Consider the following 72089-nt stretch of genomic DNA (forward strand, 5'->3'; position numbering starts at 1 on the left):
TTAGTCGTGAGTCGAAACGAGTGAGCCCAGATGAGTCATGAGTCCAGGTGAGTCGTGAGTCTGAGTCAGACGTGAGTCCCTATGAGAGATTGACCCTCGAGTAGCGGTTAGTCTGAGTGAGTCCAAGTGAGTTTTTATTTATTTGTTTGTTTATTATTTCAGTTACCCCATTGGCCCAGAGGGCATTATAGAGGTGAATGATACAGTACAAAACAAATAGAGAAGAAAGGAAAATGCAACTTGGAATCCAGGAGTGAGCTGGGGATTATTCTCGCCTGAAAACCACATGATAACGCGGGGTAACAAGAAGTACTAATATCGCATGGGAAACATAGGTGATAAGTGGCAACACTCGTCCATGTTTGTCGTTAAAAACGAAGAGAGTAGTACACAACATCAAACCACATAAAACACAGAAGAATATAACTAAAAACTGTGAAACCAAATGAGTTAGAAGCAAGAAACTTTGATTCGATATAATGCAAGCATAGGATTTTCCTGAATATTTCGATACTGTTATTAAGCACCAGCGCAGCAGGCAGACGATTCCACTCTGTTGCCGTTTTAGGAATGAATGAATATTGATAGTATGTAGTGCGGAAGTGGGGGATGCCTACTTTGCACGGATTATCGATGCGCGACGATACATATGTGGGTGACGTGATCAGTTCATTTTTTAAAATTGGATTGGTGAGCTAAATTTTAAAGAAAAGGCACAAACTGGAAATCTGTCAGCGCATCGAAGAGGGTGCTATTGATAAAGTTTCTTTCATGAGTGTGACGGTTGATAGACAACCATAGTCACCAAGAATAAAACGTGCGGAGCAATTTGGGCTGCCTGAAAGGCATAGGTTAATTCGTCTTTATATGGGTCCCATACTAATGAGGCGTATTCGAGTTTAGAGCGAACAAGTGTTTTATAAAGAATTGGTTTCACATATGACGGTGCGATAGAAAAGTTGCGTTTATTTAGCCTAGCATGCGGTTAGCGTTTGTGATGTCGTCATTCCAAAATAATGTCGTCATTCCAGGTCAGGTTCTATGTTAGAATAAAGCCGCAGTACTTATAATATCTTACTGATGTCAGCGGATCATGATTAAGGCAGTAAGAGAGGGTGTATAAATCTGCGACGTGAAAAACACGTTAGTTTACATTGTGTCGTATTAAGTGTCATATTCTATGTCGAGCACCAATCGGAAATAACATTAAGATCACCTTGAAGTACAGCTATCTCGTTAGTAGTCCTTATTGCCCAGTAAACACGATCATCAGCAAAAAGTCTGAAGATTTAAGATTGTTTGATAGATGGTTAATGTAGATTAGAAATAAAGAGGGCCGAGCACGGACACCTGTGGGACACCTGATGTTACAGGGAGTGACGACATGTAACCATTAGCGCGCACGAACTGGGAGCGGTTTGTTAAAAAGCATACAATTCAGTCTAGTACATATTGCTCAATATTTAGTTTACTGAATTTATAAAGAAGTCTGCGGGACACTTCATCAAAAGATCGCCGAAAATACAAATATATTCAATCAATTTCGACCCCTCATCAAGAATATAATGAATCTCGTTTGTTAACGCAACTAATTAAGTTTCGCATGAGAAATGTGTCCTGGAACCGTGCTGACAGGAAGAGGAGTATGACGTAGATTCTAGGCAGCTTGCTAAGTGACGTGTTCCATTATTTTGCATGAAATAGATGTTAAAGATATTGGTCGATAGTTAGTTGCCACGTGTTTGTCACCGGTATTATGAAGCGGAACAACGCTGCCAATCTTCCAGTCGTCTGGCAACATCCCAAGCAGAAGAGACTGTTCAAATATCTTGCATAATGCGATGCCGGAATATGTCTTTGTGCTTTTAGCACTTTGCTACTAATATTGTCTGGGCCACAGGAAGAGGACAACTTTAAGCGATACATTATGCTCAACAAACCATCATAGCCAAATATTATTGCATCCATCCTAAATTTAGAAGCGCCGTTGTAGATGAGAAGAGGGGAATTAGTGCCAGAAGAAAAAGCTTCGGCGAAGGTATCATTTAGAATGTTGGAGCATTCTTGGTGGACACAATTTTGGACTGTGAGTTCATGAGTTGAGATCATGAGTTCGAGTGAGCCCAGGCCTCTTTGAATATGAGTTTGAGTGAACTCGTAGGCTGACCGAAATTCTTGAGTGAGTCTGAGTGAGCACTCATGATTTTGCCGAGGTATGCGCAGGTAGCGCACCGCGCCCACTTTTCTCATTTTTGCACGTGAGGAGACTAAAATGCACCTCATATTTTTTAGCAGCAGCATTATGCAGCCGTCACTATTCTCACCAAAAGGCAAACAAGTGTATTGTTTAATTGAATTGCAAGTAATTCAAAGCAGCCGAAGTTCCATTTCAGGAATGAGATCCTAACGTCACATGCACTCAGCCATGGAGGCGGATGAGGCTAAAGGTGTTCTCTACCCAGTGCTTCGCTCATATTTTTTAATGTTCAGTCACTCGACCTACTGCCCCTGCGCCGGTAATCATTCAAGTTTCAAGCTACGAAGACAAATTAAGGCCGCGCATCAGAAACACGAATGAAATGACGTCAAATAAAACTTCTTTTTTTTATGTTGGCGCACCTCCTACCTTGGCAGTAGCTTCCTAATTTGCAGCAATAGTGGTTGTGTCGCCAAGTGTTGACGAGTATTATGTCGAGGTAGTCCTGGAATGAAACGTAAGTCGCCTTTGCTACTAGCAATGAGATAACGGCTCGAAGAGAAAGGCGAAGGCGGGACGGTAGCTCAAGCTTTTTAGAGGAAAACGTTGCGTCCACTTTGGCTTCGAATTCGGCCACGCGACCCACAGGTGTCGGCCATGGTTCCGCGCCTGCAGCTGCGGCGAAGCGAACACTACTCCTAGGCTCAGGATGAGACGAGATCACAATCCCCACGGCACCAGTGAAGAGAGTTGGGTCGCCGCAGGCGAGCCAGCCGAAGGCTTCTTGGCAAGCTACACCGTCTGAGGTAAGTCAACCATCGGTCCTCACTGGCTGCTGACAAGTGTGGTGCGCCGTTCTTACAAAGGACGTTCGAAGCGCCCACTGAGATATCTGGTTTTGAATGGCTATGAAATAGGCAACTACAGAAGGACACAGTGATAGACTTTGTTCTGAATGCAAAATACAGCGACAGCCTGCGTCATGTAAATCAGCGGGTCTGTCATTCTAAGCTGGTGCTGTGGTTTTCGATCTAAGCGATATGTGTGTGGCAACACCGAGTGGCGTGACACCTAAGCCATTATATAACAGGTGGTTAAATTCACAGCATGGTTTTTGTTTAGCTCTAGTTTATAATTACGTTCGGCGTCCGTAGCTTCCAGGTCGTAAGCGCCTAGAATAGAAAGTTTCTATGGGGGCGTCGGCTTTCTTAACCGTCCCTGGCGCTGTTTTGTAGATTCGTTCAGAGCAATTAAGCATATCGAGCACACTTATGACTAACCTGATGGCTGTGCGGATTTTGTTCGTTGTATAACAGGTTCGTACTATGAGGACTTCCCACCTTAGAGCCAGAATGCGGACACAGTATCTACCTGATCTGAGAATGTGGTTATTCAGCTAGCCCATATTGCGGTGCTTTCCAAGCTCCCCAGAGATGTTACGTGCCCCTCGCCGACAGCGTTGCTACTCAATTGCTGGTTTAGGGAGGTGGAACAAATGAAATTAAAACTGAAATTAAAGCTCTGGAGGATAGCTTTTTAAATGACTTGAGATCAAAACTGCGTAATAATCCCGAGGAACTGTGGACGTTTTTGAAACGCAATGGACGTGAACCCTTTGGAATCCCGAATTTAGACCTCGATGGTGAAGTTATTACTAATGATGGTGATAAGGCATGCTGCTTTAATGCTATTTTTTTCAGTCTGCTTTTGCGCCAAGGTACACCGGGGAACTTACGTTCACTCGTGAATCCGTCACTGAAACCATATTTGAATTGGTATTTACTCACCAAGGTGTGTTAAAATTGCTTAGTGATAAAAATTCATCTTTTGCTGGTGGTCCTGATGGTGTTCCTAACTTTGTGTTAAAGTCATGCGCGTACGAAATCTCTCATTACTTAGTGATCTTGTTCCGAGCATCTCTTAAATCGGCGTCTCTGCCCAATGACTGGAAAAATGCTAATTATCGACCGATGTATGTAACCAGTGTGTGCTGTAAAACTTTGGAGCACATAATATATTGCGCAGTCATAAAACACCTTGACCCTCAAGAGTATTTTGCAGAAGTCCAGCATGGGTTTAGGGCAGGTTTTTCCTGTACTACTCAGTTGCTTGAGTTTTGTAATGATCTGTTTTCTTCATTTGACCGTGGCTCCCAAATAGATTGAGTATTTCTAGACTTTAAAAAGGCCTTTTATTCTGTACCTCATTTACTCTTATTGCATAAGTTAAGTTTTATTGGTCTGCACCCCACTGTCATCGATTTGCTTCATTCGTGTCTTCAAGGCCGCATGCAGCGTGTTTTGATTAATGGTTCGCACTCAGGTTAGGTAAATGCTTCCTCAGATGTACCGCATGGGTCTGTTCTTGGACCCCTTCTATTTCTGATTCATATCAGTGATAGTTTTTTTTTATCTGACCTGTAAAGCTCGGCTACATGCTGACGACTGCGTCCTTTACCATGTTGTGGAAAGTTCCTCTGATGCGTTAAAACTTCAGCGAAACTTGGATTTCATCCAGTGCTGGTGCTTAAATTGGCAAATGTCTTTGAACGCTACAAAATGCCAATTTATCTCTTTCACTCGAAAGCGTTCCTCTTTACAAACAAGTTACTTCCGTTCAAAATGTGCTTGAATATAAGTATCTCGGTGTTTATTTTACATCGAACCTAACGTGCATGAGGCAAGTTGAGGGTTTTACATCCAAAGCCTGCAGAATGCTTAGTTTTTTAAAACGAAATTTCAATAAAGCGCAGTCTAATGTCAAGCAACTCCTGTATTTCACTTGGATATGACCAATTCTTGAATATGCCTGCCCTTTATGGGACCCGCTGTGTGCTTGCTTATGTGACATGCTCTTGCTCGTCCAGAATAATGCTGGGAGATTTGTGTCCAAAAATTACAGCTTCTCAACTAGTGTCACGTCTCTTAAAAACCACCTTGGTTGAGGATCTGTAGCTAACCATAGGGAATATTTGCGGTTGCAAATCAAGCATCGCATCAATTATTTTGGAAAGCTGAGCATTGACAAAGACCGGTACCTGCTTCAACCTCACTTTTTTTCTAGACGACTTGATCATCAGCGGAAGATCCGAGATATTAAATATAGGACAGATGTTTACAAAACGTCGTTCTTTCCACGGACGATCATTGAGTGGAACAAGCTGCCAGCCGACGTCACTGAGCGCTGCACGGAAGGTCAATTCCGCGCACTCTTATCTGATGTGTGACGTGACGCGCTGTCCTTTTGCACGGGTCTTTTCATTTCATTAGTGTCATTGTTTTTATGGAGCATCGTTGTTCTCCTTCAGTGCATGCTTTTCCTCATATATTATTAGTTGTATTTCGTATTTTTGTAGTTGTATTTGTATTGTATTTATGTTATCCTCTCTACTTTCGGCCAAGCGAGCAGAAGTTACTGTGTTTACCCGCCGCTGTAATAAAGCCTTCGTGTCTCAAGGTAGCTGTAAAAAAATGTAACCTTTTGCGGTGGAATTCTCCACGGCAGCCGATGCTGGGTGGGCCTTTACTTCATCGGAGGCATATTCATGGTAAAAGGAGAATGTACGTGCTCCCTAACTATTATTTACGTTAATGTATGCCTAACCGATGTCGGCGTCCTCAAATGCACCAACAAAGCCATTACAGGCGACATCAGGTTGGGCTAGCTGCGCATTGAAGACACGTTGACCCAAATAAGCATACGCTCAGTAACTTCAGTCTTCTACAGTGTTTTCTATAGTTCCTTGCATCGCAAATTCTAGCTTGCGTAAATAACAGCTAGTACGCGGTGCAGGCAGTTCTATACGCGCCGACTAATTCGACGGAGAGGAAAAGAGTCATCGAAACCGAGACACCGGCACCTTGTCAGGCAAGTTGATATCAGTGCGCACTGGCGACGGGCCGCCGATAGAATACCTCGAGCACGTGAACTGTGCCAATGTCAAGTGGCAGACCTGGCTCGTTTAGTTCTCTGCGACAAGAACGTGGTCACTGCAGTCAGGAAAGGCAGCACACGTTGCGTGACGTGGCTGCAGAGCACAAACAGGGTCTTCCAAGGCTTTTCAAGCCAGTCGACACACAAGTCGCAAATTTATGTCTTGTGGCGCATTGTTCGATCAAAATGTTCCGTATTGAACAATCTTTTTGTGTCGTGCGCACGAGGTTGTAGTTTCCAAAAGAATGCGTCTGGCTAGTCTTTGCGAAGACACACGGCATCGAATGGTCGCTGTTTTTTGTCCGAAAAATTTGCCCTTAATTTTGCTTTTCGAGGGCTGAGTGATTTCCTTATGAAGGGGGGAGCTAATGTCACGGGGGCTAGGAGGTGGTCGTCGTGCTCCGCTCATGAAAGAAACCGAGGGTTTCTACTCCACGACCCATGATACAGCGTCTCCTTGTTCGCTGTAACCGAGTTGTGAGGCAGACTTGTTCGCTGTGTCGGAGATGCAATGCCTTTGATCTAATACATATTTTGACGGTTGGTAATAAGCGACCGTTCATTATAACTGCGCCTGTTGCATGTAGGCTGAACTGCACAAAACAAGCGTTGACAATTAAGCTGCCAACATCTTTGATCCATGATAAATCGACTCCCTGCCAAAAGTGCTCCTCAAATGACACGACCATACACGAGGATATTTATCTTCGTGTGTTTAGGGATCTTCTCATCAGCCATCATCTCTGCAGGCATGCTAGTCGCAGCTTATTGAAGCGTGAGTGCACTGCAGTCACCAACCAACATGCAGTATCTTTCTGCCACGGGGTGAAACCACGCGAAACGTCCTAGTCTGGATTAGCGACCACCGCGGCTTTTCTTCATAAAAATTCGTATAGTTGGCGAATAAGCGAAAAGATTCTAAATTGAAAAGCGAAATTTCAAAGTATTTTCTTTAAGTGATCACTTTATTATATCTAATTTACGTCTGCATAACCCGGTGCAAAAGGTGAAAGCAGAAGAAAAAAACATTACTCAGGCAATACGTTAAAGACGTTTCTGTAAAGAATTTCTGAAAACTTGACACTTCGTGCAGTTTTACTAAACTTAGAAAACGCGAAAATTTCTTGCATGGCTTCAAAGTGAAAGGTTCTATTATAGTGTTTATTATTTCCGATTCCAAAGAGCTTTTGCTACCTCGCGAAACTTCAATAACCGCTCATATATATATATATATATATATATATATATATATATATATATATATATATATATATATATATATATATATATATATATATATATATATATATATATATATATATATTATGAAGCTGAAAAATCTTATACCTCAGAAGTTCTCAAAGCCAAGCATTCATTTTTTTCATCTACACTGCCCAATATGCTACGCACCAACCCCCGTCAATTCTGGAAGTACATCAATCCTAAGTCGAGCGATACGATAACCTTTTGCGACGATGATAATAATCCAATCGCGCAGCAAGACGTTGCAGAAATCAAATTTTACCTTTAGCTCTGTTTTCACTCGCGAACCAGATGGTGACCTTCCTGATTTCCTTTCCTTTGATTTCCCGTTCATGCTTGATATTACTTTTGACCCTAATGGTATTGTAAAACTTATAGACTCATTGAAACTAACGTCATCTGCAGGTATCGACGGCAATAACGCAAAAATACTCAAAAACACAAAGCATACTACTAGCGTCATACTGTCCTATATTTTTCGCCAGTCTCTTGCATCAGGTGTCATACCACGTGACTAACTTTCTAACTTACTGGAAGCAACACAAAACCGCGCAGCAAGATTCAACCACTCGGCCTATTCCTATCATGTAAGTGTCACTGAACAAAAACGCAGTGCTCATCTTACAAACTTGGCAGTCCGCCGTTCTATTGCAAGACTATGCCTTTTTCATAAATTTTACTATCACCCCATGATCAAGTCTATTATCAGCCCTGTCCACCGCATCTCCAGCCGCACGAACCACCAGAAGGCCGTTTACCCTCCCCCTGCCCGGACTAGTGCTCACCTGTCATCATTTTTTGTCCGCACTGCAAAGGACTGGAATGACTTGCCCAACACCGTCGTACTTCACTCCGACCCATCATCATTCAAAAAATCCATGGAATCAACCATGTGCCCTGAATTCCACTGCCTCATGTAATACCCCTTTAATGGGGCCTTTCAGGTTGTAATAAATAATAATAACATGAGTAAAAAACTTTTTTTTTCGAAAAAAAAAACAATTTGTTGAAACTCTTCAGATATTCGCCAAGTAACACAATTTTTCTCTAAATTTTTGATGCCGGTTTTTTTTTTGCGGTCTGAAATTTCGCGTGGAATGACCGCACTTTAATCATTGGGACGTGTGGATTTTACGGCGCTTGCGCACACCGGTACTCATTCGCGCTCTTGTTCCGCTGCTGGTGGGAGCTAACCAAAGCACGAAGAATCACATTGAAGTAGGTATTGCTGAGCTCTTTGTTGTGAAACCTAGTGAAGCTTTGAAACACGATAGTACACTTTCGCTGAGGTCTCAAATCGATCAAAACAAGAGTTTTTCTCCTGGCATGTGGATGCAATTTCACACTGGATGTTTCGGCAGAAGACCGTGCTAGGATGACTGCAGATGAAGCTAAAAGCTCAAAAAAAATATTTGCCGCACCTGCTTTCACTCTAGGCGCTAGATTCAGCCAGCATGGAGGAAGAAGCTTACAGACCTTCTATTCGATAAGAGCTACATGAGCGTCTGCAGAGCCCATGTGAGTCCTCTGCCAAGAAGCATAAGTTTGTGGCTCTTCTTTAAAATTTTTTGAGCTAATGGCTTCATACGCGTAGCGTTATTTATTAACAAATTGGAATTTGCAAAATACGAGTCAATAAAAGGCTCTGTAAAAAAAAGGGACCAGCTTCAGGCTGCTGTATTTATCGCCACAAACGGTGCTACCGTCCGTGTGGCTGCTGCAACTACAGAGACTACCGCCTTCGCTCCAGACAAGGGCAACGCACAGCATAGTGCGTTAGTGCGCTGCTGAAGCGCTCGCGAAGAAACTGTAGAATGCAAAAGTCTGTGACCGGGAGAGCAAAGATGAAAGTTCTCCCAAACCTGTTCAAAAGCGTTGCCTTTTTAACGTGCCCGAGGTTTCCCCAACTCCTCCCCTCCTAATTTCCTACAGCGCTTCCATGGTCGGAATTTAAAAATGTTACCGAAGTGTACTTTTTGGTTGCCGCCTTGAGAACACTCGTGGATCTGAGTCAGCCTGAGGCCTGGAGGAATGTCTCAACGCCCTTACCGTGGTGGCATCTAAGCGAATTCACTCCGTAATCAAATTCATTGCGATGGCGGTCCAGGCGCTGTGCATGCAGAGCCGAAGACTGGACTGGAGCGAGGACGAGGTTGAGGAGAAATCCACTTCTGTCGTCTGCCAGGCGTCGGGATGACTTGTCGGTATTGCATCGAGGATGCCATGGCTACAGAGGAGACACCGGAAGGCCAGGTACTGAGTTTCATAACCCTTTTCAGTACTTTCATTAACAATCTCATTATGTTCACCAGAAGACAAGAGCACTCAGAGTGACTTCTATCTGCCGGCAGATTGTCAGCTGCTCCTCGTTGTCCTCACAAACTTGCCAGTGTCATCCGCCTTTGCCGCCTTCTGAGGCGCTTTACCTTCTGTTGGTGTTTACTTCATTACCCTAACTGCCAGTCGTTTCTATTTCCTTGGCCATTCATTCATTGGCCACGTGTTTTTTTTTATCTAAGATATGGCTCAGTTGTGTTTGCTCCCTGAACCACTGCGCGCTTTTCTTGCGTCAACATCATCCGATCACCGAACCATCACGCGATAACTCAGCAACAGGTGCAACCAAACCGACACTTTTCTTTCGACCTTCAATTTCCAACTGATTAAGCGGCCGTTAGCGTCGTTTTAAGCTCCATGAACTCTGAAAGCCCTGACACGTTCCGAAAAAAACGTGCCCATTTTTTCTGGCCCAACTTTCGCGTCCTTCAAATTATGGGCAGTTAGTTGGTGCTCATCGGCCTCCCTTTGGTATTGCTTGCTTTGAATGTGCGGCTTTTTTGCCTCTTTTATTCGTTTCGATAGGGAATAATACCGCAGTGCTATCTTAAAGGCTGGAGATGAACATATCGACAGTGTTGCTGACGGTGATAATTCATTGTGAGCGTCTGCGGCCACAATACGCCACAGAAGAAGTTATTTTCATTTACTCAAAGTGCGGTTGAAGGTATACTACCCAGCATTTCATTCTGAAGAAGCCGAGCTCCAGGGCACCGCGAGATTGTTTGCACTTGTTGTATGACAGGTGGGTACCCAGACGCACTGGCGTTCGAACACCGTGTCTCCCGCATTAAAGGTGGATGGTCGACCCACGAAGTCGGAGCTGTGGTGTAAAATGTGGGTTTAGTTCTGCCAGAAATTCGATTGCCAGGATAGATATCTGTGAATGCCAAATTATATTTTTGAGTGTATGTTAAAAATACTACACGCTGTCGCGAACACGATAAACTATGGCCTAAACCCCAACACGCAGGCGATCAAGCGATCATCCTACATGGTCTCGGAGCATGAAGCGGAGGAGGAGAAATGGGGCCAGTTGTAGTCGACCTAAGGAACCTCTTCCATATGAGTGACGCAGAATGGAGCCTCATCTGGCGGGGCTCCCAGTTGCACGGAGTGGATTCAGAGGCGCCCACTGCCGAGCATGTCTCGACAGCCATGAAGAGTAAGAAACTGTACGATACAAGCGCGCTGATCGTTCTATAGTGCCCCGGGCTCAAGTGAGGTTTTTGCGACACCGCAGTCCATCCTTAGCATTGCCCAGAGCCGTACCGTTGAGTTCCATTAGTGGATTTTACCTTTTTCATGACATTTTCGACCTGAATATTCATTCAGTAGGAAAAGGGAACCCGTAAATGTTACCAGACGTAAGGAGAAAAACTTCTCTGGTGAAACGTATCTCCGACTCAATCTAGAGATACTGGCCATAGAAAAGCGCCCACCTGGGCAAAAATGAATAAAATACAGGGAGACACTGGCCTGTTGTCTGCCATTCCGGAAAGGGCAACTGACACAGTTTTTGGTATTCGTAAACTTGCCTTGAAAGAATTCTATGGCCTTCATAATCGTGACAATGAGGTGAAAACACCGTGCGCAGCTTTATTTAATTATTTTTGCAAGCAATTTTTATTCACCTCAAGTTTCCCTTTCGATGTCTGGAATGCACCGTGATGTCACACGGTAGACCTGCCAATTTGATATTCCTCAATACCGATGAGGTTGGCGTCGCTGGCAAGCACTGGTTGCTCCTGTGAACAACCACACAGGGTATGTGACGTTACTTCAGTGCGCCAAGTGCACCTTGACGTCATTATACTCGAGTACAAGTGTCTGGTGGCTACTCAGATGATATTCAAGGTCATATTAATGCAACTGAACTTATTACAAGGCACCTCCTCATGCCCATGAGACAAATCAGCTCCATTGTTCCCCTTCTAATCTATGTGTATGTATGCCTTGAAGGCCGCGTTTGAGCCTTTGGAATGCAGGAAAGTTGCGACTGGGCGTACGTTTCGCCCGCCGCCCCTTTTCGAATGAGACGCAACAGCTATTTGTGACGTACACGGCGACCAGGACTGAACCCCTCCGTGTTGTCTACTCATCGTTAGCGTGTTCGCACTTAACTGCTTCTATGAATTTCTGCCATTATTGCGCGACATCATTCACGCTGCGTCTTTTTAGATCATTATAGCTTTATACAACGCAATTTCATGTCTCGGGTATTCCTCCGGGCTAATACAGCGGATGTCCCAGCTGAAAGTGCCCAAAGGAATTAAAGCGGAAAGCAGTAGGCGAGTTCAACCGATAGAGTGGTGTTGCGAGTCGAATGGCCTAGCCAGCAGTAATTGTTCGCTCGATAAAGTTAATTGACAAGTGCAAATTATTTCATTCTTATATATTAGAAGGACGCTTATGATTTGCCTCAAGACGAGATACCCTGTTTGAATTTTTTTTCTTTCATTTTTTTTTCTTTTTCTTTCTCATTTTTCAATTATTGCATATCCACAATCACATTACGGGTCACGGTCATCGAATACAATGAAAATTAGAGATCACGTTCACCGATCACCAGTCATTTTCTAGGTGCAATGCACGGTATACAACCCCACTATATGCATACAGGGTGTTTCACCTAGGACTCACAAAGTTTTTAAAATATCTTTTGGGGTTTTTTCAACAGAGTATTGTCAGCGGAATAGTCCATCAGCATACAGATAAGACGTGCTATCTAGTGGATTGGATAACGAATAATGAATAGTTAACTTTTTAACTATTAATGTAGGCTCGTTAATTATTGAGGGGCGTGTAGCTAACCGTAATATAAGTACATATTCTGTCTATGTCGTGCCAAATTAAACGAGCTTTCGAAAAGCTTGAAGGCAAAGCAACCTCTCCACTGCACGCAAGTCGTCGAAAGAGCCAAAATTTGTTTGGCCACAGCGCCGAGAATGACCGCGTATTAAGAGTTCTGAAAAATGACATGTATATTACTTACGGTGGGCTTCATTCTACTCTTTAAATACGGAGCCCCAGCAGTTAGAGCTAAATTTAATTATGCAGTTTTAGTTAACCATCCTGCAAGTTCTCAAACATTATGTGTATTCTGATGGACTAAATTGTTGATAATGGTATGCCGAAAAAGGCGCTGAGCTAACTCAAAAACCCTTTTTTTAAAAACTGCGTCAATCGTAGCTGAAACATCTTCATAGGAAGCATTTGTTCGAGTGCAATGAAGGATCATAACAGAGCCTTTTCATTCCGCAGAACATCAGACGCTAATTATCGTATTTACACATGGTTTTGTGTTTCAATTACTATAGCGTCAGTTCACATCCAAAACACACGTTACAAAACCATACATGCCACAATGTGTCCATGAGGTGCCCCTCTAATATTGCCGAACAGCAACTCTTCGTGGCCTGTTTTTTGCGTGCCTGCTTGGAGTGGAGAGAGCGTGGATTTGAGCCCTCGGGTCTTCAGCAGAACGAGGTCGTTACTCTGTCGCGAAACATTGGTGTCAGGAATAAAGTGTCTTTGTGAAAGTTTTACATCGCCATGAGAAACTGCCCGCTCAAGTGTTTGCAGGAAAGTACAATTTATGCAAAGATTTTTTATTTTGAGAGCCAAAGCCAGCAATCGCAAAATGAATTTTCAGAAAAAATAAACTTCATTACGTGCATTCAATGCGATAGCATGAAAACCTCCGTCATTGCTGCTCTCTGCACTCGGTGATCCCGGGCTGCTGTCACAGCTATCGCCATACTTCAGTGCTCCTCTTCTGCGCTTGCGGGGACATTTCACTGCGGTAGAGACAAGCGATATTCAGTCTGGCTGCTTTAGAAGCTCAGAGGCTAAGCTTTCTAGACAAGCCATGCGAACGACCAAGAACCAAGAGTAGCTACTGGCTGTCACAAAGTCGGATACCACGCTGGGTCATGTCACGTGACTATCGTACCTGACAGCTCCCCACGCCCTGTCCCATTCGGCGGTGGCACGTGAACCGGCGCCGTCATCATTATCTTGACTAATCGGCAAATTTTTTGAACAACTGTGCCGTGTTTCTGCAGCCTATTAGGAGCAGCCGCTCCTAAAGCTTCTTTATCAGCAACATTGTGCAGCCGATCCGTTGCAAAAGAGCGCAACTAATTGATTTGATTTAATTGAATTCCGTTCGATTTAAAACACCCCGACGCCATTTCACGAATGAGCGGCCGAACGTCATAGTCACTCAGCCTTCGCGGTGGTCAGGTCTAAAGGGGTTGTCTGGCCAAAGCTTCCCTCATACTTTTTATTCTTCAGTCACTCTCCCTACTGCCTCTGCACTGATAATCGTCCAAAGTTCAAACACGGAAAAGATAGGCGCCGCGTATGAAAAACAGTTATGAAACGACAACCATTCAAACACTTTATTTTAGGTTTTGGCATACGTCGTTCTTCGGCTGCTGCTAACCACTGTGCAGCCATAGCCATTGATTCGCATGTGTGAACAAGAATTGTGCTGAAGCAGTCCGAAAGGAATGAAACATTGAAACATAAATTGAATTGAATTGTGTGGGTTTAACGTCCCAAAGCGGCTCAGGCTATGAAGAACACCGTAGTGGAGGGCTCCGGAAATTTCCACCACCTGGGGTTCTTTAACGTGTACTGACAACGCACAGTACACGGACCTCTAGAAAAATAAATTGACTGTGCCACTATGCAATGAGATGACGGTTGAATGAGAAAAACAAAGGCGGGTCGGTAGCTCGAGCTGGTTCGGGGAAAACGAGGCTTGCGTGTTGGCTTCGAATTCTGCCACGGAAAACACAGGTGACCGCGAAGCTCCGGCGACTCCCGCTGCGGCCAAGCGAACACTAGTCCCTGTCCCAAGGCCAGGCCGTACCACAAGCACCAAGCTACGGAAGACTGCGGTGGGATTGCGAGAGCGGTGCCGGGAGGCTGTTTCTCCGAGAGCTACACCCCTTTAGGTTAATCTGCCATGATTCGTGACCGGACACTAACAAACATAGAGCCTCCAACTAACTGTGGCTGTTTCATTTATTTATTTTATTAACGATATCCTTAAGGGCCATCGTGCGAGGGTATCACATAGAGGGAGGGGGTGGCTATATGAATAAAAATACCGCACAGGCATTTTAAATAAAACAAAAAATTGGCGGTGGTTTGTCTCTGGTTTAACCTGGAGGGACGCGATAGCTACAGCTCGCCGAGTGGAACTTGCTGACGTGAATTGCAAAATCAGTCTTTCGCCGCTCCATTTCGCTGGGCGTTCCTTCTTCATCTTCGTCCCACTTGGCACGGCGCATGCGCACAGCTGTGGCAGCTCGGTTTCGCCGGTCGGCACCACGTGGCTGGTCATGTGACCAACCACGTGATTAGAACGGCGCCGCACTGACAGCAGCAGCTTTGCACCACGTGACCAACACGTCACAGCGTGGTGCAGCAGCCACGCTGAAGGATAGAAATGCTACCATGATGTAGCTATCACTGCAATTATAGCACGTAATAACGAAGTTTGAAATAAAGCTGCTTGTGCACACAACTAAAACAACAAATAACGCAAAATAAAATATTCACTTATACTGTAATGCACATAATACAACAAAGTATGTTACTCCCATGGTTTGCTTTAACAAAGGCTTAATGGATTCTAAGTTAGCCTCAGTAGCTATGTGTGATGGTAGGTTGTTCCAGTCTATTATGTTTCGGCGAATGAATGATTATGCGTAAAGCGTTGAACGGCACGTTATGCGTTTTATTTTCTTATCGTGGTCAGGGCAAGGAGAGACTGCAGGGGATCGCAAAAAAAGGCATCTTAGAGGATGGGATGGTGATACAATTTGCGACCTAAGGTTAGGCGAGGGAAATGGCGTTGACCTAATAAGGTTTCAAACTCGGCACGTTTACTTAATGCTGTGACACTTGTGAAGCATGAATCATCCGAAAAGATGAAGCGAACAGCGCGGTTTTGCTCGGATTCAATGTTGTTTATTGTAGCAGTGTGCACCGTCAGTTACTCGCGCGCACAGGACGGTCACTGCGCATGTCTCAGCTGAAGAGCATGTGGTATAAATACCGGCGCACTTCGTAATAAAATTCATTCCTCGTTCCCACATTCTTGCGTGCCACATTTATGACGTATGCTTGTTGGGGGTCCCATATGGCAGAAGCGTACTACGTCCCTTCCTGTCCTGCTTCCTGATAGCCGTATCCTCTGCGATGTCCAATGGCCTTCAGTAATGTTATTTACAGTATCCTGAACGCCCATGTAATCCTTCTGTTCCTGCGATGACCGGGATTATAAGTGCTCTTTTATATAGTTTGCGTATTACGACGTCCAGCTTGTTCTTCCTACTTTTCTTTATTTTAGGTACAGTGCTGCGCAAGCGATCCTGCTCGCAATAAAAGCCTGTATTAACTTAATATGGTCCATTCTTCAAGTCCGTGCTTAAGGTTTGGTACCCTACTAATCAATCTCGTCAACTGCTCAGTTGCCTGCAATCGACTAATAGGTTCCGCGTTGTTGCCCTTGGCGGATATTAACAGACCTAAGACTTTCGCAAGTCGCACCGCTTGAATTTGCCTAGTAGGGTATTCTTGAGCGGTATCCCCTCCCATTGTATTATTTCCTCTATGCTCCCAATTGACCCTCCGGAGGTCCAAATCGTAATGTCGTCAGCATCAGCGCGTGCTTGACACCCGTATGCTGTTCATCCCAGTCGGTAGCCCTAATAGGCGATGTTCAAGAGCAAATGGGGCAGCGCAGCCCTTGCGCTGTGCCCCTATTTCTCAGTGACGTGAACTCCGACTTTACATCTCCGTCATATAGCCTAACCCTTCGGTTAGAGAAAAATTCTTAGAGATAACTATACTTCCCAACACCGCAATTGCAGTCCTGTAAATGGGATCACATTTGACGTTATCAAAGGCATCTTTGAGGCCTACTGCTAGAATTGCCCCGGTCTAATAGCATCTAGGGTTGTCGATGTATACTTCTTTTAGGAAGAGGCCACTTTTATCTAAAGTCTTGATATAGCTTTCCCATCAACTTGATGGTGCACGACGTTAGCGATATTGGCCTAAAATGGTCGATACTAATCTCTTTACAAGGTTTTGAAACAAACAGAACTTCTGCGGGCTTCCATTCCTCAGGAATTTCTCTTCCGGCCAGCATCTGTTAAAGAATTCCGTGATAGCCTCCAACGACTTGTCGTCCCAGTTAGCTAGCATTTTGGTGGTCACTCGATCTCCGCCAGGGCAGGTATCCTTCCTCATGTCCACGAGTGTGGCACGCACTTCCCCGGTTGTGATCTCCTTGAGTTGAGTTGAGCTGAGCTGAGGTGTTGAATGCTACAGGTGGGGTTGGCCTTGCTTTATCTGTCGGAAATTGCTCCACCGTAGCGTCCCTTCTATATTAACAATGTCCTAAAGCCTGTCACATCTACCCCGCTCTGCGCACAGTCTCTTATACTAGCCACATTCTCTCCCGCAGTCACCATCCATGCACAAAATCAATCCACACAGTCCACATCACTGTCCACTCCAGAAGTCACCATTTATGCACATATTCAGTTACAGTAGAAGATAGGCCATTGAAGTGCGACAATCCAAACACACATTCACTCACAGTAAAGCGTAGTCCACTCCGGAAGACACCATCTATGCACACATTCAATCACAGTAGGCGATAGTCCGTTCGTGCTGTCACCATTTGGAAACAAAGTCCGTGTCCTGCAGAAATGTCAAAAGAAGGCGTGCAGCCTCCCTTCTGCATGTCTGGTTTCCACTCAGGTAGACAATGTCCTGAAGTGTACTTTGACGGGTTCCTGTCTGCTTGAAGGAAGCGAACATCACATACCTTTCCGCGTTGTACTCTGGACAGTACATAATATAATCTTGGATATCCCCGCACACACCACATAAAAAGCAGAGCAGAGACGATGCTATGCCCGTCTTATGTATTCAGGCAGAAGTGCGAGCAGAGGCCGTGCGAATTCGGTGTAGTAGAGTCGCCTGGGATATTCTCAGTCCCTTGGTCACACATGGCTTGTGGGACGCACTCTACAGTGTACTGAAATCATCGAGCACCGTTTTCCTGTAGAGACGTTTTCATATTGAGGTACTTTTTTTGATAGAATCTTTGAGAGAGCTTTATGGGAGAGATTGTCTGCCACCTCATTACCTTTGACTCCTATGTGAGAGGGCACCCATTAGAAATGTAGCGTAAAGTCTCTGCTGTGCAGATTCGGCACCAAACGCAAAGAGCTTATAGACAAGGCGTCGGTAGAAAATCCGCGCTCTAAACTCGGAAGGGCAGATTTTGAATCAGTTAGGATGACAACAGGTTGAAGCGGACAAGACCCTAACTTCCGTAAAGCCACCTCAATAGAAACACTTTCAGCCGTTGTGGAGGATGCGACAGTAGTAAAGCGTACGGACCACTTACAGTCTAAAGAAGGAATGCAAAAAGCCGCCGCGCTAGCTTGTCTGACCTTGTCCACAAAACCATCTGCGAAAATTTGAAGATGGCAGGCATAATTTGTTTCCAAGTGTTCAAGTACAAGCGAAAGCGTTGCTGCCAAAAGAGAGCTGCGCTTTGCGCTCACATGGGGAATTGTGACCTTACAGTCGAGGGGCGGAAAAGCACAGGGGGGTTTCAACCGTTTCCTCTGCCTTGTGACATTAAGGCCTAATTAACTAAGAGTATTGAGTGCCAAGTAAGCCTTCGACTAATATTCCTTGCAGAGCCGCTGGAGAAGGGATCGCCCAACTACCGTCTCTCCTAGGCGGTCAAGTTGCATTAGTAGTCTCTGAGAGGCGATAAGGCTAAGAGGTTTCGACAAGGACTCATGAAGTACTGCCTTATTCGCAGTCGCCTGGAGAACTCCAATGGCTCTTCTTAGGCCCTTTCTGTGGACAACTTCGAGACGCTCAAGTTGTGATGCCGAGGGGGAAATTAAAGGTAATTGATACATTATCCGGCTGACCACCAGCTCTTCATGAAGTTTGTCCATTGAAGAAGGATGGTTTCCCCATTGCTCACGTGCAATTCTACGGATCACATTGAGACGAGAAGATATAGATTAAACAATCGCGTTTACAGCTTTTCGCCACTGTAGACGGGAGTCAATAATGACGCCCAGGAAACTTGTGTGGTTGAATTGACGGATGCAAGAGTGACCGAGGTCTATCTTCAACCGCACTTGACGTCTTCCGACACCTGGAAACAGAACAAAGCCGGATTTTGCCAATGACAGAGACAATCCCACACCTTGAAGGTAAGCTTGTGCCGAAAGTAGAGCCTGTCGAGCTATCAGGGCTAATCGCTTGTGTTGGTAGCCTGTAATCCAAATACAGATGTCGTCAGCATATATTGACATACGCACTTGCCTGCAACTTTTTTTCAACGAATCAGGAAGGCCAGCCATTACGACGTTAAAAAGCCTGGGGGAAAGAACACTTCCTTGAGGCACACCTCGTTATAGAACCCTTTCAGTGCGTAACGTACTCCCTAACCGCACACGAACCACGCGATCACTTATAGACTTGTAAATGAGTCTTAACATATGGCCCTGTATGCCCATGCCTTGCAAACTGTTTAAAATTGAGCTCTCAAGCACGTTGTCGTAAGCTTTCGCAACGTCAATAAAAATGGCTAAGGTGGAAAGGCCGAAAGCTCTCTTGTGTTCAATGTGACTCACCAAGTCTAAGACGCTATCTTGGGCACTAAGACCTCGGCGGAATCCTGTCATACATGTTGGCAGTGCCTTGCTGTCCTCAGGCCACCACGATAAGCGTTCATTTAACAGCATCTCCATCAACTTAGCTACACAGGAGGTCAATGACACAGGGCGATACGAGGCAAGGTCTGTCATGTCTTTGCCAGGCTTCAGTACTGGAACTACATGTCCAACTTCCATGACGGAAGAACATCGCCAGTCTCCCAAACTCGATTGATGAAGTTGAGAAGCTCCTTCCTGAGTTGCAAGGGCAGATTATTCAGCATTTGGTTGGTGATGCCGTCGGGACATGGTGCACACCAGCGCCGCAGGCCACTGAGCGCGAAGTGGAAACGGGAAGTCCATGATATACCTGGAGGAAGCAGGTGGTATATATATATATATATATATATATATATATATATATATATATATATATATATATATATATATATATATATATATATATATATCTATTCCAGAATTAGCGCGTACGAGTGCGTCTGCAAATTTCTCTGCCAAGCCACAATAGGGTTTTTTGTGCATATTACAAGAGCTTCAAAAGGCTTCGAAAGGCGAGATTCTCCACCAAGGCTGCCAATAACTCGCCATATTATCGTCATCGGTGTGAACACAGACAAACCAGCGCAGAATGAGTCCCATTGCGACCTGTAGACCTTGTTCGTGTGCCGTCTAACAGCAGAATTCAGCCTATTGAAGGTCGTCTTTAGTTGCTTGTCGTCCTTCTTCCGTACGAGTTGGCGCTCCACCCTTCTCGCTGCGCAAAGGTTCCTGAGTTTTAAATCCGGGGCCGAAAAATGATCAGGTAACTTGACCGCCGTAATTGCTGCTAGTTTACTAGAAATTATTTTGTCAGCAACCTCATCAGAAACGCGTTCTAGGTGCTCTCTGTACTTGTTCCAGTTGACCACATTGCTAATCCTAGGACCATGCATACGAAAGTCGGCAGCAAACACAAACATCGTATAGTGATCACTTCCTATGCGGTCAGGCACTGTTGACCAACTCACGCGGACATCTGGTGAATGCAGTGTCAGGTCTATAGCTGTCGCTGAGGCTGTAGGCCGGAAGAAAGTGGGGCTTCCGTCATTGGCAAAATGCAGGTCCAAACTGTCAATAACCTCTACGAGTTTGCGTCCACGAGAATCCGTGTTCCTGTCACTCCTAACGGCATGATGGGCGTTGAAATCACCGCAGATGATTCGAGGAGCTGGGCAGTGGTCTCAGAGCTGCTGTAAAAAACAAATCCAATGCTACCTTCTTCCGCGGAGACACGTACACGGATGCAATAGAAAGGGTTCGAGAGCCGAGCTGTATTCTCACAGCCGCTACCTCAATGTCATCCGTTCAAAGATCATCAACGCTTAAAGAAACGTGTGGAATTTCCATTCTTATGTAAAGCGAGGCACTTCCTGCAGGAAACGACTCTATGGTGCAGTTTTTATGGGCGACAAATGCAGTCAAACATCTCCCGCTCGGCATGCCAGCTTCTGACAGGGCCAATACTGGAACACAAGTTTCTTTCAAGAATAAATTTAGTTCAGCTAACCGATTTAAAAACTCAGCGCAGTTCCACTGCAATATAAACGGCACTTTTCAGTGCATATGAGATCCACGAGGTTTAACCCCAACCATATTAGATCGCAAGGAAGTTCGCAGCGAAGTTGGTAATTAACGACTCAAAAGAAAGCACCAGCTGTAGGAAGTTCTTTAGGTTACCAGGCGCCATCACTGGAACATGTGAACGCAGGCCCCAAACAAAATATGGAGAAGGTGAGACATACCTTGATTTTTGATTTCCTTATTTTGCGCAACGCACTCAAAACATCGACAAAAAATGCCGACGGGGACACACTTTTGACCGCAATAGCTGTTTTTTTTTGTCACTTGTGCATATGAAGGTCCCCTTTGCCGTGGAGTCTGGCTGTGATCGGGCCGCTCAGGAACATTGACACTTTTTTGCTGGAGGTCGAACAACCGACTAGCGCGCACCTGACCTTGGCGTCTTGCTGGACTCAGGTCTCTTAGGGACATTGTTAGGTAACGCCACAATATCAGACTCCAACACTGGGAACTCGTCTAATCCTGGGACAGGCGCCGCAGTCGGTAGGGTTTTGGGACCAGCAATAAAAGATATCCGTCGGAGCAGAGCGCTCACACCGAAGGGGCAGCCTTCGAAACTCGCTGGAAGATCACCACCTCAATTGGCGCAAGACAAATCGGCCTTGCAGGTTTTAAAGTCATGGCCGCCTCGGCACCTCTTACAGCGTCGATCCTTTGTGCAAACTTTGGCCACGTGCCCGAACCATTGGCATCTAAAACACTGTAGAGGAGCTTCAGAGAAATCTGTAACAGTGCGTTTTGTGAATCCCAGATCAATTTTTTTCGGGGCGCTCTGGGTTGGGAGCGAATGTCAACGCGACAGAGTTGGTAGGTTTCGCAGCCCATTATTTTCCTGGAGACTCCACACGACGCACAGGTCGTTTCACGTGCAGTAAAACTTGTTGTTTAAGATAATCAAGTATGTCGCTTTCTGAATATCACTATGGTACACCCTTAATAACACAGGTGTTCTTCATGTAGGAATGGGGCAAACGCACGTTAACTTTGATGCCAAAAATCTGAGCGGCCTGCAGGAGCTTGTCAATCTGCTCTTCCGTCGAGACATCCAGCTGAAGAGCCCGTGCATGGTGAACCGACTTCGAATCGGAGCATATCCCAGCAGTGGTTGAATGGCCGCGAAAAGTAAGATGGGATTCTTTTCTCGTAAATCAACCCCTTTTTCTCTGGGCTCAATCACTAACGGTATCCCTACCGTTCATTGCTTGCGATGACTCACCAACTTGAAGCCCTCGTTGTCGACGTCAGCCATATCGGCCACTGACTCGTCACCGTCCGCAATCGTTAACTCATCCCCTCTAAGCGATGAGGTCTCGCTGGACGGGTGGTCGCGTTCATGTTGTGGCCGCTCCACAGCCTGGGAAGCCATGGCCGCCTCTTCCGAGCCAGCCTCCTTTGACTGGCATGGTCTCTCTAGGCTTGCCGGCGCCGGAGCAGCCGTAATCTTCCCATAGGGACAGACAGACAGAAAAACTTTATTGAGCGAGTGAGTTTTAGACACAGCTAGGTCCCTGGGCCACTGCCCAAGTAGGTCATGCCGGGACATCACGTCGGCAACCCGAGTCACCGCAGCAGGCTGCGATGTCTTGTCTGCAGACATAAGCAGGACCTCCCAGTCCTCCCAGCTCGAGAAGGCGTGCTGTAGCCGCGGGGGAGGGTCAGCAGGGCAGCCGAAAAGGATATGGGAGAGTGTGGCGTGAGGGTCACCGCATATGGAGCATGCAGGGGATGTGCCAATATAGTGGGATAAATGCTGAGGGGATGACAGAGAGCGGGTCTGGAGGCGTCTAAAGAGGATCTGTTGGGAGTGCGTATGAGAGGGGTGGAGAGAAGGGTAAGTCCGACGGTCCAAACGGGATATTTGCGTGAACTCTGCAAAGGTGTGCGCTCGCTCCCTCGAGAATCCTGGATCGAGACTGTCCTGAGCCCGGCAAATCAAGCCTTGGGACAATTTATCGACAGCCTCGTTTCCAGGGTTCCCAGAGTGAGCCGGCACCCACTGAAGCTCTACACGCGGTAATTTTTGGGTAGGGGTGTACATTAATTGCCAGACAGGGGCGTGAATCCTGCCCTGGAAAAGTTAGAGCCGTTTTGGAGTCGCTGAAGATGTATTAGGCGTCCTAATGAGCAAGGGCTAGGGCGATGGCGGTCTCCTCTGCCTCCTCAGGCGTAGCCTGAGGAGAGACGGTGAGTTAGGAGGTGAGGTAGGATTGGATTGTAGGCAACTGCTGCCGCTTCATGCGCTGTACCTGCGGCGTCTACCCAAACGGCATCGTGGGCTTGCCCATAATACTTATGGAGGGCATTACCGCGAGCTACGCGGCGAGGGATGTGATATTGGGGGATGGACGTTTCGAGGAAGGGGTTTCACAACGAGAGGTGTATGGATGTGTCGAGGGATGGCTATAAGGGTTGACTGGTTAGCGGATATGTTGATGCGAAGGGAGGAGAGTATATGGCGGCCAGTGGCGCTCGTGGCAAGTCTAAGATACTGTGTCTGAAGGTGCGCGTCAACTAGTTCCTGAATGGTGTTATGCATGCCTAGTGAAAGAAGTTTAGGTGTGCTAGTGCTACGAGGTAGGTTTAGGGCTGCCTTTGCCGCAAGGCGGATCATTGCGTTCAGGCGTTCGGTTTCCGTGCGGTTCAATTTGAGATATAGGGTTCCGCATAGAATGCGGCTAAGCGTAAATGCGTGCACTGCTTTCATGTTGTCCGCTTCGTCTAAACTCTTGTTAAGGGAGGACACTCGGCGCAGAAGGTTCAACATGGATTGCGTGGAGGCTTTGAGTCTTTTAAGGGTGTGTTCATTTCATCCAGAATCCTGCAAGTGGAGGCCAAGAATGCGGAGGACGGGTGTGATGGGGATAGGGGATCCTTTTAAATTGATTTGGATAGGCGAGTTAGCGCCAGATTTTGGCCTAATTAGGAAGAGCGCGGACTTAGATGGGGAACCTTCGAGCCCGATGGATGACGCGTGAGAGGAGATGGTGTCTGCTGCTAACGGAAGAATTTCCTCAATTTCCCAGTCAGAACCATGAGTGGTCCATGTGGTAATATCATCAGCGTACAGGGTATGCTTTAGGTGTGGGAATAGAGCCAGTTTGTGAGCTAGGGGGATGAGAGCAACGTTAAAGAAAAGGAGAGAATGGACCGCCCCTTGAGGGGTTCCGAGCTCTCTCAGTGTATAAGGAGGTGGGGTAATCTGATCTATGTGCAGGGAGGCAGTCCGGCCCGAGAAAAACGCGCGAGCGTAGTTGTAGGTTTTAGGGCCTACCTGTAGAGCCTGCAGTTCCCGTAAGATGGCATCTTGTCGAATTATGTCAAATGCCTTGGTGAGGTCAACTGCCAGGATAGCTTTAGTGTGGTGTAGGATGGTATCATCAAGCATGTCATGCGTAATTTGAAGTAGGGCGTCCTGCGCAGATAGATGCGCACGAAAGGCGAGCATACTGTTGGGAAAAAGGTGGTTGTCTTCCATGTACGTTGTTAGCCGAGCAAGTATTATGTGCTCGAAGACCTTGCCTAGACAGGATGTAAGGGAAATGGGGCAGATGTTGTCTAGGGTGATAGGCTTGTGTGGTTTTGGAATAAAAATAATTTTTCCATGCTTCCACGAGGCAGGGAGAGTAACTGCCTCCCAACATTCGTTAATGTAGTTGACTAAATCAGACATGGAAGCACCGTCAAGATTTCTGATAGCTGCATTGGTAATTTGATCGTCTCCGGGAGCAGTATTCCGTAAATTCAATAGGGCGGCGCGAAATTGTGATTCTGTAATAAGGGCGTCAAGCACGGGCGGGGGTGGGCCTGCATAATCAGGATACTTGCAAGGGAGACCGGGGGTTGTATAGGTGCATTTCACCTGGGCGAGGAAGGCATCTGTGTCTTGTCGATGGTTGTGAGTGAGGAAGCGAATGCTAAGGCGCGTCTGAGATTTGGATTGCGTGGGGTCTAGCATGTGCCGTAACAGATGCCAAGCGCGGGTTGTGGAGATATTGCCGCGGAGACCGTCACAAACCTGAGCCCAGTTAGCTTTGCAAAGAGTGGCACTACATTGTACTATTTGGGATTGAATCTGGGCAGGTTTGAGTTTTAGTCTCCTATTTTGCTTCTGAGTTTTCCACCTTTGCGTGATGTTGTCCTGTGCTTGGAGGAGGTGGGCGACCTTGCTGTCAATAACAGGGGTGCCTGGCGTAGAGTAGAGCGTTTGAGTGTGTTGGCGAATGTCTTTTCGCAACTGAATAATCCAGGTGTCTAGGTCGAAGGGGGCCTGTGTCTTGTCTAAATTTGCGGAGCGCGTCCCAATTAGTGGGGATTAACGGTAAATTTGCGCTGAGATCGTCGATAGTTTAGCGTTATTCGAATTAGGTGATGATCGCTTCCTAGTGTGGAAAGCATTCTTTCCCAATGCAGGTGGTCCAAGTTTCAACCAAGTGTGAGGTCTTGGCTAATATCGGCAGTAACACTGTTAAAAATCCGCGTAGGTAAGCTGAAATCATTAAAGATGGTGAGGTGGAGCGCCAGCGTCTCATTGTATAAAACTGTGCCTCTGTGGTTGGTGCGCTGATAGCCCCCGTCCACGTGAACGCAATTAAAATCTCCGGGAATAAGTAGGGGGTTTGATCCGGCCAACTGGATTGCGGATTTGAGAAGTGAGGGGAGTAAGTTAATTGGCTGACGTGGGAGAAGGTAGCAGTTAAGAAAAAACAGGCTTGATTTTGCAGGGGTGGGCGGTAAGACTTCAATAAGGCTGTTAGCGATAGGGGAGGTAATTACGTGCTCCACGTAATGCAAGAATTTACTGACATATGTGACCACCCGAGGAAGATCAGTGGGGTCTGAGGGGATAAAAGCGTATCCTGGCAGCTGCCTGCAAACATTGGCGTCCTGAATGGCGATAATGTCTAGTGGGGATGACGAACATGCGATAATTTGCTGCAGAGGATCGCGGTTTCGCCGAAAGCCCCTGCAATTTCACTGAATAATCTATAAAGAATTAAGGCCTGTTGGAGGAGCCATGTTGTTGGGTAGTGAGGAGAAGGAGGGGTGTGGAGAGTGGGACTGTGGGAGGATAGTTCGTTGAGAGTCCAGGAGTGAGGCGAGTTAAGCGCTCCTCTACCTTGATCATGATGCTTCATATGACACTATCCATTAGACGGGTAATGGTAGATTCAATCATAAGCTGGCACTGTGCAGTGAGCGGCCCAGTAATGCGCCCTGTGAGCCTGGCTTCCAAATTTTGGGCGAAGGCCTGGAATTTGGCGTCTAGGTCTATTGGTTCGACTGGGCTCTCATCAGGCCTTCTTTTTTTAGGGGGAGGTTGGGCGGGTTGGGCGTGCTGGGTCCCATAGGAACAGTACAGCCTTGAAGATGCTGCCGTCCTCGAAAATTTAAATAAAACTAGGTAATTAGGCAAAATTATGTAAATAAACAGAGCTGAGGTGACAGTAGATCGGACAAACGTCTTCGTCTTGCTCTTCTTCCTGTGATCTCCTTGTCAAATACCTCATTCTGTGTGCCCGTGTATTCATACATGTCTAGACCGACACCCTGCAAATGTAGGTACCTACTTTTAGGTTCTGCGGCAAGCTCCCTTTCGCTCAAATTTGAAGTTGTGCTTGACCTTCAACAGATCTGCTTTGTGCTCTGTTTTTCCTTTCCTGGGTCCATCAGGCATCTCAATAAGGGACTAGGATATATTGAGGTTAAGTCTAGCATTGACAGAGTCGCAGAGGTTGTTCCAGTTAGCCTAGGCCATATTCTAGGCATACTGCTCCGCGTGTTTCGTACGCTCTGCTATTCTTGTCTTCAGATTCCTGTTTAGCTTTTGCCTCCGCCACCTCTTCATGAGACCTCTCCTCGCTGTCCATAGATGCAATGAATGCGGGTCAATGACCGCAAAGTCCTCTGATGTCTTAATCTTTTTGGTGAGATACTGAGTGCTTCCGCCGTGCCTCATAAACTTCAATGCGGGGCTCCTCCTATACGCTCCTGCACTTCTTGACTTTATCCCAATTTGTAATTCTCACTGCCCCCCTCTTCCTGCTGCTCTTGTTGCACTCCGCCGTAGTCTGCAGGATAAAGTTATCGCTTCCCAAGTTATCCTTCGAATTCTTCAAGGCTGCATGTCTAGAGATATTTACCTCGGGTTATATATCTGAACTAGTGTGCTTACAGACACTACTGTCCACTCTAGTATGGTCACTTAGGTCCGTTAGAATCCTTAACGCTTCATTCATGATTGCATCTGCGAAGTGTTTTCTCTTCGCAATCTCATACCAGTAGCCCCATAGGTAGCTTGCGGAGCTGATGTTCCCAACAGTGGATCTCCATTAGCTGAAAATTTGACATTTCTACTAATTTTCTAGAACCTTCCCCTTGTATGCTTCGGCCTGCTATTGATGTTTACAATCCAAGTACTCTTGTTTTCTGTACGAAGGGACAGCATTTCTATGCGAGTGTAATCTACCCTCTCCACTTCCAGGTCAACGATTTCAGCCGTGTATTCTTTGTGCACAAATATGCACGTGCTTAGATGAAGATGAAAGGTGTCATACTCCGTTTGCTTCGTGTCCCCATTGGTCTCTTGCAGCGCTATTAACGCGGCTTTGAGATACACGCTCTTTACACATTGCTGTAATGTAGCCTGTTTTTTCTTATTCGTTTGCTGTTCCATGCCAAATCATTTTGTTCTTTTGATTATGACTGTTCATCTTGATCCGGGCACACATGCGTCAGCACCGTCTAAAACTCTATTGGCAGGACAACTATTTTGACCGAGGTCCTTTTAACCAGCGTTGTTCTTTTCTTATATATCCTTCTCATCTCAATCTTAAGGAAGCTATTTCAGTTTGCACTATTCCCTCCGCCTGCTGGAGCTGATTTTAGTTCATGTGTAACTCAAGTTTATTCTTTTCTTTATTATTTATTGAGTGTTTACCCCGCTCGGCCCGAAGACGCTACAGCAGGGGGTTACAATGATGAAAAAAACACATCTTCATTCATACAGCACAGTTGCTGACCTGGAAGGCGATTCCATTCACTAATAGAACACACAAAAAATGAATTTTGATACATATTAGTTCTGGTAATGTATTCCAAATCTTAAAGCAGTGATTAATACGAGAAGAGACATAATTGTCGATTGCATTTGTTCCAGACTAGAACGCATCTAGAAACTTCCCTCTCTAAATTCTGCTTTCATCGGTATGATCATATCCTTGATTTCTTTTAGGCGAATTTTAGAATCCCCAGTTTGTTTAGGCAGATGCCTAAAGCTCACAGTGAGACTGGTCGCGTAATAAAAAAAAATGTGTTTAAATATTCTTTTTCTCCATGTTCCGCAATTGAATCCAAAGCCGGACTAATACCGTAGTTACTAAAACCTTCGTTTGAAATTTGAAAAGAACGATCATGAAGCGAGAGGCCACAGCATTGCCACGGACCTGACACCTCATGGGAGTTAGTACAATATACGTTACAGACGGTTAAGGACACCGTTATCTAAAAGGCGCCTGTTTGAAATGGTTGGTGAGATGCAGAATGCTTTTGCACTGTACACACAAAGGCACAAAAAAATAGCGCACTCTTTTTCAAGCAGAAAAAGAAATAGGTATATTACCTTTTTGGGGAGAGGTGCACCACTCAAGTTTATGATATTCTGTTTCGAAATGTAGGGGGCTTGCTGTCTTTAAACAAAATTACTTATTCAAAGTTTTTGTTCAAATACACTACTTTTCGAAGGTTGTATTGCTTTCGCATTTTCTTACATCTAACAAAACCTTTTTAGCACTATTCTGAGATTCGTTTTCGCGAATTTCAACGGTGATTGCACAGAAAGAGTCTAATCGAATATGTACATCGAGAGGGCTCAACTCTGATTAATAGTAATAATAATTGGTTTTGGGGGGAAAGGAAATGGCGCAGTATCTGTCTCATATATCGTTGGACACCTGAACCACTCTGATTGAGACAAGTTTGTCTTTTGGGGTAATTTATGCTCGCGTCTGTCCGTCCGTCCGTTACGCCCTTCCATTCGATAAGAAAAAATCTATGGAATTCAAACCACCATCCTTCAGTTCCGCAGCCGATCGTGCTGACGACTACGCTACCTCCTGCCATCGCATATGTAGTTCTCCTTGTCCAGGACGCTGGAGAGTGTTTGCAGAAAGGCGTCAGTTCCGACGGATGCCTCCCAAACGCCCTCCAATGTCTATAGCATTTAAGATTCACAAACAATTGTGCAATTAATCAACATCTTAATCACACATCAGTGGGGCAAGAAGAAACACCACGCTAAAGGCTTTCACCTCACCGCATTTTAATTCAACAAAGTGCCTCCCTAAACTTTTTTACATGAGAGAATGCTAATAGCCATCGTAAGGCGGTGAGCATTCAGCGTAGTTTTACACACAAAAAAACTAATATGTAAAACCACGAGGTAACTGCTAGACGGGAAGTTTCGGGTAGTGCTTGCCGCACCGCTGAAATAGCCTCTTGAGCTCAGATATTCTCTCTTCGGGAGTCGGTGTGGCTACTAAGCACACTGCTATCTTTCTGCAGTTGGGACCGCAGGATGCAGTTGTACAGTGGTCAGGATATAGGCTCCCGGATGCCTATAGTGACGCGGATGCAAGAGTTCTTGATTGCCGCCTGTCAAAGGCGAAAAGTAGCTGTGCATCGTTTTCCATCTTTTCAGTGTATACAACTAGCCCTGCCTCGTCTATTGGCTTGGCACACAGCGCGCTTGTCATCTGCGGCTCGTTCAAGTGAGGCATTTTTCCTCCTCTGTCAAGTACAATCCATAACAGAGAAACAGGATGAGCAATAGCGGTGACTAAAAAAGTATCATACCCAGCTACTCATTTTCCAACCGAAGAAAGTTAATATGCGCAATTTTTTTTACACATTGTAGGAATCAGTTTATACGCATTTCTCTCATGGCCAGGCTTCCATTTGTGTGCTAATAACGCTTTTGCTATTCGTTGGCTAAGAAAGGTTGACTACGCGATGCGAGTGACGGAGAAACATTAAGAGTAGATTTTCCCACGCGGCAGGAGAATAGACCATTGCCTAAAAACGTTTCATGACAATACCTTAAAATATTCAAACTTCTTGTCCAAGAAAGCTGAATATGTTTGTAATCTAAATGTTTCATGGCATATGTCCTTTGTTATGTTGGGAATGGACATTGTTATGTTTTCTTCCAGATCCAGTTCGCATGGTTGCCTTTCGAGAAACATTAGTGTGGACACGATGAAGCATGGTGCATGAATGACGCTTTATTGAAGAAGGCGAGCGGTTATATAGGCAAGCGGTTAGATAACAGAAATGGGGGCTGCTTCTGTCCGGCTAGGCGCGTGTGCATGACTTACACTACGTCACATCTCCCCTCTCTCTCTTTTTTTTAATCGTCCAATCAAGTAGAGTTTCAGAACTCAGGCGCCGGGTATCTTCGTGGTGGTTGGCGCTTCCGTTCACTCCTGCGGAGTTGTGTAGATTCGGATGTCCCTGTAGTGTCTGGGACTCCCACAGCTGGCAGCGGCGCGGGAGTCTTGTGGTCTGGAGACGAGGGAGGAGGAGCCGGATTGAGGTGTTCTCTTGTGCGCTGAAACTGTTGACCCTCTTCCGTTTTGACGATGTAGGCACGAGGAGTCTCAGCCCGCTGTACGACCGTGACAGGGGACCATGATCTTGAGGGCACATTGTACATAGTTGCGGTCGAGCCAGTGCGATGCTCTGGAAGAGGCCGTGTACCTCTGTTGTAGAAGCAGCGTTGCTTGCTCCTGATGTCTTCTAGCCTTCGTCGCACGGTCTTGGGTGGCACTGTTTGTGGCTGTAGGTGGCTGGTTGGTACAGGAAGCAGCGTTCTTGTCTGTCGGCCCATGAGCCTCTGCACAGGGGACTTCAGAGAAGAGTCCCGAGGTGAATTTCGACACTCAAGCAATGCGGCACAAAACTCAGTGCTGCCGAAACGGAACCGCCTTAACAGCTTCTTAGCTTCCTGTACTGCTCTTTCTGCCATTCCATTCGAGCGGGGATAGTACGGACTAGACCGGACGTGTTGCAGGCCAATCTTATCGGCGTAATCCTTGAACTGTTGGCTACTGAAGGGTGGTCCGTTGTCTGTGCAAAGTCGCCTTGGGAAGCCATGTGTTGCGAAGATGTCATTGCATGCTGCAATAACCTTGTTGGCTGACGGCGCTTGCACAAGCCTGATTTCAAAAAAAGAAAGAGTAGAAGTCAACAACGACTAAGTACTCGGCACCGTTGTGATGACAAATATCAGCTCCTATTGACTCCCAGGGCAGAGTTGGTACCTCGTGACTTAACAGCGGTAGTCGCGCATTTCTTGATTTGTACTTTTGGCATGTTTGACAGCGTTGAGCGACTTCCTCAATATCGCTGTTTATACTTGGCCAGAAGACAACGGTTCGGGCGCGTGCCTTCATTTTTTCTGCTCCTGTGTGCGCAGCATGAAGAGAAGCCAGTACCTCACTGCGCAGTCTGGCAGGAATGATAAGGCGATTGCTCCGGAACACAAGGCCGGATTCAGTATGCAGCTCGTCGCGGAAGCTCCAGTAGCTGCGTAGCTCGGTAGTGACGTCAGCCTTGTCAATGGGCCACGCTGTGCTTGCATACTGGCGAAGTTTCACCATGCTTGGGTCACGGTCCGTCTCCCGCAGAACTTGCTCCAGGCGCCTGTCTGAAGCCAAGAATGTCTGTAGCTCTTTCCGGTTGCAAGGGGCCTGCACGTGGAAAATATCTTCCAGTCTCCCTGGATCCAGGCTCAACCCGTCGCGCGTCAACACGTGGCCTAGGTACTTGACGGATTCCTGCAAGAAGTTACACTTGTCGTTCTTTATGACGGTAACCATGAGGCTGGACCACTCGGTTGGCTCGGTCACCTTGGAAACTACTCCGGCTGCTTCCATGCGGTCCAGTTCCGCTTTTACTCTGTCCGCGAGTGCGAACGGAATCCGGCGTGCTACTTTGACCACTCCTTAGGAACCTGGCTTGAGCTTCAAGTGGTAGACGACACCCTTGAGCTCGCCTAATCCGGAGAAGACGTCTTCATACGGCTTGACTACGTCGTACAGCTCTTGGTGCTCCAGTGAAGCAATTCGGCGAATCAAGCCTAGCTTCTCGGCAACTGAGCCGCTAAGAGTCACGGGTATGTCGTCTTCCATTACGAAGAATGTCGTTTCAAATGTTCCCTCGGGTCCGGTCACATGAAGGTGACTACGTTTCGTTGCTTTTTTCTGAAAGCCAAAAAATGTGTTCAGCACGACAGCGCAGTTTTCGGGTTGCTTTTGAGTTATCTTCTGCAGCTGGCTGCGTGATATGACCGAGCAATTGGCTCCTGTATCAAGCTTGCAGGCAACGGGCGTTTCTTATATTTTCACGATTGCAGTCCAGCGGTCGTCTTTCTTGCTGCTTGGCGATAAAGTTTGCAACCAGAAATTATCTGCCTGTCCGCCTGAATTCGCTTCCAGTGACCCCACTTTTTGCTCTTTCACGCAGAGGTTAGCGCTCTTCGTTTTGCACGCAGCTGCAAAATGATTTCTTTTGCCACATTTTAAGCACGTGCGTCCCTTTGCAGGGCATGTTTCACTGTTGTGAACACGAGCACATTTGTTACAGCGACTTTTCATTTGGAGGGCCGCATTGACCTCCATTTGACAGTTCTTGCTGGAGTGTATTTCTTCACTTTGCTCTTTGCCGTGTTCCCGAGCTCGACACATTTCAACAGTTTTGGCCAAGGAAGCATTTTCAGAAAGAAGCGTTTCTTGAAGCTTCTTGTCTCTCATTCCCAGAATGATTCTGCTTCTTAGCATGCGTTCTTCCAGCTCACCGAATTCACAGCTTTTTGCTAGTACACGCAGCTCCGTTAACCAATCGTTAAAATGTTCGTCTTCCTTCTGGTCACGCTTTCCAAATCGAAACTCGTGACAAGCTAGGTTTAGTGCTGGTTTGTAGAACGCTTCAAACTTTCGCTTCAGTACAGCAATGTCGCTTTTATCCTCTCCAGCATCAAATACGAAAGTGCTGTACGTTTTGCGTGCGTCTTCTCCAATACTGATGAGAAAAGTGGCTGCCTAAACCTCTTTCGGTTGTTGGTCCAGGTAGGTTGCAGTTGAGAAGAGCTCGAACTCTTGCTTCCATGCTTCCCAGCTATCCCAGACATCTCCCGTTGTATCCAGGGCCTTCGGTGGTGGCAGCAGCGAAGTGACGGGGGCGGCAGGCTGGGCGCGGTGCTGCTCGGCGTCTGTCATGGCTCTGGTCCGATGAAATTACCCGGGCCTCCCGGATTGCCGTGCTTCTGCCGTCGGTTACGTTGCCCGGTTGCGTTGCGCGATCGCTAACCGGCCACTTCTGACACCATGTGGACACGACGAAGCATGGCGCATGAATGAAGAAGGCTTTATTGAAGAAGGCGAGCGGTTATATAGGCAAGCGGTTAGATAACAGAAATGGGGGCTGCTTCTGTCCGGCTAGGCGCGTGTGCATGACTTGCACTACGTCACAATTAGGACAACAAACTTGCTGCATTTTGTTTGTCTGTTGTGGCAACGCAGTGAGCATTTGTGTGCTATATTGCAGACTCCGTATGAGAGCTCCGAGGTGAACTGGTGTTGCTCTCTCGGTTGATTATCGAACACCAAAGCCCACGAGCTTCGAATGAATTGAAAAGAAACCTTCTAAATTTTAAGCCACGCCCTCCAATGCCTGTCTTCCACGCATGTTATGGGTCACTACACATTTCTGCAATTTTTTCATTCACTGCTCGCTTATTATTTCTCATGGATGATTCGTAATAAATTGTACCACTCAAGTGACTACACCGTCCTTTGTCCCCGTACTGCAGCTGCCTTCGTGAAGCTGCGCTGACATTATAGTCACACTGCTGTATCCTTTATCTCTAAGTCAGCAGTGTTGGATACTATGATAGTTATATTCCTGCTCTGCACACGAGACCATTTCAAGTTTGATAAGCATGACAATTTTCAACGTTGGTCCTTTCTACACTGACTTGTCAAAGTTATGTACCTCTGCAACTTTCATTGAGTAGAGGATACAATTGTGCAGTGGGTATCCGAAGGCCCGACGCCACGTAGAAAACGTTAATACCGAAAACAAAGGCAGTGCATAAAGGCAGGAAAGCATAAAATGTGGGCCATTTCATTGGCAGCGGTTGACCTGTGTTACAGCTGATATTTAATTGCTGCTGAGCCGAGTGTGACGCTACTGAAATGCCAGTGCTCTGCTTCAGTAACGTTCGGTTCATGCGGCTTTCGGTTCAACGTGGTGCCACGGGCCGTTCGTGTGTGGCTTCGTTTTTATTGTCTTCGCGATGTCATTTGGAAGCAAAAATTACGGCTCATGTCTAACATTAGAGACGCTCAGAAACGCCTTCCGCGTAGAGCACACGAAATGGCTGAATGATTGCATTCTGTTGTCATGGACACCTCAGCATGGACACTTCTACGCGCACCACAGGACTCGCAGTCAGGCGCGAAACTTCGGGAGCCATTACCTGCAACTTTTTGATGTTCGCAACCCCCCCCCCCCCCCCTCCCCCCTGTCGCTCGCATCGGCGTGTACTAGTTGAGATTTCTATCGGGTAGATTTTTTGAGACTTCAGGCAGCTACTATAGCTGCGGCCAGTAAACCGCGTAAGGTCAGGCGCTTTAGGAAGCTCCTCCCCGGGGAGTGGGGCCGATGGAGGAGCGCCGACCTTCCAACGTGCACAAAGTTACGGGGGAGGGAAAGGCGGCGAAGACGCTTATATTCACATTTTAGCCGGTGCCGCAGCGGTGCCCTAGTGGCATGAGCATCCGCCTTGCATGCGGGAGGTGCGGGGTTCGACCCCAGTGCTGCCGGGTATCCAAAGGTGACGAAATGAGTACAAGCTAGCCCCTGGTCTGGTGCTCGGCCTATGTAGGGTGAAATGCTTGGGAAATGGGTCTTTGGCCCCACCTTCAGAAGAAGAAAAAATTATGCCGCCGCCGTCATGGAAGACCTTGAAGTAACGAGTGATAGCTGCTTAGTAGCGCAATCTATCGTCCATGTATTACCAAATGATTAGGCACTTCCCATACCTCACTGTGATCGGCCGCCTGCCGCCACGTGAGCTGCAAAGTGCTGACGTCACGGTTGCCATGTGAAGCCCAATCAAAGCGAAATATTAACTTATATATGCGATATTGGTGTCTAACATGTTCTACTCATCGAGCCCTTTAAGAATGTGCCATTAGTTACATCATGACATCATCGGTTAATTATTTATGTACTATTAAATTTAAACTTAACCATAACTAAATTTTCCGAATTGCAAATATAAAATTTGTGTTATGATGGCCTAATTAATTACTGAGTTATAAGTGATTATACATAGTCACGTGGCTAGTTAATTATGACATCAAGAAATCTGACATCTCCAATCAATAACCAATTCTATACATTAATGACGTCATCAATCAATCACCAATTCGGTTTCTATATCGATTTACTATGGAGGCGGCCGTCTTGAATTCCTCTGACTTAAAGAATTCTATTTCACGCCGAAGGGAGGCGGTAGGAGACAAAAAGAAATCGAGAAACAGAATGAATAAGAGCTAATGCTCTTAAAATACCTTGTGCCACGGCGCTTTTTGGCCACAGATGCCCATGTGCCATAAAAATACATCCCCACGACCACCCCTATCATTATCGTCATCATCACCACCACCACCATCATTATCGTATTTTCACCGGAGGTGGCTCCGCTTCCAGAGAACACGCATAAAAAAATTTGCCAGACAATATTAGTTAAGCGACGCCTTTAAGATCCCAGGAATGCCGCTTCTTTTGTAGGGCCCCTTCAGGTTTGGAAAGTATGAGTTAAAATATATGGCAGTATTTCTTTTATTTCCTGTGGGAAATCGAACCTAATACTGTGCCTTATATGGCACTGTAAAGTGTTAAGTGTTGCTGATTTTCCCTCTTCAATTTAGGAGCGCTAGTGCGCAACAACAGCTGTTCTCATGGAGAGCTTAATGCATTCGTAGGCGATGCTTCGCTGCATATAGTTTATAATCAATACACCAAAAACATGTAACGTGACGACTGCGCGTATACGCAAAGCGATGTAAATTAGTCTTACCTTGAAATAAAAAGAGACGAACAGGCGTCGATAAAATGAGCTTCGCTGAACTCTCAGCTGGCTTCTCAACCTGCCCGTAGGAACGACAGCTGCAAAGAAATGCAGGAAAAATGTAACCGTGTCGCCCTGAACGAAGAAAACAGTTCACTGACTGCTGAACTGCAGACGAAATATAAACTTGTTTTGCTTGCGCAGTTGTGTTGTGTCCGCAGTGTATCTCCCTGAGGTGATTTTGGTAGCTAACGTAGGGCGGTAACGCCCTTCTTTTTAGCGTACCGAGTAACATACTTCGTTACTTTTTTCGGTACTTTATGTAGCTAACGTAGGGCGGTAACGCGTTTCTTTTTCTGGCGTACCGACTAACATACTTAGATACTTCTTTGGTACTTTTTCTAGCTAACGTAGGGCGGTAACGCGTTTTTTTTTTGGGCGCACCGAGTAACATACTTAGATACTTTTTTGGTAATTTTTGTAGCTAACGTAGGGCGGTAACGCGTTTCTTTTTCTGGCGTACCGACTACCATACTTAGATACTTTTCTGGTAATTTTTGTTGGTAACGTACGGCGGTAACGCGTTTTTTTTTTGGCGTACCGAGTAACATACTTAGATACTTTTTTGGGTACTTTTTGTCGCTAACGTAGGTCGGTAACGTGTTTCTGTTTTTTTTTGGCGTACCGAGTAACATACATAGATACTTTTTGGTACTTTTTGTACTAAACGTAGGGCGGTACAGCGTTTCTTTTTTTTTTTGGCGTACCGAGTAGCATACTTAGATACTTTTTTGTTTTTTTTGTAGCTACCGTAAGTCGGTAACGTGTTTCTGTTTTTTGGCGTACCGAGTAACAAACTTAGATACTTTTTTGGTACTTTTTGTACCTAACGTAGGGCGGTAACGCGTTTCTTTTTTCTGGCGTACCGACTAACATACTTAGATACTTTTTTGGTAATTTTTGTTCCTAACGTACGGCGGTAACGCGTTTTTTTTTTGGCGTACCGAGTAACATACTTAGATACTTTTTTGGGTACTTTTTGTAGCTAACGTAGGTCGGTAACGTGTTTCTGTTTTTTTTTTTTGGCGTACCGAGTAACATACATAGATTCTTTTTTGGTACTTTTTGTACTAAACTTAGGGCGGTACAGCGTTTCTTTTTTTTTTGGCGTACCGAGTAACATACTTTGATACTTTTATGGTCTTTTTGTAACTACCGTAGGTCGGTAACGTGTTTCTGTTTTTTGGCGTACCAAGTAACAAACTTAGATACTTTTTTGGTACTTTTTGTACCTAACGTAGGGCGGTAACGCGTTTCTTTTTTTTCGTGTAGCGAGTATCATACTTAGTTACTTTTTGGTAATTTTTGTAACTAACGTAGGCGGTACCGCGTTTCTTTTTTTTTTTTGGCGTACCAAGTAAGATACTTAGATACATTTTGGTACTTTTTGTTCCTAACGTAGGGCGGTAACGCGTTTCTTTTTTTGGCGTACCGAGTAACATACTTTGATACTTTTTTGGTACTTTTTGTAGCTAACGCAGGGCGGTAATGCGTTTATTTTTTTTAGCGTTCCCAGTAACATACTCAGTTACTTTTTTTAACGGTAACGGTAACGCGTTACGTTTTTTTAGCTAACGTAGGGCGGTAACGCGTTTCTTTTTTTTTGGCGTACGAAGTAACATACTTAGATACTTTTTTGGTATTTTTTTAGCTAACGTAGGGCGGTAACGCGTTTATTTTTTTTAGCTTACCGAATAATATACTTAGTTACTTTTTTCCGTAACGCCTACAACACTGTTTTAAGTTCCTGGTGACGGTACGATCGGGACATGTGTCCTGAGTTCCGGAGTTACCCACACGTGTCGGATGGGCGGGGTCAGTATGGAGAGTTATGCCCGGCGTGGAATTAGTTCCGCAAGCTTTCTGCCCCGTGGCTCTTGCTTGCGGTATCTCCACAAGCGGCGGGGGCGTTGAAATCAAACACGTTCAGCAGGGGGTCCCGACTTGCTATCTTTATCGGAACCGTCGCACAACGATGGCGCCATCTAAGTGTCACGAAAAGGCACACACTCGCCGTTCGCCACACCTCTGTAATACCCCTTTCGAAGGGGATTCCTCCCAGGCTTTTTCAGGAAAGGCGCCTCATTTCACCTAACGATAGAAAGCTCAAAGGAGCAGCGACGCAGCTACATGGTGCAGCCTACAGGTGCAGCAGGCGTTGAGGCTTAGCACACGCTGCTGGCCTGGAGGCTGCTGAGATGAGCGCTTGAAAATTATAGCCGGGAAATGTGTTTATTCCTCGCGCTCAGACACTTTTTTAGTCTTATTGCTTCCTGAAAAGAACTACAACAGCTACTCTCCTCGTCAGCAGCACGTTTTTTGTGTTGCCTAGGCCACCAGGGGCACCCGATGTGGCTGCAACATTTCTACCATCTTGAAATATCTGCATGAAATATAAATCCCCGTATAAAAGCAAAGCCAGAAACACCGTTCCTATTTTTAAAGGTGTTTTCAAACATTGCTGGCTGCGTCGATTTTTTTCTTTGCTTTTACTATTTGACGTTGGAAGGCGCTCGAAGGCCGCGCCTTTGGGCTCCAATGGTCTTGGACGGGCGAGTTAGCCTCCAAGGCCCTAAGCGGCACAGGGACATTTGCGCCGCGTAACTGGACTCTATACGCCTTTGGATATAAGGGCCTGATTTTCAAAAGCCTTTGCGGTGCCCTTGTGACAGGGGTATAAGACAAGGTTCGAGCCGGGATGGATTCAATGCTGAGCAAGTGAATTACCCTCAAGTGTGCTGGTGTTCAGCTGTAAGAGGTTCTTTCGACGAATGAAATCTGCAGAGAAAGAAGTGCTTGAAAAACCTCCTTGAGAAGAGACAAACATTCTGGTTGCAGTGTAATTTACTCAAAGGATTTCACACAGACGGCCGAGAATAGTAGGGAAAATTCAGTGCAAGGGCGTTGCTCCCTGTCGCAAACAAACACAGCAGTATTTGCAGCGCAAGCTTAGTACAGCGCAAAACTGAATACATGCAACGCAATCTTATCGTAGTGCGTCGGATACATTTTGAATTCTTAACCTGATTTCCATGCCCGAAATGGGAATATGTTTCAAAAACGCATCCAGGGGATTTAAAAATCACCGGAACACATCGCAATATCTACTTTACACACACTGTAATTACTGTAAATTTACTGCTGTTTAGACAAAGGAATTGTGTTATATCAACTCAAGGATCAAACTTAATGGCAGTTTGTACAAGTCTTCCGTGTCTACAATTAAGCAGATATAACAATGGGCAGGCTTATATAGCGCTGACTGCGCGAGATTAGCCTCTTATATTAAGGTGCGTGCTTCTTTCGATGTGTTTTGATATGTTCATTTCTTTTCATAGTTATGACGCACGCGTGGTCTGCGTCTGGAGAGTATATAAGCGTGAAGTTTTGGAATAAAAACACCAGTTGTCAGTTCAGCGAATGTCTGTTGGTTTCCTGGAAAGGGAAACCCACTTCAGAATTATAATGAATATTCTCCTGCTTAAGGCAACACAAAAGAAAGAGGCCAGGACTCCTTAAGAGATTGAATATCTGTTTCTCCAAAATGTGAACGTTGAAGCTGAAGGGTGTTCAAGGAGCTGTCAACAGAAAGGCTGTCCCTATAAATACGGGATCTACTTCTTCGATATTAGCCATGCTGAAAAGAACTTCATCGAGGACTGCACCGCCTAGTGAGGACTCCGCGGCTACCCGGTGGTAGGCCGATGTTGGTTTTCGTCTTGAACGTAGTTGCATACGGCGACTTTGCGTGCGTTTGCGGTGGCTGGGGAACCCATCGCTCCCAAGGGGGCGGCAACCTTCACCGCTTCGATACCAACGCAAAGGCATGGAGCTCACTTGAGGTTTTTGGTGATCGGCCCACGACTCTCTGTCACTCGGCGTGTGTGGGAGGGCACCGCGGCCAACCGCTAGGTTCCTTGCAGCATACACACTTCCTTCACCTAGATACAAGTGGAATTGAGTTCTCAGAACTGTAGACTCTCCAATATGCCCGCGTTTCAGCTCAGCCTGTTCGATCTGTAGCCGGATTTAGCTGTGGGGCAGCACGGCCTACAGCAACTCTTTGTTTTACCTGGGCACACTCAACTCTATCTGGGTGCACCCGCACGTAGAAGGCGTGGCCTCTGAGTCACGATTGAGCCACGCCCTCTTCATTTATCAAAGAGAAATGCCCATATTAGGAGTTTACAACCCGGACGTGCGTATAGTCTGTGCTACGTCCACATGTACTAACTAGATAGGTCTTGTTGGACAGCAAGACAGTGTGTGCTCCATGCAGAGTGATCTACGCATGCTCCGGTATTACGAAAAGGCCGTTTGGTTTTCGCAGCCACACTAGGACGCTAATCAGAGGAGGTCAATGACCTCTAGAAGAGCGCGAGCTCTCCTGGCTCCACCAGTTCATCGAAGAGGTCTTGAGAGGCCTGCACACACTAGACTTTCCACCGACATTGCACACGTTGTGCCTGGTGGCGCTCACAGATGTGCGTGTGATGGTGAGGAACTTGCCGAAGGTCGTAAAGAAAGTGTATGATGCCATCACAGCTGATCACAGCACCTCGCTGACGTAGCCTGTTTTAGTGATTAATGGAGCGGTCCTTCAGTGAACTTATGAGTAACGCCTCTAATTATTTTACTCTTCTCTCGAGAGGACCATTTCACTACATCCCAATTCCTCGTCCAACTCTAGGACGGCGACCTCGCGGTACGGGGAACCTGCAAAGAGATTCTTGATGTTCTGATCATCAACCTAAGTAATTCCATCGCACAACTAGAAAAATTAATAAATGGCGCTGAAATTTGTCAGAAGCTCTCTTTGTGCACATATTTGCAACATATTTTACAGGCCGAAATTGTGAAATCTTGGAACAAATTGCGAAAATAAATAAAATTCACTAAATTTGCTTTGTCACAGAAGGCTGATATCTAATCTTAATACACGCCCTGTCGCGCCCCCTTAACATATTCACAGTGCCAAAACAAGGCTGCTCGTTAAAACAATGAGATATTTATTTTTGTATTATCATACGTACGTATCTATAATTTGCAAGTTCGTTTATTTGCATTTTTTTATTTCAGACGAGAACCGGAGTATTCAGTATGATTTTAAGACACTGGTTGTAGCATTTTTTAAATATATGCCCCAGTTTAACCTCTTTGAACGTTTTTTTCTGGATGACGTGGTAAAGATGGCTTGCCCCGTATATCGAAATACTCTGAACGCAGGAAACTGAGGGCGCCTTTTTTTCTGAAAAAAAACAACAACATTGAACAGCTTACATTCGTCGCTTCGCACGAATACAACATAGTAAACGAATCTGTGGCTTCAATCTTCATAAAAACACCCCTGATAAAGTCCAGAGATAACGCTTTTTTTTTGTTGAGAGATAACTTGAGCAGAATTATCTTAAACAAGAAGTTTCACATTTTTTGCGCGCCCGTATGTGTGGAAGTCAAATAGAAAAGTTCCGAAATATTAACACATCTTTGCTGACTAGGCGTGCATTCGAAGAAAAAGCCGTTCTGACCTCTGTTGTGCTTAAGCAGCCGAAGGCAAACATCTTCCCGAATGCGTCAGATGTCAGATTGCATGGCATTCCAACCCGCCAATGAACATGGCGGGTGCAGTTTGGTGAATTAATCTCTTCAAACACGAAAAATAAAGTTCTTATAATTCGGGCAGATTTTAAATGTGCACGACATAAAACAAGACAAATCGCAAAGAGAGTCTGTACACAATGTGACCATCGACATCGTGCATCCCTTCTCTCATTTCCTGGAGGAAAAGAAATCAAATCGGCGTGAAGGCAATGCAACAATTGCTCCCAGCATATTTTCATTTCTGAAAGTATCTCAAGAAAGGGTTGCAGTACCAACCAAGAAAATCTTGTATGCCAGCACACTGAAGTAAGTCGGAGCTCTCGTAACCGAACATGTGTGGCTTTTTACTTGCGCAGACTACAGAAGGTGCAAGACCGAGCGCGCATACTTTCATGCGTTGCCACATATCCACAGGCAATGCCACTGCAGTTGCCACTGCAGGCAATATCCTGCAGCTTACGGGAACAGACGAGCTTCGTCTGTTTGTTCAATGTGGGGAGGGTTTGGCATCAGTTAGCGAAATATTTTCTCTGTGGAGCACCACCTATAGCCTCCGCTATTGACTTGTTTGACACAAGGCTGCTGCATGAAGACCCATCGCGCTATACCACTTGATTTGAAAGATTTCCGCAGCAGAGTGCTTTAGTCGTGTCACTGTCACATGGGCAACAATATGCAGTAAATGCATCCTGAGGCCAGCCTGCAAGCATCATTCTACTGCATTTCTACACAAGATAAGGAATCAATAAGATAACGCAACTGTTGTAAATGACTGTATAACATGAGCGTGCTATCACCGCAGCCGTGGCCTAGTGGCTTGGTCTTCCACCTCGGCTGCGGGAGATGGCAGGTTCGAAACCAACCGCATGGGTGCAGGCGGAACCCGACCTGGCGAACGGTTTGTTCAGGGGGTGCAGTCCTGGGAGAGGCTCCGTCGATCCGGCTGTACCATTGATTATCGGTGCTGTTAATTGTAGAGACACGGGAAAGCCTTTGTCCTCCAGTTAGATGAAGATGACACTTTTTAAGAGCGATATGTTCAGCCCTGTCATGGGGGATGCCCCAGTCCATTAATGGCAGACAGAAGCAATAGGATATCTGTAAATGAGTGCTAGCTGCATGGGGCACCCCACCGGAGCCTCATTTTGTTGCAATTTTTTAAAAAAACGATAATAGACCGATTCACATGTTTTAAAGGCGGAATACATTTTGATTGAAAGAGCCTGAGTCATCTGACACCATAATAGCGTCTGAAGATAGCCTCTTCAAAATTTCCTGGCTTCTAACAAAACCAAATCTCAGCAATTGTGCCCACTTCTCGCACTAAACAGAACTTTCTACAATCGGTATCTTTTTCATCTCCTCTTAGACAAAACATGGGGCGGTTGTCCGCGACAAGTTATCCTTTTTGCATCCTTTGCTAATATTTTATGAAATAAGGATGAGGTTGTGACAGAGTTTTTCACTACCTTAAAACATAGCTTCGACGTCATTGCAGCCTCGGAAAAATGGTTTAACGCTGATAGTGACCTGATCTGCGTTCCTGGTTATTAGTGTGTTTCCCTTCGTCTCGAGAGGGGAGGTCGAGGTGTCGTGCCACTTTATTCTCCACCAGATGTTACCAATGCTGTACTCGACGAATTTGCTCTCAATTTGTTAATGAATGGCTTTCTTTTGCAGTTCTGTATTCTCATCCATCTACAGTTGCATCCGAGTATTTGAATTTTCTTGATACCTTGCTAGATTTTGTAAACACTAGAGGTCAGTGGTTGATGCTTCAGGGTGATTTCAACGTAGCACTCTCTCACGTAGTGAATACCGTAGAAATATATCTTAATTGTTCTATATTCTTCGTTTCCATGACGTTATAACATTCTCTACTATGTTCTCCGACATTTCGCATACGCTTTTGAACCTTTGTGTAACGAACTACGAAGTACACCGTGTAATCAATGGTGTCTCTCCTGTGATCTCAGTGATCATTTAGTACTTTCTGCTTTTTGCTGAAGACTTCTGCAAACCGCGAAGGGAACAATGTGACGCAGTAATACCGCAGAGTGGATCATGCTAACATTGGCAATTTCTGTCATTTAATCATGACTCGTAGTTTTGAAAATTTGTCCTAGGAGATGCTACCAACACTGCTTGCGATCTTTTAATAGGCACAGTTCAAGACTGCTACAAAGCAGCATTGCCGTAAAGTGATTTCGCACCCCGCAAAAAATCCAAAAAATCATGGGTATTACAAGACGTGCATAAAAAAATAAATTGACAGGATAAACTTTTTGCGCTCTTCATGCAAACCCAAGCAAGGAAAGATTTTTAAGAGCACAAAAAGAAACGAAGAACAAACAGAATTGCGATCTACGAAAAGCAAGAAAGAAGTACTTTAAATGAAAATTTTTCGAAGCTTCACATGCCCATGACACGGCTAAGACATGGAGAGGAGAAAGTTGGCCTAGTTGGTTGATATGTATACTGAAGAAGATGGTGCGGAAAAAACGAGGACAAGCGTAGGCTCACTAAGAGGAGCGCTAATCACAACTGAAGATTTATTCCAGATATACGCTCGAATAAAAGGGAGCCAACAAGAACAAAACAATAACGCCATGAACCCAACAAGCTACCCCGTGAATCCCGAAGATTTAGTCAAGAACAGATGCTACTTATCAGAGAAGTTTAGGGAAGTCTGACTAACGCACCTGTCTCCACTGATGTGCTTATCGAAGGCTTCCATGAGCTCTCGTGTGAGTTGGTCCCTGTGCCTAAATAGGATGGTCGTTTCGTCAAAAAGCGGTTTGCAATGAATTTCTCTTTTTTTGTTGTTGCCTGTTTGTTACATGTGAGCCCCATTCGTTATCTGGCCCAGGGAGGTTGTGTACAAATTGCTGTTATCTTGAGGCGCACTATACATCGCCTTAACTGGACGATGCTTCAACTAAAGATAAAGAGAACACCGAAGATTCCTCGGGGGAGGTTCTCTTGATAATCTTCCTGAACATTGCCCCACGTGTAGCAAAAACGACAAGAAAAAAAATCCAGTGAAAACCGCTTTTCGAAAAAACGACCATCCTGTTCAGGCACAGGGATCAACTCATGCTTGAGCTCATGGAAGTATTTCATATGTGCGTGAGGGGAGATGAGTCCATTAGTCAGACCTTCGTCCGCTTCTCTGATAGGGAGTATCTGTTCTTAGCGAAATCATTGGGATTCACAGAGTATCATGTGATGTTCATGACTTTATTGTTTTGTTCTTGTGTGTTGTGGGACTGCAGCGACCTGCTCCAGTATAGCACGGCGGATAGTGGGCTCTACGGACGGCGCTAGGTCGAGAGGAGGAAAGACGGGGTCTTGAAAGTGATCCAGGAGAGAAAGCTGGCAGACAACGTCTTCGCGGATGAAATCTTCGACGGGCTGCATCAACAGGGACTGGTCAGATAGCGATGCACCCAACGCCAAGCCAGCAAGATCGCAAGATCAGCAAGATGAATCGTACAGATCTGGAAAGAGCTGAATTTTATAGGATTTACGTAAGACATCTTCACCATCAGTCAGACTACGCCCGCTGCAGGGCAAAGGCCTCTGCTATGTCTCTCCAACAACCCCATTCCTTTGACTTTGGCATCCACCCTATACGCGTAAACTTCTTAATCTCATGATATTAGCATTTTGTTGCAATTTCCTTAAAATGAACCTTTGCTCCCCGTTGGAGTAAATTCTTATAGCTTAATAGTGGCTCAAAACATTTATGTTCCTGCGAATGTTAGGGGACCCAGGGTAATAGAGCGCGGGCAGCGGCGTCAGCGCCTTCGTTTCATACTTGCGCAGACTGTCCTGGACTCCATATGTCGGTGGATTTACACTCTGTATCTTCTTTGTTCTGTTTGCGTGTTTGTCAATCCTGCTTCTTGTATAGTTACGACATACAGTCTGGGAGTCCGTAATTACACACGAAATCTTCCTGTTAATCATCAATAAAGCTATCGCCGCTTTCTCGGCGCAGGCGATTCCCTGGCATCCGGCTGTTCCCTATTAACTAATTTCCATTGCGGATTCGTTCATGCTATCATTGATATCCTGTTGACCAGTCCTGCCGCTTCCATTCAAATTGCTTCTTCCATCGCGCCCTATGTTCTCCCGGTGGCGCTCGTCCTAGCCTTTCTTCTTTTGTTATAATATTCAGGATGCATAATTCTTGGAATGGGCTGCACCTCGATCATGCTTCTAAGCTGATCTCCGAAGTCCTCTTTGTCCTCCGTAGATCAGATCCATGCGTGCCCCAAACTATCGAGTACATCCCTTCCGCTCATGCTTCCTGTTAGCCGTACCCTCTGCTATCTGGAATGATTTTCAGTTATTTCATCTACAGTATGGTGAACGCCCATATATAGTAATCCTTTTGTTCCGGTGGTGACCGGGATAACAAGTGCTCATTTATATACTTTGCGTTTTACGATGTCCAGCTTGTTCTTCCTACTCTTCGTTCATTTTATGTACAGTGTTGTCTAAGCAATCCTCATCACAATAAAATCATGCATTAACTTTATATGTTTTATTTTTCTTTAAGTCCATGCTTGTGGTTTGGTGCCCTTCTAATGAATCTCGTCAACTGCTCAGTTGTTGCCTGTAATCACCTAATCGCTTCGGCGTTCTTTTCCTTGAGGTCTATTAACAGACCTATGATTTTCACAAGTGGCACATCTTCAATTTCTGCTATTAGTTTGTTCTTTTGCGGTATCCCCGCACATTGTATTCTCTCCCGTATGCTCCGAATTGACCCTCCAATGGTCAAAATCGTAACGTCGCCAGCGCACTGCTCGGGCTTGACACCCGTATGCTGTCTATCCTAGTTGGTAGCCCTAACAGGGCAATCTAGAAGATCAAAGAGGACAGCAGTGCCCTTGCGGTGTGCCGATTTTTTCCTAATCACGTGAACGACTTTACTTCTCCGACACTGAGCCTAATTCTTCACTTCGAGAAACAGTCTTGCAGATAATTATGGGTCCCTACACCACAATTGTCGCTCCTTAAATGGTATCTGACATTATCAAAGGCGCCTTTCAAGTGTAATGGTATAATTGCCCTAGTCTCTAGTTTGGTAAATCATTTGTTCTTTTAGCTGGAAAAGCCCATATTCAGTCGAAAGGTTTGGTCTCGAGCCCGAACATCGCGTTTAGGAAGAGGCCATTTTAACTAAATCTCTCTAAATTCTTTTATCTATAACTTGCCCATCAACTTGCCTGTGCACTATTTTAGCGATATTGGCCACAAATTCTCGAAACCGACTTCTTTAACGGGTTCTGGGATAAACAGTACTTCTGCCGTCTTCCATTCCTCAGGAATTTTTCCTTCCGACCAGCATTTGTTATAAAATTACGTGATAGCCTCCAACCACTTGTCCTTCCAGTTAGCTAGCATTTGGTAATCGCCTGGTCTCCGCCAGGGCAGGTACTATTCGTCAAGTCGACTAGTGCGGCACTCATCTCGCAGGTTGTGATCTCCTTGTCCATTTCCTAATTTTGTGTGCCCGTGTAATCATACATATCTAGGCCGGTCCCCTCCGGCTGTATCTCCCTTTTAATCTCTGAAATGAGCTCCCTTTCGCTCGAATTGGAAGTTGTCTATGTCCTTCAACATATTTGCTTTCTGCTCTTTTTTCCTCTTTTCAGGGCCCATAAGCCATCGAAATTGAAAGAGCCGCAGAGGTTGTGCCAGTTAGCGTTGGCCAAATTCGAGGCATACTGCTCCGCGGGCTCCGTATGCTCTGCTATTCTTTTCTTCAGTTTCCTGATCAGCTTAAGCCTCCTCCACCTCTTTATGAGACCTCTCCTCGCTTCCCATTGATGCAATAAATGTGGGTCAATGACCAGAATAGTCCTCCAATGTCTTAATTTTTTTTTTTGCGATATTGAGCGTTTTCGCCCATGCCTCATAAACGTCAATGCTGTGGTCCTCCTATTCGCACCAAGACTCCCTGACTTTATCCCAGTTTATAATTCTCACAGCCCCCCTCTTGCTGCTGCTCTTGTTGCACTCCGGCCGCCGTGGTGACTGAGTGTTTATGGCGCTCGGCTGCTGGCTCCAAAGACACGGGGTCGATCCCGGCCGCGGCGGTCGAAAATCGATGGAGGCGAAATTCTAGAGGCTCGTATACTGCGCGATGTCAGTGCACGTTAAAGAACCCCAGGGGGTCGAAATTTCCGGAGCCCTTCACTGCGGCGTCTCTCATAGCTCTAGTCGCTATGGGGCGTTAAACCCATATAAACCAAGCCAAACCAATCTTGTTGCACTCCGCCTTAGTCTGCAGGATAAAGTGATCGCTTCCAAAGTTCACGTTTGAATTATCCCGGTCTGCATGTCGATTTTTACCTGTGGTTAAATCTGAACTAGTGAGCTTACAGACACTACTGTCCACTCTAGTGTGGTCGGTTAGGTGCGTTAGAATCTTTTACCATTCATTCGTGATGTATTTGCGAAGCGTTTTCTCTTCCCAATCTTATACGAGTACCTCCATAAGTGGCCTGCAGCATTGCAGTCAATTACAGTGGACCTCGATGAGCTGCAATTTTCACTTTTCTAATAATTTTCTGGAACCTGCCCCTTGGATCCTTCAGCCTGCTTTAGATATTTACGATCGAAGTAATCTTGTTTTCTGTACGAAGGGGTTGCATTTCTTTGCAGGACAATCTACCCCGTCCACTTCTAGACCAAGAGTTTATGCCGTGCATTCTTTGTGTACTAATATGCTTTTGCTTGGGTTAAGATGAAGGTTGTCATATTCAGTAAGCTTCGTGTCCCCATTCCTCTACTGTGGCGCCATTACCGCGACTTTGAGAACAATGTTATTTACATATTGTTGTAATGTGGTCTGTTTTTACCTAAATCCTCTGCAGTTCTGCGGCCAATTTATTTTCTTCTTTTGATTATGACTGCCCATCTTGATCCGGACGCACATCTCAACACCGGCCAAAACTCTAATGACAGTCCAACTTTTGGTCGAGGTCCTTTTGACTAGCGTTCTTTTTTGCTTATATTTTCCGCCCACCTTAATCTTAAGGGAAGCTATTTCAGTTTGCACTATGCCTACTGCCTGTTGGACCTGATGTTCGTTGAGCTGTAACTGCTGGATATCGGGTTACATTTGATCCAGGCGAGATCGCGTCTGCAAACTTGCTGTTCTAAGTTCTCATTTTGTGGGTATGATCATATCCTTCATTTATTTGAGGCAGTTTTCAGGATACCAGTTTGTTTAGGCAGAAGCTTAAACTCATAATGAGACCAGTCGCGTAGAAAAAAAATCCATTATATATCATTTTTCTCCCAGTACCGCAATAGAATGGGCAAGCGGGAATACCAGCGAAGTTAATCAACCTTCCTTTTAAATTTTGAAAGGACGATCAAGAAACGAGAGGTCAGAGCATTGCCACGAACATGACGCCTCATGGGAGTCACTGCTTTACACGCTATAGACGATTAAGGACACCGTTATCTAAACGACGTCTATTTGAAATGGTTGCCGAGATGCGAAATGTTTTTGCTCTGTACACACATAGGCTAGCCTATCCTGTCCAGATGTAGTACTCTGTAGGATATTGGTTTTGTGCGCTAGAAAATATCCTTAAAAAACAGGGAAGAAAAAGCTTAACTTGCCTACAGCTTTTGGTTAAACCACCATTTTCTGTGTTTTTTTTAATGAAATAATGCAGAAATATAGCGCATTATTTTGATAGCGGAAAAAGCAATTGTTTTAGAAAACTGTCCTGTGCTGCGGGAAATGACGCGAGAGAACCCCAACTACAGCGATGCTTTTCTGTATAACCCAAACTGTACCTAAATTTGCGCTTGAAAAATATTGGCCAATTTTACCCCGCTATTCCGGAAAAAATACCAACCGAAACCGAACGACCAATGTGAGATGCACAGTTTGCCAGACACGACGACACCTCCGGAGCAGGTTCAATTGCTTCTTAAGAAAAATTGTGCCCATATAATGCACCGACCTATTCACTCATGCAATTGTGATCAAGGCATGAATATGGTGATCAAAATCTCAATAGGATTACTTTTGTGCTGAGGGTTTATTTCATCTAATCATTACAATTTTCGACCGCGAGACAGAATTCCTTCGAACATTGCATTTCAGTTTGTTTAGAATTACGCCATCCACGTGGAGTCGATGAAGAGGAAACCGAGATTTCCTCTGTGTAGAGGCTTTTCCGTCCCATTAAAGTAAGGAATGAATATTGCGATTAATCTGTACAAACCTCCAATGCCAACAGCACTATGCAAGCGGGTGAAATATTGAGAGAACAGCAGCGCCACAAGGATTCAACAAGCGGATAAGGGAAACGAAACGGTCATTACTATACGCACAAATGCACACAGCTGGATAAACTCACCTGATGAACGGATGGGCTGGAGGTCGCCATAATGCAGGATGAGCCTCCACGCCGCTTTCACACCGAGTACCATCACACTGACCACGTGCGCACTAAACTCTCGAAGGCTTTAGTTAGGCTAAGGAAGAGTACGTTTTTTTTCTCTCGGTCCACAAAACCGTCTAATATATGTAGCCCTGTTAGAATCGCACTGCGATACTGCCATCTAGTGTGGAGAGGCGGCACCATGAAGGCAATGTATAACCTAATATAATGCAAAAAAGCCCTACGAGTTATTTCAAAGCAACTTTATGATGCCCACTAATCTATGTAGTTCACTAAACTCAAAGTCGTGAAATTAAAGAAGTTGTTTGATTTTAAGCTACTATCAATACTTAAATATGTAATACCTAAAGGCACACATACCTTGAAAACATTTCCAAATCTGAAAACTACGCATATTTAAGATCAATGAGGCACACAGATCTCTGGAATGTTCCAAGATTTCGCACAAACTTGCCTTTAAGATGGTTCAGTCTATCGTACCACACATTTTAAACAAATACCGCTTTACAATAGACAAATTGCGTGAGCTTTCTAAACTTGACATGTATTGGATTTTTCTATAATGCTTGCTAATATTTTTATGTTGATTACAATTTGCGATATAGTAAGGTTGTTTGCATATTATGTCTGTTGTTCACCAACTAGCATCGCAGATGTGATATCTGTAGTGTGAATATGTGCTACTCACCTCTGTCAAAGCGTCTGCTGTCCGATATTGGTAGGTGGGGTTAGTCAAGCTACTTATATGTAGCTTTTGCCCCACCTTCCCTAACGCATCTCATGTATCATCTTGCTTTGTGGTGTAAATAAACTTAAGAATTCAAACTGCATGCAACAAGTGATCGCTTGGAAGTATGAAGCTGGTAGGGGGAGCGTTAGACGAGGTAAAAAAAGAGAGGAGAAAAAAGGGGTTGTTTTTCTTAGATGTTCGAGCTTACTCTTGGTGGATATTCACATATTTCAGAAACATTGCACTACGTTGCTTCAAAGCGAGTGGCAAAGCAAGACAATTCGAACGCGCTTTAACGAAGGCATTAAAACAATATTTTCTGAATATAAAGGCAACAATGGCCCAGCCATTAAACGGCACTATATTCGACTACAGAGAAAGGGTGGCTACGTGTTTCTTGGTTTACAAGATTAGCCTAAGCAACCTACTCAAAGAGAAATCCTGATCTAACCCGATAACACAATAAAGTAGAGACGGAAGAAATTAGGTCAAAAGCAAGAATAAATGCGTTTTTGCTTTAAATTTACTCAGACACAAAGGAAGACTCTTTAAAGGTGCCGAATCGGACGCATATATAAGGTGTTCTGTGCTACGTTATCGGCCAGAATTGTTGAATCACCTTCGAAGATTTTTAAGGCATTTGCTTGTTTTACTTCAGTAATATTCTCCTTTCAATGATTAAACGGAGTGTGTTCAGTGTTGGTGCAATATGGTCGCGTCCCGTTGGTTAAGGGAGCCGGCACAGATAACAGCAGGGCCCACTTGCGTTGCTTGATGTCGAACGTCCTCAGGCATAACAGATGTCGAAAGATTAGGGCTACGAAATTCCAGGGATGTTACCCGGCACGGCCACCAAATGTAAGACGGGCGTTTATTTAAAGGAACTGGGACAACGGGATCAGCGCCAAAAACAGACCGAAGTCAGTCAGCATACATGCGCAGCGATGGCAATGCGGCTGAAGCGCAGATTCATCTTCGCCTTTCCCGCGAATGTGTTTGTCTTCTTCTTTACATTACTTATACATTTCTCTGATTACTTATTTCGCTCCGCAAAAATAAGGATTATAAAACCTTGCATGTCAAGTTTCAGACCCACCGTTCTGCTCTGCCTGTCTAGCTCATTGATCATGATTTGCAGTTCACCTCCTCAGTGACTCAGCAAGGCGATGTCATCAGCGATTAGCAGGTTATTTAGGTATTCTCCATTAACACTTATCCCCAGCTGTTCCCAATTGTGGCATCGGAATAACTCTTGTTAACAGGCGGTGAATAGCATTGGCAAGATCGTGTCTCCTTACCTGACGCCCTTCCTTATTGAAATTTTATTCCTGACTTTATGGAGGGCTATGGCAGCTGTGCTGTTGCTATATATAGTATCTCCCAGTATTTTGACATCAGGCTCTTCTACACTATTATTCCTCAAGGCTTGTATGAATTCTGAGGTTTCCACTCAGTGAAATACTTTCTCGTAATCAATGAAGGCTATATATAGGAGTTGGTTATGTTCTGCGCATTTCTTTATCACCTAATTAATAGTGTGAATATTGCCACAGTTCCAAGCAATCCAGTGGCGCCATACCGCGGCCGAACGGTTTTAGATGGGACTTGCCATGCCTTGCGCACTCGAGGGGCTAGGGGATTCGTCTTCTTCCTCGCTCGAGCTCCCTGCTGTCTTGCACTCCCAGCACGTCTAATTAAACCTGGTTTGAGTGTTTCGCCCGTTTGTCGGTGACATATTTGGTGGAGGTGCTGGGTGACGGTCCATGTACGCTGCCCTCGAGGACACTCTTGACGTCAGTTCTGAGCGCGTGGCTACAACACCAGTCCACAAGGCGAGCCGCCGCCTGCGAGGCCTACAGCCAGAGTTCGGCAAACTCACAAGACCAGCAAGGGCCATGACGTTTGCTACGGCTAGCCAGACAAGCCAGCATTCCGGGAATGCCCCACCGTTCGTCCTTCACTCGCCTCGGTCGCCCCCATCATTCCACGGTGAGAGATTTGAGGACTTCGAAGGCTGGTTGGCCAGCTTTGACCGAGTGGCGGGTTTAAACGACTGGGACGGCGAGCGCAAGCTGCGCAACGTCGACTTTGCGCTGCAGGACTCGGCCAAAACGTGGTTTGAGAACCGCGAAGCTTCCTTTACCACCTGGGAGGCTTTTCGTCGAGAGCTGCTAGCGACATTTACCAGCAGCGAAAGAAAAGAAAAGGCTGAAATCGCTCTGCGCTCAAGGTCACAGCAGCCGAATGAGAGCGTCGCGATGTTCATAGAGGGCATGACGCGACTGTTCAATCGGGCCGACGCTGATATGCACGAAGCCCAGAAGGTACGCCACTTAATGCGTGGCGTAAAAGAGCAGCTATTTGCCGGACTGGTCCGTGACCCGCCACGAACAGTGTCCGACTTCACCAAGGAGGCAATAGGTATCGAGCACTCTCTGCAGGAACGGGGCGCCCACTACGGGCGTCAGGCTACTGTAGCAGCCGCTTCCCAGTACACGCCTACGTCGCTGCCCGCCGAGGATCTTCGGGAGCTTCTAAGAAGCCTTGTGCGCGAGGAACTGGCGAAACTTCGCTTTGAAGCTCCACAGGTCAGCGTCGCTGCCGTAACGGACGTGGTCCGCGAAGAAATCCGACGAGTTGTGCAGCCACACCCAGCTCCACACCCGGCGCCCTCCGTTATGACGTACGGCGAGGCGCTACGAAGTCCCAGGCCAGCGATGCGAGCCTTTTCCCCCGTCGCTCCTGTGCCATACCTGCAGGAGCCAGTCGCAACTGTACCCTCCGTGCCGCAGGAGTTCAGGCCACCCGTGAGCAAAGCGCACGTTTGGCGTACGCCAAGCAATCGGCCACTCTGTTACCACTGCGGGGAGCCCGGCCACATCCTCCGCCACTGCCCCTACCGCAGAATGGGTTAAAGGGGGCTTTCACCTCACGCACCTCGACCACGCTACGATTAAACACCACGGTTAAACACCAACGTGCAATCTTCGACCTCGCAGCGACGCCAGTCCCGATCGCCATCCCCAATGCGGTTTTCTTCGCCCGGCCGCCCGTCATCCTCTGGCCTGTTCAGAGGCACGTCCCCAAGTCGGGAAAACTGCAGACGGCGTCCTCCGAGGGTAGAGCTGCCGCTACAGGACCGAGTCAAGAGCCTCCGCCCGACGATTCGCCGAGACGCTCCGACCGACGACGACCTGGCCCGACGACCTCGACGACGCGCTGCGACCGACTGGTCTCCGCCGAAATACCGGTATCCGCCGACAACCACGACGTTACCGCACTCGTGGGTACCGGCGCTGACTTTTCTGTAATGAGCACACGGTTAGCCACGGCCTTGAGGAAGGTTCTGACTCCTTGGTCTGGGCCGCAGATCTGGACAGCTGGTGACCACGTGGTAACTCCGATCGGTGTCTGCACTTCGCAAATCCAGATCCGCGGTTTTACTTTCCGTGGCTGCTTTGCTGTGTTGCCCGAGTGCTCCAAAACCTCATACTCGGTTTGGATTTCCTTCACGAGTACGGTGCCGTTATCAACCTCCAGGAGCTAATACTGTCGTTTTCCACCCAAGGCCCTGTCGACGACAATACCGAGCCACGCCGGGCTAAGTTGTGCGTCTGTGACGACCACGTATTGATCCCGTCCAGAGCCAGCATGTTTGTTACCGTCGAGTGTGATAACAGCCTCAGCACTCGTGGCATCGTTGAAACCAACATCTCACTGCTGCTGGGTCGGCAAGTCTGTGTAGCTCGCGGAATTATTGAATTGAACAGTGGGCAAACCGAACTTTTATTAGCCAATTTTGGCTCCGAACCCCTGTGTTTGCCTGGAAAAACAGCTACAGCGTATGTCGAAGAACTTATTCGAATTCGCGGGACAGCACGCGCTGTCGCAAATCCCGGCATCGGTGGAGGCAACGACCACTCCCATAAAAACCGACCTGAACCCGAACCTCCCGTGTAATTAGCAACGCTGCCTCGATAGCATTATCGAATCTTTCCGCGGCTGTTTTCCCTCGACGTTCAAGGTTGGGCAGACTCCGCTCATAAAGCACCGCATTATAGTCGACGAAAATCAGCAACCGTTATGCCAGCCGCCTTATCGGATCTCTTCGAAGGAACGGGATGCCATTCGCCAAGTTCAAGAAATGCTCCAAGACGACGTGATACAAACGTCGACGAGCCCGTGGGCATCGCCTGTTGTTCTAGTGGCGAAGAAAGATGGAAACCTACGGATCTGTGTTGATTACAGGTGTCTAAACAAAGTCGCCAAAAAAATACGTTTATCCTCTGCCACGCATTGATGACTCCCTGGACCGGTTACGCCACGAAACGTACTTCGCGTCACTAGATTTACGCAGTGGCTATTGGCAAATCGTGGTGACGAACACGACCGGGAAAAGACCGCCTTTATTACACCGGATGGTCTCTACGAGTTCCCGGTGCTTCCTTTCAGCCTGTGCTCGGCTCCTGCAACCTTCCAGCGGATGATGGGCACAGCGCTTGCCGATATAAAATGGCAGTCCTGCCTAGTGTACCTAGATGACGCAGTCATTTTCTCCGCCACGTTCGAAGAGCACCTGAGGCGCCTGCGCGCTGTGAATTGAACAGTGGGCAAACCGAACTTTTATTAGCCAATTTTGGCTCCGAACCCCTGTGTTTGCCTGGAAAAACAGCTACAGCGTATGTCGAAGAACTTATTCGAATTCGCGGGACAGCACGCGCTGTCGCAAATCCCGGCATCGGTGGAGGCAACGACCACTCCCATAAAAACCGACCTGAACCCGAACCTCCCGTGTAATTAGCAACGCTGCCTCGATAGCATTATCGAATCTTTCCGCGGCTGTTTTCCCTCGACGTTCAAGGTTGGGCAGACTCCGCTCATAAAGCACCGCATTATAGTCGACGAAAATCAGCAACCGTTATGCCAGCCGCCTTATCGGATCTCTTCGAAGGAACGGGATGCCATTCGCCAAGTTCAAGAAATGCTCCAAGACGACGTGATACAAACGTCGACGAGCCCGTGGGCATCGCCTGTTGTTCTAGTGGCGAAGAAAGATGGAAACCTACGGATCTGTGTTGATTACAGGTGTCTAAACAAAGCCGCCAAAAAAATACGTTTATCCTCTGCCACGCATTGATGACTCCCTGGACCGGTTACGCCACGAAACGTACTTCGCGTCACTAGATTTACGCAGTGGCTATTGGCAAATCGTGGTGACGAACACGACCGGGAAAAGACCGCCTTTATTACACCGGATGGTCTCTACGAGTTCCCGGTGCTTCCTTTCAGCCTGTGCTCGGCTCCTGCAACCTTCCAGCGGATGATGGGCACAGCGCTTGCCGATATAAAATGGCAGTCCTGCCTAGTGTACCTAGATGACGCAGTCATTTTCTCCGCCACGTTCGAAGAGCACCTGAGGCGCCTGCGCGCTGTGAATTGAACAGTGGGCAAACCGAACTTTTATTAGCCAATTTTGGCTCCGAACCCCTGTGTTTGCCTGGAAAAACAGCTACAGCGTATGTCGAAGAACTTATTCGAATTCGCGGGACAGCACGCGCTGTCGCAAATCCCGGCATCGGTGGAGGCAACGACCACTCCCATAAAAACCGACCTGAACCCGAACCTCCCGTGTAATTAGCAACGCTGCCTCGATAGCATTATCGAATCTTTCCGCGGCTGTTTTCCCTCGACGTTCAAGGTTGGGCAGACTCCGCTCATAAAGCACCGCATTATAGTCGACGAAAATCAGCAACCGTTATGCCAGCCGCCTTATCGGATCTCTTCGAAGGAACGGGATGCCATTCGCCAAGTTCAAGAAATGCTCCAAGACGACGTGATACAAACGTCGACGAGCCCGTGGGCATCGCCTGTTGTTCTAGTGGCGAAGAAAGATGGAAACCTACGGATCTGTGTTGATTACAGGTGTCTAAACAAAGTCGCCAAAAAAATACGTTTATCCTCTGCCACGCATTGATGACTCCCTGGACCGGTTACGCCACGAAACGTACTTCGCGTCACTAGATTTACGCAGTGGCTATTGGCAAATCGTGGTGACGAACACGACCGGGAAAAGACCGCCTTTATTACACCGGATGGTCTCTACGAGTTCCCGGTGCTTCCTTTCAGCCTGTGCTCGGCTCCTGCAACCTTCCAGCGGATGATGGGCACAGCGCTTGCCGATATAAAATGGCAGTCCTGCCTAGTGTACCTAGATGACGCAGTCATTTTCTCCGCCACGTTCGAAGAGCACCTGAGGCGCCTGCGCGCTGTGTTCACAGCAATTCGTTCGGCCGGTCTTTCCCTCAAGCCCGAAAAGTGTCACTTCGCTTTCCAGGAGATGAAGTTTCTCGGCCACATCGTGAGCGCTAAGGGAGTCAGTCAGCTCTGACCCCGATAAGACGGCCGCCGTCGCTGCTTTTCCCGCGCCAACCGATAAGCGCAGTGTGCGCCGCTTTCTGGGTCTCTGCGCCTATTATCGGCGTTTTGTTCCGAACGTTTTGTGGTGGTGCCGAACGATCTTTGTTTGACCTCTTCCACTTTTCTGCAGTTTTTTGCTTTTGCGCGTGAACTGTGTCCTCGTCATCCTTCGGGATGGCGGGAGTACAACCCCTGCGTCCTCCCGTGGTCGCCGTTGACACGACTGCGGCTCTACCAGATGGCAACTATAGTGCTGATGTGGAGCTACCAGATTCGTCTGATGAATCCACGGTGACAGCGATGGATTCTGACAGCAGCAGCTTCACGCTTGTTGAGTCGCGCCGCCTGAAAAGGAAGTTGCACCGGACATCGACAGCGGGTGAGTTGCCTACGAGGAATGTTGACCAGCCAGGTGTCTTCTCAGTGGCCTTCGTTCCTACAACGCAGACGGCTAATCTGAACACCATTAACAGACAGCGGCTAACCCAGTTTTTCGACCGGGTTGTTCCGGGACAAGTCTGTGAAGTCAGAATTAATGCATGGAAGAATGTCCTGACAGTAGATGTTACATCTCAGGGATCAGTAGACAAGCTGAAAGAAAGTAGCGTCCTCGGTGGCATGGCGGTCCACTCCTACGTTGCTTACGGGAAGCGGGCAACCACTGGAGTTATCACTGATGTTGACCCGGAGATAGCTGACAAGGACCTCTGGTCGCTGATTAAATCTAAGGCCCGGATTGTTGACATTCATCGTTTCGGGCGCTCCAAGTGTGTCAAACTAGTTTTTTAAACTGACGCTCTGCCATCCCACGTCAAGGTGGGCTATGTGAGGCATCCTGTCCGCCTGTATGTTCCCAAACCTGTTCAGTGCCACAAGTGCAACAAGATAGGTCATGTGAGTGCTGTTTGCAAGAATTAGGTATCCTGCCGTCGATGCGGCGGGATGCACCAGCATGACACCTGCACGACGGAGACTATAAAGTGCGCCAACTGCTCGGGTGCCCATGAAGCCACAGCTAAGGACTGCCCTAAGCTGCAAAACGAAAGACTCATCCTGAAAAAGATGGTGAAGGACAATTTGACCCACCAAGAAGCGGCGGCGCGTATTCGTCGCCGCAAGCATCGTTCCCGGTGGCGTCGTCCGGTTCCACACAATTCTAGTCCACTTGCACCACAGTCGCAGGAAGTATCAGCTCAGCCGGCACAGCAGCATGAGCCTAACAACGATAACAAGACGTCTGCGGCCGTGTCCCATGTTACCGCAGTAGCTTAGTCTGATGCGTTTGTGCTACCTTCTTCCTCTGATGCTGAATGGCCTGCTCTGCCATCCAAGGAGATCGCCATGGCAAAACCAAGACCGGTTGCCACTCCAGCTGACACTGTTGGCAAGCCCTAAGGTCAGGATGTGAGCATAATGTTAAAAAAGATTGTGTGTTCAATGCGCGTGCGGCTTTCAGGCATTAACACGCCAACAGCAAAGATTGTTGTGCAGTTTTTGGATGCACTTGAGCCGCTCTTGGCGGCATTGCAGTAATTCATTATGGCAAAACCAAAACCCACCTCATCTGTGCATATGCACGTGCGCCGTAGTGTAGTGGTGCAATTTAATGCCCGAGGCCTACGAGGTCGTCTGAGTGACTTCCGGCAACGCGTCCACAAGTACCGCTTCCCTGTGCTGGTTATATGTGAGCCCAACATGCCGTCGCCTTTCCGCCTTTCTGGATACGTGCTGCTGTGGTCTCGCACAGAAGACGAAACTAGAAAAGTGTTAGTTTTCATACGCCAAGACATTGCGCACGTCCGCCGAGTTCTACAGCCACACAACACAAACCATTACATCTGTTTGACAGTCACGCTAAAAGGACGGATCTTTTCGATAATCGGTGCCTACATTCCACCTAGAGATGCCATTGATACTTCGTACCTATATTCAGCCATCCAGAGTTGTCCAGCTCCTCATATCATAGTGGGCGATTTTAATGCTCATCACCCTCAGTGGGGCAGTGCTGTTATGAATAACCGAGGCAAAAAGCTGATTGACTTTATGCACTCCCAGAACTTCATCAAAATCAACGATGGTTCACCTACGTTTTTGCGTGGCACGTCGTACAGCCGCTGCTTGGATCTGGCGTTTGTTTCAGCAAGTCTCCAGTTTTACGTCAGCTGGTGCAGTGACGTGGAAACACATGGGAGTGACCACATTCCAACGTATGTTTGCGTCAAGTGGTACGCACCTACTACTCCGTCTCGCGTGCGATATACAGACTGGCCTACCTTTAGGGCGTCCGTGGAGATTTCCTGTGTGGACCTCTCAACACCATCTAAAATAGAAGGCCTTATTACGTCCTCTCTCAGTGAGACCACGCGGTATATATGTGCGCCTACGCCAGGGTGTACTATTGACGTGGAATTCAAAGACTACGCGCAGTCCGTCGGCGCGCCGAAAGGAAATACAGAAGAACCAAATCCACGTATGATCTTGCCCTTTGTCGCCGAGCTCAACGACAAATAAAGCGCCACCTAGCGAGACTAGGGAGACAACGTTGGAGGCAGTTCTGTTCATCGCTGGACCCTCGCAAACCACTGTCGCGTATTTGGCATGTAGCCAGGAGCTTGCGTTCACCCCCGCAGGAACGCTATCCTTTCCATGCCCTGTCTATTTACCAGCGCCGTAATAATGTAGAGGTAGCAGAAGAATTCTGCAAAATGGTTGTGGGCACAATTATGGTACCATCAACCAGTTTGGAGGCTTTTGTACCACCTTCACCAGATGACCACTACGACATGCTATTCACGATGCCTGAACTAAGCTGCTTTTTCCTCGTGTAGGCGTCCATCTGCACCTGGTCCTGCCGGGATTTCGTACGCGTCCCTCTCTCACCTTGGCATGGAAGGCCGAACTGTGCTGCTCAGTTACTACAATGAGACATGGGTTTCCGGAATCGTTCCAGAACACTGTAAGATCAGCCGCCTGGTTCCACTTTTGAAGCCTGGCAAACCTCCTTATGAGCTTACCTCATACCGGCCAGTGCACTAGCAAGCTGCGTCGCCAAAGTTATGGAGCGAATGGTGCTGGCGCGGCTCGAATGGTTTTTAGAGCAGAATGCTCTCTACACGGATATGATGACCGGGTTCCGGAGGGGACGTTCTTCGATTGACAGCGTAATCGACCTCATATCGACAGTGGAACCTGAAACACGTAGTCGCCGACTCGTCGCTGCTGTCTTCTTGGACATCAAAGGGGCCTACGATAATGTACTTCTTGACGCCATCCTTGATGCCCTTGACGACATTGGCGTTGGCGGCCGGATGTATTCGTGGATTGGGAGCTACCTCAACGGCCGGTCTGTTTACATGTCTACGCCTGATCGGGAGACTACCCGTCATCAGGTTTGCCGTGGAGTTCCTCGGGGAGGAGTTCTTAGCCCAACCCTATTTAACGTGGCATTGATTGGACTGGTGAATGAACTTCTCACTAACATTCACATCAGTGCCTATGCTGATGATATCTGCATCTCGGCGTCGGGTTCGACACGTCCGCAAATGCGTGCGAGATTACAACGTGCCGTGTCATCTACTTCAAGGTACCTACGGCGTCAGGGTTTGCACTTGGCAGCTGAAAAATGTGCTGTGGTCGCATTCACGCGCAAGTCTGTCTGCCACTACCCGGTAACTCTTCAAGGGGTTGCAATACCATACGTCTCCCACCACAGATTTTTGGGCATTATCATTGACCGCGATCTGTCATGGTCGAGGCATATAAACATGCTAAAGAAAAGACTCACTCTTTTTTGCCATGTGGTTCGCTTTGTGGCAGGCATTAAATGGGGCCCAACGGAGCGCTCCTTGCTTCGACTTTACTATACCCTCTATATTGGCTACATTCGTTACAGCCTTCCTGTACTCTCTAACATGAGTATTTCCTGCTTGCGGACATTAGAGAGTGTCCAAGCACAGGCGCTCAAGATATGCCTCGGATTACCACGTTGTGCCTCGAACAAAGGCACGATTGAGGAATCTCGTGCGTGCCCAATATCGGTCTACCTGTCACTCGAAACACTTCGTGTATATTTACGTGCGCTTACACGGCACCGCTGTCACCCGCTGGCGAAGATTTCTGATGAGCGACCTGACAACAGTTTTGCACGCGCACTGCGCTTCCATCGCTCCGAATTGCCATCAGACTATGCCCTGCCGCATCATTCCTTGTAGCCCCCATGGGTATAATGGCTCAGCCTTCAGTCTGCCTGCATGTCCCTGGCCTAATCAAGAAGTCTGCGATGCCGGTTAGCGGACTGAAGCAACTCGCACTTGCCTACATCTGGTCAGAATACCACAAATGTGTGCACGTCTACACGGATGGATCTGCGTCTCCAAATGTATCAACAGCAGCTTTCGCAATTCCTGCACAACACACGACCCGCAGATTCATTTTGGGACAAGTCTACTTCGACCGCTGCAGAGCTTGTGGGCCTTCGGGAATCGATTCGCCACATCTGCGGAGAACCGCCTCAGGAGTGGTGCATTTTCACCGACTGTAAACCTGCGCTACACATTTTAGGATGCTTCCTACGCCACACAGCCTACCAAGCTCTGGCTCTTGATATCATTAGTCTCGTATCATTTGCTCAGGGAAACGGCCACCTTATAGTGTTTCAGTAGATCCCCGGACACTGCGGACTCGATGGAAATGAGACCACCGACGCTGAAGCAAGGAGCGCCTTCAGCAGTGGCCTGCGTACAGCTGTACCGTTCTCTATAGTGGACACAACTTGTCTCCTTTCGGAATTGATGAGGACGGCTACATACTGGGCCCTGCCAGACACCCGCCACATCCGCCTTAAACGGCTAGATTCGACGATGACCTTTTCAGTTTCTCGCGGAATACCTCGCCCTATTGCATGCGTTATCCGTAGACTACGTTTAAACGTGGCATTCACGCGCAAATACTTGCACTTAATAGGACAAGCGGACTCTCCGGAATGTACCACATGTTGCGTGCTAGAGACTATAGAACATGTTTTAGTGGCGTGTCCAACGTATGCACGTGAAAGACTCATACTCGCATCTGCTCTGAAGCCTATGGACACATCGCTCCTCTCTGAGGATTTGATCCTCGGCGCTTGGCTAAATAGTTTTATAACTATAAAGTCAACGCGAGCGCTCTCACGTTTTTTTGAGCGACACGGACCTTGTCTCGCGTTTGTGATGTCAGAAAGTGTGCCTTTTTTTCATCTGCCTCCTCCCATCATCATCGTCCCCCATCGTGACCTTCTTTTATCTCCTCTTCCCGTCCCCCAGAGCAGAGTAGCAGGCCAGATATTTATTTTTCAGGCCAACCTCACTGCTTTTCCTACCAATAAACCCTCTCTCTCTTGTGCCGAACTTCTCCCAGATCGCCGAGCCCCCCACCCGCCTCACGAAAGATGCCGAACCATTCCTCTGGGGCCAGGAGCAACAACAGGCCTTCGAAGACCTCCGCACTCGTCTCCAGAGTACGCCCATCCTTGGCCACTTCGATGAGTCAGCCAACACTGAACTGCACACCGACGCCAGCAACATCGACCTCGGTGCGGTCCTTGTGCAGTGGCAGGATGGTATCGAACGTGTCATTGCATACGCAAGCCGCACCTTGTCACGCTCGGAGGCGAACTATTCAACTACTGATAAAGAATGCCTGGCAATTCTGTGGGCAGTGACCAAATTTCGCCCGTATTTATACGGCCGCCCTTTTAGAGTCGTCAGTGATCACCATTCGCTTTGTTGGCTGGCGAACCTCAAAGATCCCTCGGGATGTCTTGCATGCTGGACCCTTCGCCTTCAAGTGTTCGATGTCACCATCGTTTATAAGTCCGGTAGGAGGCACAGTGATGCCGACTGTCGGTCTCCTGCTCCTATCGAGGATAACCGAACTGACCCCGACGACGATTCCATTTTTCTAGGCACCATCTCCACTTCCGTCCTCACTCAACACCAAAGGTACGACAGTGAACTACGGCCTCTCATTGGGCATCTTGAAGGAAGCGCTGCGTCGCCCCCGCGAATGTTCTCACGTGGACTGTCATCATTCTCTTTGCGCGATGGCGTTTTCTATAAGAAAAACTACAAGCCGACGGAAGCTGCCTATCTGCTCGTCGTACATGCGGCCTTGGCGACGAAGTCCTGCAGGCGTTCCATGATGACCCATCTTCTGGTCACGTGGGTTTTTCCCACACTTTCGCGCGGATACGTTAAATGTACTACTGGCCCAGGGTTGCTCCAATTGTCCAGCGTTACGTCAAAACTTGTCGCGAGTGCCAACGTCGCAAGACGCCGCCGACTAAGCCAGCCGGACTACTGCAGCCTATTGATCCGCCACAAGTCCCCTTCCACCAAGTCGGCATGGACTTACTCGGCCCATTTCCGGAGTCCTCGCTGGGTAACCGCTACGCTGTGGTCGCCGCCGACTACATCAGCCGGTACTGTGAAACTAAAGCTCCCCCTTGTGGCACCGCTGAAGAAATTGCGAACTTTTTCGTTCAAAATATTGTGCTTCGTCACGGTGCACCCATCATTGTTGTAAATGACAGGGGAATGGCGTTCACCTCGGCCCCTACGCAGGAAGTTATGCACCTGAGCGGCACAAGTCCCCGCAAAACCACAGCTTACCACCCTCAAACGAACGGACTCACCGAACGGCTCAACAAGACGATCGCCGACATGATTTCCATGTATGTTGACGCAGACCACCGCACATGGGACGCCATACTCCCTTACGTCACATTTGCCGACAACTCTGCTCTACAAGAAACGACACGCTTCACTCCATTTCGTTTAGTGCATGGTCGCGAAGCCACAACCATGCTGGACGCCATGTTGCTCCCGACTAGTAGTACCTCATCTGTTATGGGTGCTGCCCAATTCGTTCGTCACGCCGAGACCGCCCGCCAACTCGCCCGACAGCTCATCCGACACCAGAAAGCCCTTGACGTTCGCCGCTATAACCTCCGCCACCGAGCTGTTGGTAACCAGCCCGGCGAACAAGTCTGGGTTTGGAGCCCAATCCGCATGCGTGGGCGCTCCGAAAAGCTACTGCGCCGATATTTTGCGCTCCACCAGGTACTCCGCCAAGTCAGTGAGGTGAACTATGAAGTTCTCCCCCAAAGAACAGTTCGCTCCTCTAGACGGCCGACCCCCGAAGTCATCCATGTCGCGCGGATGAAGCCTTGCAACGCCCTCTAGCTCTTCAGGCGTCTACACCAGCCGCCGGAACATTCGCCGTTCCTTGCCTTCCTCCTTCTCATTGTTGCGGCACCGAGTAGTTTTGCCCTTCAGAGAGGGGGAGTAATGCCGCAGTACCAAGCAATCTAGTGGCGCCATACCGCAGCCGAACTGTTTTAGATGGGAATGGGACTTGCCATGCCTTGCGCCCTCGAGGGTCTAGGGGATTTGTCTTCTTCCTCGCTCGAGCTCCCTGCTGTCTTGCACAACCAGCACGTCTAATGAAACCTGGTTTGAGTGCTTCGCCCGTTTGTCGGTGAAAATATGATCTATTATGGAACATCATTTACGAAAGCCTCCCCGATCTTTGGGTTGATTAAAATCCAAGGTGCCCTGACTATATTAGCATTTACCTTTGTAAATACCTTGTAGGCAACGGACAGTAAGATGTTCGGTCTTTAATTTTTCAAGTCCTTGGCGCCCTCTTTCTTATGAATTATAATAACGTTTCCGCTCTTCAATGCGTCTTGTACGGTTCAGGTGATAATGCACTGCGTATACAGGGCGGTTCGTTTTTCTAGCACAATCCCTCCTCCGTCTTTCAACAAATCTGCTGTTACTTGATCCTCACCAGCTACGTGTCCCCTGCGCATTTCTCCTCAGGCTTTCTTTATTTCCTCTTTCTTTACTGGCAGGTTGACGCATTTCTATACATTCCTTTCTCTTTTATTAACGTTCTGATTACGCTGGCTACTGTATAAATCTGTGCAGAGCTTTTCGCCTGCTTTAACTATCTTATCTATATTGCTAATGACATTGTCCACCTTCCCTCTTAACGCATGCATCTGAAAGTTGCCCATGCCTAGTATCCTGTTCACCACTTTGAGGCTACGTGCTTTATTTAGAGCTTGCTCTATTCCCTTTATATTACACTTATATATGTTAGCTACCTTGAACTTACTTATTAATTTCGATAGCTTTGCTAGTTCTAGTCCGTCTGTAGGGTTAGACGCCCTCACGCTTTGGCGTTTCTTAATCAGATCTTTCTTCTCCTGAGACAGCTTGCCGGTACCCTGTCGAACCGTCCTACCGCCTTCTTCAACTGCGCCCTCCGTAACGATAGCTGTCAGATAATCGTTCGTTGTATGAACATTAAGGTCGTATTCCTCAGGTCAAGCTCAAAATCTGTTCTGCCGCGATATGCTGAACTCTACTCACCATCAGGGCTCTTCCAGGCCCACTTCCTGTTCTCTCGTTTGAGGAAAAATCTATTCATGATCCGTAGATTATTTATAACTGTGGACTCGAGTAATAACTCTCCCCTGCTGTTCCTAGAACCTATCCAATATTCCCCTACGGTCTAGTCGCCAGTCTGCGCCTTTCCCACCTTCGCATTGAAATCGCCTATCAGTAGAGTGCACTGTGATTTTACTTTGTTCATTGCCGATTCCACGTCTTCATAAAAACTTTCAACGGTCTGGTCATCATGGCTGGATGTAGGCTCCTAGGTCTGCACCACTTTCAGCTTGTACCTCCCATTCAGCATAATTACATAACTGCCATCCCCTCGTTATTACTATAGAACTCCTCAACATTGCCAGCGATGTCTTGTTTAACGAGGAATCCTACTCTTACTTCTTGTATATCCACTAATCCGCGATATCACTGTATGTGCCCGTCCTTTAGTACTGTATATGCATTACTGTCCTCCTAACTTCACTAGGCCCTATGACATCCCATTTAGCAGCGACAGCGTAGTGGTAGTGCGTCCGCCTCGCGTGCAAGAAGACTGGGATTTGAATCTCGGTGCTGCGAAATTCTCCACCGGTATAGGAAAAAAAACTTCGCGTGTTGATGGAATTCCATAACCATGCTTGGGTGCGGCCTAATCTCGGTGACCAAAACCGACAACCCACTCCCTCATCAGAACACGATTTGGCCACCCTGGTGTAATATTTGGCCACAACCTTCTACGAACAAACCAATTAAACCGCGGCCCACAGTCCTCAGCGGCTGCGGAGGAACTGACCAAGGCTGCGGTCAGACCTGTGACGCAGCGGAGGCTGCTTAGAATTGCTGGCTCCGGATAGGCCGCCATTGGCACCTCAAACTGGCAACGCCTTACGCTAGAACTTTATCTAATGAGGCTAGTCTAGTGGTGTTGCTCGAGGAATTAACGGGCAATAAATGGGATGTTATAGCGCTTAGTGAAGTTAGGAGTACGGGTGAGGCGTTGACAGTACTAGTGGGCGAGCACGTGCTAAGCTATCGAGGATTAGCGCGTAGACGAGAATTATGTGTGGGATTCTCCATCAATCAGGATAAAGCTGGCAACATAGAGGAGGTTAACAATATTTACGAGACAGCGGCAGCTATCCTAATTAGACTCAATAGGAGGTACAAGCTAAACGTGGTGCAGGCATACACGCCTACATCCTGCCATGATGACCCCATAGATGAAAGCTTGCACGGAATCGTGGAATCTGCAATGGAAAAAGTAAAATCACTGTAAAATGTACTAAGGGACTACTGCCACGCGCGGATAGGCAAGAATTAGGCTGGCGACCAGGCGGTAGACGAAAATGGAGTACGCTCAAGTCGAGGACGACTCTGCCAGCTGTGACCTCCTCAAGAGATTCCAGAAACGCTGCGTGACCCTGAAACAACTACAAGTCCACGCACTCAACGCAGACTAATATGACGCGCTAGCCGCCTGCTAGAGCCTGGTTTATCCCGACTGGATTTTGGGAAGCTTCGCATACACTAGCCAGGGCTCTCGGAAAATGGCGAATACATGGTTACTCGCGATGGTGCTGGAACTTGCAGTGCCACTGTCAGCGCACTGCATGACTTCTGTCATTTTCAGGAATGTCACTTATTGCGTGAACCCGGTAGACTCTTGCACGTGCTTACACCTGAAGGACGTCATCGCTTCTTCAAAGCTATCAATTCCGGAAGAGCACCTGATCTTTTGCGTCGAGAGCTGTCCAGACGCCCCAACGCAGCTGGCAGAAGTGGCCGATCGACCGTGGCTACAGCGGCTGCGGTCGCTGACGTTCGTCCTGCTCTACCCTTCGGGGCGGTCGTATAACGGCCGTCGAAGCCAATACGTAAGCCCGGCGTGCTCTTTGTCTTGGAAGATGTTTCTTCGCTAACGCAACAACCTGACCGAGCTCAACCAGAGCTTAATTCTTTTCTAGCGTGGAACGCAATTGTAGCAGATATTCCCATCGCAAGCCCTCCCTCCGCTGAGAGCCATCGCCCTTCCCCAGTGCAGCTTGCAGACGAACCCGTCACTCCAACACCTCGCCGATTCTTCTGCCATGTTGAAAGACCTAGACGTGCACGGTGGCGACGGCAAGAGCACTGCTTGTTCGGAATGTCTAGTGTGTTCTCTGTCCTTTAATGCTATAAACAGAGACACGGTCTCCGTTTTGCACGGTGGAACAAGGCTGCAGTGGCTTACGCTGTTTTCTTTCTGCGGCCTTCGGTGCTATAGTTTGCTGACTGAGTGAGACTTGGTGCGCCTTCGTCTGTCCTGGCCAAAGAAGAGCACGACTTGCTGCGATGAACGATCGTTCTTCGCGTGGTTCAGTTCGAGTGAGCACTTGCGTTCCCTTACCCTGTGCGCTCCAAACGTGTAAATTAGAGGAGGGTGATGCCCAGTGTACAGTACTACTATGCCGTGTATTTGGAATAGTTAAATGGGCAAATGTAGTCTAGGAGTGTCTACGAGTTGTTTTTCAATTCTCTTCGTTTTCCGGTTACGAGTTGTTAAGTGTGTAACTTTGAAACCTTTATGGTACAGACGTATTTAATGTTTGTGTCTGATGGTATGTATGGTTTTATTTTCCCTTGTGCCAGATGTATGATGTTGGGCCTCATTTGCTCTCTGGGTGCGTCACTATGTGCCTCCCTATGTCACGGTGTAAAGTGCCTTCGGTGACGTCAACGGCGTGTAATATGTTCGTTTCTATGTGGAAAAAGTTTTCCCGAAGGGGGGGGGGGGGCTTATGTGAGCTGCACAAAACATCCTCGGACGATTTGTGAACGCGTTGCATAGGCAGTGGTGCGTCGGATAGCGGAGCGCTGCGCGTGCCAGCCCAGCGTTGCGCGTGTCCGCGTGCGAAGGGTGTGTGCGAGGCGACGGCGACAAAGAGCGTGGCAAGCACGAGGAGCGGAGAGCTGACGTTTCAGAAAACTGATGTTTAAAGGAAGACAGAGCAGCGGAGATCGGGTGATTCAAGCGTGGAAGTGGCAGCCGTCGGGACGTTGGGTCCTTGCTGCCGTGACCTCCCTTGGATCACCGACGCAAGCCTTCTGCGTTCCTTGCAAGCGTGGAGGTGGCAGCCGATTGATTGAGGGTCCGTCCTACCTAAAGGTACCCTTGGATAGCCTGCTTTATTCCTCTGGCGTTTCGGGCCGTAGTGGACGGGTCTCGGCCGCCATTGTTCTTTCTGCTGCTGCCGAGTTCGTGCTACTGACGGGAGTCCACCGGCGTCTCCCTGTGTTCCTCTCCTTACCTACCACCACCTGGCTCGCTTCCGCCGCTTTCTACGACGCGACGCCATCGGCGCATCGCACTACATCCACCCGCTTTCGCCACTTACGTCCCTCCCCCCGGGACACAACTCCGCTTCGCATCAGTCTCCCCTCGGGACCGATCCGGGAGGCCAAGGAGATCCGCGTCCTTGGCCTCTTCATACACCACCAACGCAGAGTCGACACCACCATAGCCAAACTTCGCACGGTGGGAGACCAGGTGGGCCGAATGGTCCACCGGGTCTCAAACAAGCGGGGCGGATTACGAAGCAAGGATGCACTGCGGCTTGCCCATGCTTTCGTAACGAGTAGAATCCTCTACTCAACTCCCTACTTGCACCTGCGCAAACATGATGATGACCAACTGGAGGTCATCCTGCGGAAAGTCATCAAGCGGGCTCTCGATCTTCCGATCACCACGTCCAACCAGAGGCTTCTGGCCTTGGGCGTGGTGAACACATTTCGGGAGCTTCGAGAGGCCCACTTATGCAACCAATACACGCGTCTTGCACAGACCACGTCCGGTCGCCGCCTCTTGGACCGGCTACACATCAAACACGACTACCACATTGAGGAAAGGGAGAGAGTGCCAGAACCCTGGAGACGCGCCCTCCGGGTCCGACCCCTTCCCCGCAACATGTCCAGTGAAGACCATAGCGGTCGTCGCCAGGCGCGCGCGGAAGCGTTGGCGCGATACTATGGTAACCAAGAACATGTGTATTACGTAGACGTTGCCGGCCCACACCACGGGGGGTGGTACACGGCCGCAGTCGTACACAACACAAACACAGTTAACGGGCTCACTTTCAAAGCCTAAAGCGCAACACACGCGGAGGAGATTGCCATTGCTCTGGCTCTCACGAATCCCAAGTCAAAACACATCATCACCGACTCGCGAGGGGCCTGTCGGAACTACGAGTTGGGCTGGGCTCCCCCGCTTGCCTGGCGCATACTGGAATATCGCTGTCGATCTGAAGATCCAACTCCACGCAACCTGATTTGGGCCCCCGGTCACCAGGGCCTCCAGGGAAACGAACAGGCCGATCAGGCCGCCCGCGCACTCTCTCCCCGGGCTATCTCCCTGTCCTTGGAAGGGTACTCCCAATCAGACAATCTGGCCATTACATTCAAACAAATCACCGATTACTACAAGGAGGAGCACCGGCGCTACCCGGCCCCTTGTAAGGGTCTGGATCGCGCTGACGAGCGCCTCCTCATCAAAATTCTCACTAACACTGTACTGTGCCCGGCGGTGCTTAAACACTTCAATACATCCTTTGATGGCACGTGCCAGTTCTGTGGGGAGGTGTCTGACACCTTCCACATGGTTTGGGCGTGTCAATCTAACCCATCTATCCCCCCCAACCCCACCAGAGAGGACTGGGAGGCGGCCCTGCTCGGCTGTCAAGACCTGAAGAGCCAAAAGGCCTTGGTTCAACGGACGCGGGCGGCGATGCTTGCCAATGGGGCCCCGGAATAGGGGCTCCACCTAGTACTGTGAGGGGAAAGGGCCAATAGGGTCCTACCCGAATCACCTTTCTGTAAAAATTTAATTGCTTATAAATGTTTTTCACCACCACCACCCGCTTTCGCCCTGTCTGCAAGGCATCCCCGCTTCACCTGGGACGCTCAGTACCTGGGGAACTCTTTCCTTTATTTCTGTAGTGCGGTACGCGTGTTGAGAGTGTGTTCCTTGATTTTGTTTCGTATCATATTCAATTATAAAAACGGCGTCGTTTTGTTTTGTTTGATCTCTTTGTTATCTTGTCTTGTTCGAACCTGCACGGGACCGCGTCGCCCTTCGGAAAGACAATGACGCGTTACCAATTCGCGACAAGGCTACGTAGTATATTCTTGACTACTTCTTTAAACATCTGTGCAGACGTATGGTGGAAGCAGCAGGGTGATAACGAGTGCGCTATCTTCTCTCCAGGGGAATCAGCAGTTGTAATGGTGATGACTTAACACGGCAGTTTTATATCGAAGTGTGATAGAACTCATCGAAGGCTGCCAAGATTGAATGTCGACATTTTAAAACTTCTGTTAAGGGTCAAAATTTTATACAAGAAGCACCAAAACGCCACTATGGGACAGGATACTAAACTTGACGGAAATATGCTTTTTATAATGAAAGCCAAGCAGTTTGGCGAGAAGAATAAGTGAACGCACGTGATACTCGCGTCACGCACGTCGCGTGTCAGAAGAAGTTGAGCGACGCCCTCCACCTTTGAAGTTCCCAGCGCCCAGCTTCATCAGCGATTGGCCGTCGCCCCTCGCAGCTGTTCTTGTGTTTCGAATTTCACGTTGATTCTCCCTCGACGCTTAATTTTTGTGCGCTAGCACTGGAGCCCTTAATCTCCGATTTCTTCATTATCTGTGCTGTCCCACCGCCACCATTCCATAAATAAAAGCACCTGAGCGCCATAACCAGTGAGCTACCGCGGTGGTCTAGCTTAGAATGTAGTAATAGGAAGGTCTCGTTTAATCTCAACGAACCTCACTGAAGCCACCATCTGCGTTATCCTAAGCAATTACGCCTGTGAACAGCAAAGCAAATGCTGTCCACACACGAATGTAGTGCCTGAACCACCCGATTGTTTAGGCGGCCTGTAGGTCCAGTGTCGGTGTCAGATCTCTGTGGGAGATGCTATTACTAGTGACTGCAGCAAGCATACAAGCATCAGCTGGAGCGAAAAATAATATTGTCTTCCGAAGACAACTTGGGGATTGGGCTTGGGCACGAGGCAAGCAGCTCGCTTGGTTAACATAGAAGCGTCATTGGGCACCGAAATAAAGTAAAATCAAACAAACTACCAGGAACGGCGCCAGGATGATTGCAGTGGGATCTGGAATGGATGTGATACAGACAA

This window comes from Amblyomma americanum, chromosome 8 (genome assembly GCF_052857255.1).
Source record: "Amblyomma americanum isolate KBUSLIRL-KWMA chromosome 8, ASM5285725v1, whole genome shotgun sequence".
Taxonomy (NCBI): Eukaryota; Metazoa; Arthropoda; class Arachnida; order Ixodida; family Ixodidae; genus Amblyomma; species Amblyomma americanum.